Genomic DNA, 69,088 nt, shown 5'->3' with positions numbered 1-69,088 from the left:
CTGTACCCAGGCCCTCAAATTGACGGGATTTACCCCTTTTCCCCCATAGGTGTTCAAGAACAGGCACCGGTATTACCTGTACAGGTATGCCTACCTGCACCCCCCGCAGCGACGGTACCAGGTGGGTGCTTCGGAGGGGTCAGTGGTGCTTTCACCACCTGCCAAACATAGAGATATCAGCCCAAATAGGACAGGGGGGCACGGTCTGCACCCGCCTGCCACTGGCCTGCGGGGCTGGGCTGAGACTGTCACACTCGTGACACTGATGGTGACCCACCAGCCTGGCTACAGCTTGGTTTTCCCTCTCCTCAGAACAGCGACTCCTCGGAGGAAGAGGGGGATGGCTCGGAGGAGGAGGATACAGGGGTGAGTACTCCTGCGGCCTTTCTCCCAGCAAACCAGAGAAAAAACAAATACGGGAATCCGGGAACTCGCTTTGGTTTTATAGTCACTGCTCATCAGCACTTGTGGCTGCTGACCGCCCACAGCCTTGCACTCTGGATGCAACTGGATTTCCTACCCTGGGTTTTATTTATTTTATTATTTTTTGTATTTTTTCCCTCCTTTTTGTTCTATTGTTAAAGAAGATGGGTGGAGGACACACCAAACCACCCTGAGACAAACTTTCCAGGTTTCCATTTTTGGTGGCTCAGAAAGGAGCAGGACGGGCCAAAGTGCAGAAGCAGGGAGGCTCAGTCCCAAGGCAAAAGGCCCTGTTAAGTTACCTCTTACCTTCTCCTCTCAGGGTGTTTTGACCCCACAGAGCTGATAAAATTGCCGTGGAAAATATAGTTATGCTCCGCACACGTGCGTGTGGAGTGACACAAACTCATGCTATATTGGGAAATGCACGTTTGTACCAGTCCAGCCCGTAACTCTGCTTCTGTCTGCTGGGTCAATATGAGGTTGGGCTCTGCTGCGTTTGCCAGAGTCACTCAGGTCCAAAATTAAGCGCCAGGGATTACAAAGGTCTCTTGTGCCTCAGCGGCCTGCAAACACTCGAAAATAATCCACTGGTCTCAGGCACACAGCTGCTTTGAGACTGGGATTCTGCATGCTTGGAAACCTGTGTTGTCAGGCCTATTCACATCTTTTGTCTTTTTTTAATTTAATGATTTTAATGCTAATTTGGAAGGCATTTTTTAATGCTGGTTTGGGAGTGTAAACCTGGGCGCCTGGTCTTAAAACTCCTTTTAGAGGCCCACCTGGGGCTGGGGTACAGCGTGCCAGGCACCTCCCTGCAATTTGCTCCTTGCTGCCTGTTGCTTTCCCATACCACTGTGATCACTGGGGATGATTGTGACTCGTGGGATGAGACAGCCAACGGGGGAATTTCATTCCCAAGGAAGACATCAAGCGACGTGCAGGAATGCAGTAGCCGTTTGTAGCTGCTGGATGAGGGGGAGAATCATTCCCATCAGCATGGCCAGCTGCATAGTGCAGTTTTGGGAGAAAAACAGCCTGGGGTTTTCACTAGCACCAGATGCACCAGTATTTCAAGCGTCTGAGTTGGTCCAAAATGCCAGGGCATGTGAGCAGCAGGGATTGCCCCAGGCAGGGGTGGCAGTGACCCTGTGTGTCCCCACCACAGTGGATGACAAGGTGCTGCTCCTCTTCCCAGGCTGCCCCACTGATTGCTCTGGGTTCTGCTTATATTTGGGTTAAATTAATTGTCTTTTTTAGCAGCACGGACTGTCGTGCACACCAATGAAAGATTGCCGCGTAGTTTCCAGGGCCAAGCGGTGCTGATGGCTTATTGCTGGGGTGGTTTGGGCTCGCACCTGGCTTTGAGCTGCCACACTGTCACCAGCTGTCTATACCCGGGGTGTAGTGGGTCTGGCATGTAGTGCCCCTGTGGCTTTCTCTGTTTATGGGAAATGGGGCGAAAACTTCAAAAGCAAACCTTTAAATGCTTTGTAAAGCTGTGCTCCCACTGCTGACCCCTGCCCCTTCCTATCCCTGTCCCTGCAGGAGCCGTCCCACGCTGGCACTGAGGTGGCTGGTCACCCTGCTGGAGCAGCCCCTGGGGACAGCCAAGGCGGGCTGGGAGGGGACATCACATCCCCCCAGCAGGTGCGGTTTGGGGGGCTGGAGGGGAGCACCTGTGGAGGGGGGAGCGTTCACTGCATGCCCGCTTCTACCTGTGGGATGCCCCACAGCCTATTTCTGTTTGGGGGTTTGCTGCACAATATGCCAAGCTCTGGGTAGTAACCTGGTTGGGGGGTTGGAAGGGGCAACCCACAAAGGCAGCCTTGCCATGTGAGCCACAGTAGGATGCTCAGCTGTGCTCACGCCTGCCCCTTGTTGCACAGCACCCAAAATCTGCAATCTCCTGACGTGCGCCTAATGCTGCATTATTTCCTCCCACCAGGGCAAGGGCTGCCAAGGGCCCCAGAAAGGGGGTAGGAACAGTGCTGTCGGCAAGGGGGAGGACTCCGAAAATGAAGACAGTGATGAGAATGAGGAGGAAGAAGAGGAGGAGGAAGAAGTAGCCGAGAATGAGAACAGCATCAATGGCACGAGCACCAACACCACCGAGGGGGCAGATGGACCTCACAACAATGGTACTGCAGTGGCTGAGGAGGAGGAGGAAGAGGAGGAGGAAGAAGAAGAGGAAGAGGAGGAGGAGGAGGAGGAAGAAACCGAAGCCACCACTGTTGCCAGCACCACCGTTGAAGAGGGGCTGTCCCAGGCCACTACCGTGGGAGACCAGGCACCCACAGATGCCACCACAGCTGGGGAGCAGTGGGAGTACGAGGTGACAGCTGGAGGCCATGGCCATGGGGACGAGGGCACCACTGATGGCAGCTATGGGGAGCAGGACGAGTACGCCCGTGGGGACAGCTACCGGACCTACGAGGACGAGTACGGCTACTACAAGGGGCACGGCTACGATGTGTATGGCCAGGATTACTACTACAACCAGTGAGCGGGCAGGGAGGTGGCCCCAGTGCTGCCCCCGACCTGCCCCATCCCACTCAGGAACGTGCACCTCGAGGCTCGCTGGAGGGGACACCGGGCAGCTCGCGGCATGCACCGGCTCTGTCCCAGGCTGCTTTTTTGTAACTCGCAAAGCGAAATTGAAATAAAGCAACTGAACTGAGTTCTGTTCGTAAGGAAGGGCTTACTGCTGAATTTGCTGGGGTCAGCGGGTGCAGCGTGGTGCTCGGTGGGCTGAGGGGCTGCAGGTGCTCATGCTCTTCGGACTGGGTTTAATCTTTTTATTCCAGCACAGATGCACACAAAAGGAGGGAGGAACAAAAAGGCTAACAAGGAAAGACTCTGTAGAGTCCCCTCTGAAAAATGGAAGGGCAGTTTTTTGGTCACTGCTGTGGAATTCTCCTGGAGGCTGAAGGGAGACCTTATCACTCTCTACAACTGCCTGAAAGGAGGTTGTAGCATGGAGGATGTTGAGCTCTTCTCGAAGTATTATAGCAAGTGATAGCATGAGAGGAAATGGCTTCAAGTTGTGCCAGATGAGGCTTAGATTGGATATTAGGAAAAATTTCTTCACAGAAAGGGTTGTCGGGCAATGGAACAGGCTGCCCAGGGAAGTGGTGGAGTCACCATCCCTGGAGGTGTTTAAAAGATGTGCAGGTGAGGTTCTTAGGGACATGGTTTAGTGCCTAATTTAGGTTAGCAGTTGGGCTTGATGGTCATGAAGGTCTTTTCCAAGCAAAATGATTCTATGGTTCTATGCATTACTCTTACATCTTATGCAAATCCAGTAGTGTCGATGTGAATTTGCCCTGTGTGGGTGAATGATAACTTCACCACGTCTTCCACTGCTTGATAGCATGCCTCCTGTGGCCTGACCACCCACTAGGCAATATTAATGAAGGTGAAGACATTAATTTCTCTTTCCATGCATCACCAGCTGTAGATGCACACCCCTGTAATGAGAGCTTTGTTTCTGCATCCCTGGGCCACACATGTGGGTCAGTCACCTCCAGATGTGTGTTTCGGACACTGGCACTGCAGGCCAAAATGGTCTGTGTCTCTCCCTGCCCACTCATCCCCAGGGCAAGATAGGGCTGTTGCAGTGACAGCAAGGCACCCACTTACCTCCTGCATCAGGGATGGGGATGCCTGGCTTGTGGTCCCCAGAGCATCACCTCCCTGCAGGAGTGTGGCCGTGGCCAGGTGTGGATCAGCGCCAGGGATAGGGAAGGACCGAATCTCGATGGGTTTCAGGCAGCTGTCCCTGTTTAGGAAAAGCCGTGGCTCTTGTGCACCATGCTGGCTGCTGTCACAGCTTACGGTGGATACCCCGCTGCCCTGGAGCTCCTGGAAAAGAAACCTGTGTTCAGCTCCTGAGATAGGTCCGACTGCAAAATGAGTTTCTGTTCTTGCAGCAGCGAGTTGCTGGCTGCTGTACAAAGCCTCCTCCACATGCCAAAGTCGGGCTGCAGCTGGTGGGGGATGCTGCCTGCAGGGTGGGCACTCCTGGGGCCAGATCCCTCCGGTGACACGGTGCAGCCCTGCGCCTGTTCACAGCCGGTGAGGGAGACACGAGAGCCCAAAGACGTCAGGGAGCTGGCAAGGACAAAGTGCCCTGGTGCTGCCAGGGGTTGCATCCTGCTCCCATGGGGTGCCTAGCCTGGCCCCACGTGCGTCAGCCCCCCGCATCCCCAGTCCTGGGCACTCAGCCAAAGTTCTGTCTCTGTGAGCCAAGGCATGGTGGCCGCTCCAGTACACATGGGGCAGCATCTGACCGTGGCTCCTCAGCCAGGGAAATGGGCGAGTTTCCTCATGGCTCCAAGGTTTGCTCCCAGCTGAGAGCTGGATGCTGATGGTTTAGGCATTTCTGGTGTTAATGCAGTGGTTGTGCTCTCTCCCAGGGTTTGGGTTGGGAGAGGGTGGTGGGTGGGATGGGAGCTGCTGTCACTGTCACCGCAGGGAGCGGTTGAGCCAGGATGGCCACAGCGGGGGGAACCCCCCTTGGTGTACGCGTAGGCGACCAGCAATACCACCAAAACTAGAGGAGAGTTCCTACGTTGTGTACATCTTTGTGACGCCCTCCCACAGCAAAGGTGGGCTCAAAGGGTCCTGTGCCAGCAGTGCCTGGAAAAATAGATTTTTTTTTTTTTTTTTTTTTTTTTTTTACTGCTCTTCTATTTTGCACTTTCACTAGGCTTAGGACAGGGAAGTTGAGGTTGAAACCCAAAAAGCAAGTGTTGGGGGCTACACCATGTCAGTGGCTAGTGGCTTGGCCAGCGTTGCCAGTTGTGGCCACGGCCAGACTGGACTCAGTAGATCACACTTCCCTTTCTGCATCCCTGCCAGCTTTCCTGTGTTGGTCATGGTGAACACCCTGCAACCTGCAGCACCCTCTCTCACCCCTTATCAGTAACCAGGCTGGACGTGCACCATGCAAAGATCTGCGCTAATCATCGAGCAATTTCGCCTTCAGAACAGATATTTATAAACCATGCTTTCTGTTTATCCAGCCAGGTGGAACATTTGATAGCTGTCTTCCACCACAAACACATTTTTAGCTGGAAATTACTCCCCCTGGTTATCTGCGGGTGCTGTCAGCCCTGACAAATGTCCCTGGGCAGGAGCTGATTGGCTCCACGTGCCTGGGGGCCAACTTTAAATTTCAGCAAAGTGGGCACAGCCTCCACGGTCTGCCACTGGGACCTGCCTCCGACAGCAAAAGGTAATCTTCTTACCTCAGTTGCCTGCCCTGTCTCTTCCCAGCCCTTCCTGAGCAGAGCATCTCCCACTTTTCTCTGGGCAAGCTGTGGTGGGGACAGGGAGATGGCCCAAGCCTTGGCCATGTGCATCTCTCTGTTGTGCTTTCTTGACGTTGCTTTGTACTGCTGAGCCTCCTGCATGAATTCCCCTCCCGTATTTTCTGTAGCAACGCTTGCATGGCTGAAAATACTCTCTAGGCTCAACTTGCCAGCCCCAGACAGGGCCGACGGGTGAAACAACTATAGAATAATAGAATTATAGAATCATAGACTACTTTGAGTTGGAAGGAACCTTTAAAGCTCATCTAGTCCAACCCCCCTGCCATGACCAGGGACATCTTCAACCAGATCAGGTTGCTCAGAGCCCCGTCCAGCCTGGCCTGGGATGTTTCCAGGGATGGGGCATCCACCACCTCTCTGGGCAACCTGGGCCAGTGTTTTACCACTCTCAGTGTAAAATTTCTTCCTGTGTCTAGCCTAAGAAACCAACAGCCTACCGGTCCCCACGATCTTAGCAGGACTGCTTTGTCAGTGCTAGCCAGGGTAAAGCTTGTGTACCAGGGAAAACAAGGAAGGGGAAAATCCTCAGATACTTCTCACCTCCCCGGTAGTTTCAGACAAGAATTATTAATCAACAGAGCTGTTGAACACACCATGCAAGTTTCTTACTTCAGACTTACAAATGCATGGTTCAGCCGGTAGTGGGTTTGGTGGGCATTTGTTGCAAATATCCATGCAAGCCGCTTTGACAGAGCGAGTTTAGCAGCTTTAATGCCGAGTGTCGGGAGTGCCAGGCTCCGTGCTGCTGTGGCCATCTACGTGACCTTGCCTCACCACCATATGCACGTGGCAAGAGCATCGCCTTTGCTGCGAGGGGTGCAGAGAGGCAGAGCGATGCCAAGGGGTGCCGCAAAGCCCCAAGAAAGCCAGGGTGACTGGATAACCCTGCCATCATGGAGGCTTTGGGACGGCAGGAGCTTTTTGGTTGCTGCTTGACCAGGAGTGTTGGGGATGGCAAGTCCTGGGAAGACAAACTTTGGTGATGATGCTTTGTTTTGTGCCCCCCAGGAGCTGCTCAAGATGCAAACAGCCCTCCTGTGCCTGTGCCTGCTCAGCATGGCCATCTCGATACCCGTGAGTATGGCTCTCCCCAGCGTGCTGCCAGAAGTTCACTACCTGGTGTGCCCTGGAATGCTTTTGGTAGCAGGAAAATATGAGTTGCACTCATATACAGCACCTGGGATTTGTTGTGGGTTTTTTTTGAGGCACAGAGGTGAACCCATCAGGAAAAATATATCAGCACTGACGTGCCTGAGCACATCCCTAAAATTTAGCAGTCTGGGCGTTGCACAAGGGCCGGTTCGGGTCGCTGTAACTCTTCCCCTTGATTTCTGTGGATTTGGGATCTACTCAGAGCTTTTGGCCTGGGAAGAGCTTGAGTGGAGCTGTGGGATGGGGAAGATGCTCATCTTACCCATGTAGGCAGGCGTTGGAGGGGCACTTGCAGTGGTGTTCCAGCTCTCTCAATGTGACATTCAGACAGATATAACTAAAACAAAGAGTAAACTAAGATAAATTTAATAGCAGCTTCTTTTGTCCTGGATAACTGTTGCCCAACACATTAAATACACAGCTAGAGTGAAAATCTGCTCTTAGCAAAGGCTTGCTTTTCTGACTGGGTAATAGGGAGGGAAACCACGTCTTTTCTGAGGGTTGGGTCCTGCTGTGTGTCCTTTAGCCCCCCAGGTGAGCTTGCACAACTGGGCCTGTCACAGGGCAGCACAGGGCCGGGGAGTCAATAAATCAACGCAGATTTGCTTTTCAGATAGGGGTGCAGGAAAGTGCTAGTTAATACCCTCACATAACCAGGGCTGTAACCCAGCCTGTGACATTGTTCACAAACAATGGAATCACCTGGGAATATTTAATAATCTGGGGTGCCTTTCTGCCTGTTTCAGATGGGCTTGGGGCGCTTCAGGGGCTGATTTTGCTGAGACCAGAGTGGCAGGCAAGGAAATGACCCCAAATGACTTGGTGGAGTTCATGGGATGCCCCCTGGTCCCCCATCCCCAAGGGATGTATTGGCCAATTGATCCCAAAAGATGTGAGGATAATCAGGGGAAGCCAGGAGCTTGCAAGCAAGTGCAGAAACCCTGCTATGAGGGCACAGGCATCACTGCAAATGCTGGGAATTTCTCCCAGTTAACCAGCTCCAGGCTTCCAATACAGTTAAACCTGTAAGTTGGAGTGTTGTGGCATGAGCAGTGGTGCAACGTATTGAAACTGCTCTGCAATAAAAACACTCTGCAGCAGAATCTGGGAAAAAGGTATTTGCAAACTGACAATACCCTATTGAAAGTAACATGTAACAAAAGCACGCTGTAGCAGAATTTGCCGTACTTTTCAGACCCTGGAAATGGGTTTCTGACCTTTCCTACTATTGCGAGCTTTAAGATGGCACCCCAAGTGGTGCCTGGCAATTTATTAGCTCACTGACACAGTTTTCCCACCCTTCCCTGGATGCCGGGCAGCTGGCAGCAGGCATTGGCAGCTGCCTGAACGCTGGGGCAGCGTTTCATTCTTCAGTTCTCGCTTGTGTTTTGCTGCCCACAGGTGCCACCACCACCGCTGCCTGGGAGAACTGGTGGAAACTGCGTGGGACAGCACCGGGTATGTTTTGGGGGTGCCCTGCACCAGCGCATGGGGAGGAAACACTGCTTTCAGAGGGCAAAGCTGCAGGAAAAGACACCAGTGGTCCCCTCGCTTCTGGGGTCCAGTGTTTGGTGGGGACACGGGAGAGAAATGTCTGAGCGGCCCCTTATGAAGGGCAGGGGAAGGGAAAGGTGTGATGTGCTTAGGCGAGGTGAGGGCTTCCTCCTCCAAGCCCCTTCCCAGCTCCATGGCACAAATGCTTCATGTACCCACAGGTGAGGTTGTAAAAGTCCCAGACCCAGCTGCTACAAGGTTTTTTCAAGGTGTATCAGCATCAAATGCATCAGGAGCAAAATTCAGACGAGTAGCATGGAAGAAAATGCCTGTTTTGCAAGCCAGCTGCTGTCCTTCCAGTGCTTCAGCCACTGTAGGTCCCATCGCTCATGTCTGATAGGACCATCAACCAGGTTGTTTATTCAAGCCATAGGCTGCCTTGCAGAAAAACAAAACAAACAGCCTCACAGCTCCTGAAAGCAAGCAAAGGCAGAAAACGCCCTGGGGACTCTGGTGCCCTGGGCACCAGTGGGTGCTGGCAGGACACTGCTGCAATGCTGGGCACAGCAGGGGAAGCTCCTCCCACCACTTTTAATAAAAAAAATGTGGGTTTCAGGTTTTTTTTTTCTCCCCCTCACAGATACTGCTGAAAGGCTGCAATGCCAACCATGGCTTCTACGTTTTCAAATATGTCTACTCCTTTTTGACGCGGAGGAACCAGACACAGATCGAGGTGAGGAGGTGGTTGGGCAGGACCCCACACATCTGGTGGGCACTGGGGTGGCCCTGACCTCTCCCTTGTGTGTGCCACACAGAAGGAAGAGGCCAACAGCCAGAGCACTCGCCCTGTACACCAGCTGGGTGAGGACGATGCCAGGCGGGGGCTGACAGAGGACGGGGCAGCCCCAGAGCAAGGTAGCAATGGTGGCACTGAGGTGATGGAGAATGAGACCAGCTTCAAGACTGAAAACCGCAGCATCACGAGTGTTGGCGGGGATGCCCATGGTCCTCGCCCGGGCACCAGCACACGGGCGCGCAGTGGTGTCGGCATCGTGGGTCCCACCCCAGCCAGCTCAGAGGGCAGCGGCGACCTGGATTTGGTGGTTGAAGTTGATGGTGGTGTTTCCATCGTCCCCCATGGCGGACACCCTGGTGGGGTGGTGGTGGGGAACAGGTCAGGTATCAGGAGTGGGGATGGTGATGATGGTGCCCCAGTTTGGGTCCCAGTAGAGGGGGCTGTGACAGCTGGGAGGGAGAAGGCCCTCACCACCGGAGGGCCTGGGGAAGAGGGCAGTGGTGAGGCCACCATCCCTGGCCGAGGGCAGGAAGACGCTGTGCATGGCGCAGGGACAGGAGGTGCTGCTCTTTCCTCTGTCACTGAGAAGACAGAGGATTTTCAAGTCGACGCCAAAGGTGTGGATGAATATGCTTACATCCCTGAGTCTGGCAGCGTCACCATAACCCAGGAAAAGGTGGGCAGCACCAGCATCACCCAGATCTCTCCGAATGCAGACGATGAGGTCAACATCTTCATTGGAAGGGCTAACATCCGTGTGGGGGAACAAGAGACCTCCCTGGCCAGTGCCACTGTTGGCAGTGAGGATGACAGCATCCTCGCCATGGGGACTAGCAGCCCCACACCCAGGCTGGTTGTTACCACTGCACATGATGGTGATGACGATGACAGTATGCCTGCTCACGGGCAGCCTGAAGGACCAGCCACTACAGCCACTCCAAGCCATGGGGACAGAGTGACCAGCAGCCCTGCAGACAGCCGTCCCACAGGAGATGATGAGGATGGTGCCACCACTGTCGGTGATGGAGAAGGACCGGTGGCCCCCAGTCCCTGGAGGGTTTCTGGTGATGACGTTACTGTCCCCATGGGGGCTGGTGGCCATGGGGATGATGACAGAGAGGCGAGAGGTGAGGGGCAGAGGTTCAGGGGGAGGCTGGGCCGCCCAGCTCTCACCACCCCCCGCCAGGAGGGTGACAAGGAGGCTGCCGCTGCTGATCCAGCCGAGAGGGCCAGCATCCGCCCGGGGACCACTGTGGCCTCCCCTGGGACAAGCGAGGGAGACTGCACCACTGCCCTGGGGACAACTAGTGGCCACGAAGCAGGCAGGAGCGCTGTGGCAGGGAGAGGGGGGAGTGGGGAAGCAGGGCTGGGCACCCCCCGGCCCCGCGGGGAGACCCAGCCCGGTGCAGGGGCAAAGATCCAGCCAGCGGGAGTGGGGCTGAAAAAGCCCCCCAGGGTGGACAAAGCACCGTCCCCACACCAGAAAGCTGGCGGCCAGGCATTGAGCAAGACCCAGGCGAGGGCTGGCAGCCATGGCAGCAATGCCGGGGGGAGGCTGCGCACCGCCGAAGTAGGGGGCAGCCCCCCTCTGCAGGTAGGGCGAGCTGGGGGCAGCGTGGTGGCGGGCGAGGGCCGGGAGTGGGACCGAGGTGGTGAGGCTGGGGTGACAGCAGCAGGCGAGGGGCAGAAGCGGGGCCGAGGCAGCGAGGCTGAGGTGATGGCGGCGGGTGAGGGGCAGAAGCGGGGCCGAGGTAGCGAGGCTGAGGTGATGGCAGCGGGTGAAGGGCAGAAGCGGGGCCGAGGTGGCGAGACTGATGTGATGGTGGCGGGCAAAGGGCAGAAGCGGGGCCGAGGTGGCGAGACTGATGTGATGGTGGCGGGCAAGGGGCAGGAGCAGGGCCAAGGTAGCGAGGCCGGTGTGATGGCAGTGGGGGCCAGGGGCAGCCACCTTCCCAGGCACCGTGGCCGGAGGCCGGGGGCCGCAGCACCAGGGGCGTTTGCGGCGCTGGGCCACAGCAGGCAGGTGGACCAGGTGAGACGTGCTGACGAGCTCCATGTCCAGGAACGGGCCTTTTACACCCTTGATGGGGCAGGGGGTGGCCCCCACGGCCCCTACACCGGCCTCAGGAGTGCCGACAGCAGCCAGTCCTCTGAGGGCGAGCAGGGCAGCGACAGCCGACAGGCAGGACGGCGGCCCTCGGGGTGGGGGGCCCCAGGTTACCCCCACAGCCGCTGGAGCCGAGGAGCCCTCTGAGGAGCTGCCGGCATCTGCTCCAGCAAAGGAGCCGGCGGGTCCCACATGTCATCCCGCACCAGCATCCCTGCTGCAGGTGCTACTTTTGCCTGGGCACTCTGCAGATTGCTGGGGGTCTCCTGGTGGCTCGCAACCCAGGAGCGAAAAACCACCGTTTCATGCAATCTTGCTGTTAATTTTGAGGGGGGGCTGCATCTGTCTCTGGTCCAGCGGTGCATAGGTTTGCTGTAGATAAGGCATGCTTGGCAGCCATGGAACAGCAGTCACGCTATGCGGCATGGGGTAGTGGTGGTCGTGCACTGATGTGAAGCGAGTAAATAAAGGGTAATGAAAAAGCCCCTGTCCTCGTGGTTTCACTTTCAACCTAACAGAGAAATAAAGGCGTTTGTGTACTTAAGGCTCTACTGACTTTGGTGTTTGCAGCAGGGGTTCAGGTGGCTGCTTTGCTGTGAGCAGCATGCTGCAGGGGGGCTGGTCCTGTGTACAGGGAGGGTTCCTGCCCCCAGCACACCTCTTACCCCTTGGCCCCACACATCCCTCCTTTGGGGTACCAAACCCCACTGGCTCCTTCCCAGGGCCACCCGCCTTTCCAGGCAGTTTGTCCTTGCTGGGGAACCACACAGAGCATCTCCCCTCTCGGGAGGAGGGAAATCCCCACTGTACCCCCAGCACGCTGACCAGGCACTCAGCCACCCTTTCAGCAGCACCCTAATCCCCGGCCATGCTGCCGCCATTCCCACTGCTGGCCCCAACACGTGAGTCAGGCTGGGTTTCGACATGCTGGAGCCGTGCTGCCGATGGTGCCTGAGCTTAATCACTGTTTATACAATTGCAGGTTGCTTTTTTCTGCTTGAGAAGCTGCTAAAATGGGAGTGCTTGGCAGTGTGCCGGAGCAAACGGTGCAGTGGGAGCAGTGTCAAGCCCCGCAGGGAGAGGCGACAACTTTGGCACGTGCAGGAGGGGACACCTCACTGGCACTGTGCCCATGCAGGGAAAAGGGTGGGAGCAGCGAGGATGGCAGTGATGTACCTGCAGCGCACCTGCTCTCTCTACAGCCACATGTGGGGAAGGGACAGGTCCTGTTTCAGGCCAAACACTGGTTTCTTAGGGATTGTGCACGGGTGATTGACGCTGGGACCACCAGAGCAAGGATAACACTGTGCAGCAAACTGGTGCTATAAGTAGCACCAGCTGTTGGGGTTCTGCCTTGCTAGAGCTTGTGTGCTCCAGTAGAAAGGGCTAAAAACTGCATGTGTCCTCTGCAACCCACACCAGGGCCATCAGGCCCCAATGCCCCCAGGGGAGCCATGCCAGGCAGCCTGATGCTGGTGCTGTGGGGACATGGAGGTTCAAGCAGCTTCCTGAGAATGGGGCAGCATCCATGAGACCCCCCCGAAAGGCACAGGGACCTCCTGTGCCAGCCCACCTGGCTCACAGTGAAAGGAGCTGCAGGGCTGCCCACAGCCTGGGCTTGGCAATTTGCTCCGGCATTGCCACAGCATGTCGCACCCCAAGCCTGATGGACCGTGGTGATGCTCCAGGGAGCTTGGGTTTGGTGTATGCCATTGCCTGGCACATGAAGGGGGTGGTTTTGGGGTCTTGCTGCTGGCAGGGCTGCAACCCGTGGGTTTGCAGTTGCATGGGGACACCGTGTGGTGCCCAGCCATCTCCGTCCCCAGTCCTGACCACACTCTTGTCCATGCCATTAAGCAACATCCATAAGCGAGGCCTGGGCACCATCTAGTGGAAATAAAAGATTTTTGCTAGGAAAGTTTTGTGCCCGTTGAATGATCCCCGGCTCTGCCTGGTTCCAGGACAGACACCACTGCTCTCTTGCCAAATTGCTTCCAAGGGACCCCTGCCCGAAAGGTGAGGTCAGGTATAAAACTGGCTAGTTCAGGTATAAATGGCATACATTTACAAAATAGCACCACCTCCTTGCACAGCTGCACATGGATTTTTGTGTGGTGACTCCAGAACTATGTCCTGGGGCAAGCAGCATTTTGGGATGCTCGCCCCAAGCCCTCTCCTCACCACCACCACCAAGGTGCCTGGCTATGCTCTTTCCAAGACTCGCTTGCCACATAGCACGAGTGGCCACCAAATGAAGAAACTGCAAGTTTCCCATGGAAAACGTTTTTCCTGGAGTTTCGGAGCAAAGCAGGGAGGTGTTTTTTTCCCTTGCAGTGAAGGCTTGAGCTGATGGGCACTGGCAGGGTGGGAGCTCACAGGGTGGCTTGCTGCCATCCCTTGCGCCCTGACACCTGCAGCAAGCTTACAGCTGGGTGAGAGGCAGCCACCAGGTCTGTGACATGTTCTTCTGCAGCCCTTTGTTCTTCAGTTGGGCTGTGTATTTCTGGGGAAAACTTTAATTTAGTGCTTTAATACACATGCATTTAATTCCTGTTCCTATCTGGTTTTTTTCTTTTTTGAAGGGCAGCAGTGATTTATCTCCAGGAGTTTCTTCATATAAGGACAGCCAGAGGTGATGCTGAAGTGCTTTAGGGTCACTCATCCCATGCCGTGAGTGAGTGAGGCCAAGTGAACAGCACTTTCCAGGGGTCCAGAAGCTGAAATTAATTGTCCCTAAAGATCCCAACTTCCTTTACAAATACTAATTGTGGGGATGTGGCCAGGCAAGTATAGACAGTTGTTTATTCAGGTAAATGGCATGCTTAGAAGAGAAACATCTGCCATTGTGGGCCCTCACTAATTTCTAGTGCCTAAAAGCCTTGGCATTTGAGGTGCAGAGGGTTTTCTGCAGCAGCTGTGGCAGTGGAAACCTATCGGATTTTGCAAAAGTGGACTTTTGTTAACAAGGATTTGCACATGGGCCAGCATGTGCAGCAGTTCTGGCAAAAGCAGGCACAGGGTAACAAGGGTCTCAGCTATCCCGGAGTCAGGTGGGCCAGATGCCAGAAGGGTGAACTACCATCCCTAATTGGGGATTGCTGCAGGTCCTCTCCCTGAAACACACACAGCTGCAAACATTTTTCAGTGATGTATTTTTGAGCAGCATCCTCATTAAGGAAACCTGCTGAGCCCAGCCCTTCAGTATTTAGCCCCTTGGGAAAGCCTTTATATCTCTCTTAGAAGAGATACTGGTACTAGCCCCTTTGCAACTCCCCCCTCTCCCCAGACATTTTTAGGGAGGTCCTGAGGCTGTAGGGGCAGGATGGGAGCAGCATCTCATGCCTCTGGCTATGGGGCCAGCAGCACTGCAGGTACTGACACCAGCAGCAGAGTGTGAGAGGGGTTGTGACTTCCTGGGGTTTTGGGCAGAGAGAAAGCCAGAGCCAGCCTTTCCTGAGCTCTCCTGCCTAGGACAGGCTTTTGCCTGGGCAGGTTGGGGACTGGGAACCTGGCTGTCTCCCCAGTCTCTTTGCTGTAAAGAGGGGAGGGGGGATGCCAAAAAAAAAAAAAAAAAACAACCAAAAAAACCAAACACAACCACCAAACAAACCACACACACAAAAAACCAGCACCCCACAACACTAAACCTTTGCTACATATCTTAAAAGTAGCTCTCCTTGTAATTAAACTTCATGGCTTTGTGCCTTATGGCTGCATCAGGGCTTATCTGATCAAGTGAGCTGCTCTGCCACATGTGTGTTTACAACATTGCATCTGGAACTGGTGTGATTGTGGGCTTATGGGTACCTCACAGACATCCTTGGGCACACTGGGTGAATTATTGTCACCTCTCCTTGCCATCACCGTCTGTAACATGGCCTCAGTCCTCTCCCAGTGCTTTGTTAATCTGGTGGCGATGATCCTGTAACCTGTGTGATTAGGAACCTGTTGCTTTGGAGCTACAGTCTAGGGAACTTTTGAGCCCTTGGGCAAATGGAGCAAAAGGGTGTCATTGGGGTTCTGGAAAAGTGTTATTAACAGCCATTCTGTTTCAGTTTTTAGAGGATACAGAGGCATTTTCATAAAGTGAAGGGTTTTCACCTGCCTTGTGCTATGATTTCTACAGTCATGCTGAAGTGAGAATTAAACCATCTCTTCTTCTAGGAAAAATGTGCTTTGTGCCTAATAATGTGGGTGTGGAGGACAGAGAAATTCAGGCTCTTGTGAAACTGTAAAAAGCAAAGGCTTCAGTATGCAGCTCCAGGTATTGAGATGAACTTCCCCTGCCCTTAGGGGAAATTGCCTTTTGGGGGCATTTTTGCCACTGCTTTCCTCCCCTTGCTAGTGCTCACAATCCTTGGACAGGTTCAGTTCAAACCTTGGAAATGTCCCTATAGATTTCAGAGGGTGCTGACCCAGCTCAGTGCAGTGCTGTCGCATGTGGACCATGGCCCACAGGGCGGCTGCACGAAGTCACAGAGCCCCTAGAAAGATGTTTTTTCTTCCATGGTGACAGCTGGGCCATGGTGCAGGAAAGCCACTGTGTCTCGAGTATCTTGGAGTCCACAGCAGCTGTGGACAAGCCTTCCCGTGCTCACTGACGTTTTGCCTCTCAGTAGCTGTGCTGGAGAAGCCTGTTGTCAGCAGGTCCTGCATTTACACTCCCTTCCCACAAAGAAAAAAAAACCCCTGATCCAAGGACAATTTCTGAGCATGAAAAGTACATGTTTAAGTAAATCTGTTTGGATGGCAGTCCTGCTTGGGCTGCTTTGTAAATAAACATTGGGGTATGTAATGTAATAACACCTATGCTTGGCTGCAGCTGGGCTGTTTCTCTGTAGTGTGTTGTTTTGGAGTGTGTTCTGGATCAGAAATCTGTAGGGTTTTGTGTTGTTTGTTTTGTGGTGTTGTGTTTGATTTGTTTTTGGTTTTTTGTGTTTTGTTGGTTTGGTTTTTTGTTGTTTGTTTGGTTGGTTTTTTTGTACTAGCAACTCAACCGCTGAACTGCTTAACCTCCTCCACAGTCAGTGCCTTGGAAAAGCCAAAAGGGAGCGAGTCAGATTATATGAAAACATAAACTGTAGACTGGCCTGAAAGCCAAAAGAAAGCTGTAATTTACTGGAAGGGAAGGTCCTCTTTAAATTTACAGAAAAGAGCATATATAGAAATCTAACAAAAGCATGTAATGATTGTCTGGCAGAGAGCAGGGGATGCTGCTGCAGGAAGCAACCATGTGGATCAGCCATCACATGTTAAACACAGTCTGTTTTGGTCAGGTTATGATTCCACATCCTTGCTGAGGAGCATCTCTTCCTACTTCCATCGTCTGCCTTACCCCACCCACTGCCAAAGGTTATGGAGAGAGGAGTTAGCATCGATGGCCACAGCACACTGCATTGACATACCTGCACCCACTGACTCCTGCATTAAACACTCCTGTCAGAGCCACAGAGCGTGCTTTGGGAATATATGTATTAAATACATATATATTTGGTTTTATTTGGAGTGTTAACAGTTGAAAGCCAAAGGTTTAACAGAGCAAAGCAGCACAGTAAAAAGCATCTTGCTCAACTGGAAGTCAAGAGGCAGATGAATGATTAGGGCTGGAAATAGAGACTTGTTTGGAAAGGGGATGCTTCTGCTCAGGGAGGATCAGTCACGTAGCTGAGGAACACACCGGCTTTTGACTCTTTCCTGTTTATTTTCTATTAGAGCGACTGAATGTGTACATTAATAGCAGCAAAGTGCCGATTGACTGCTGTGGCATCATCCCTCTTTTGAGAACAGTGCAATAAGCAAAAATGTCTTGTGACGTGAGGTTATTTCTTCAACTGCCTTGCTGCCAGCAGTCACGTTCGTGTCCTGAGCAAAGCAGGGCTGGGCTGGCTCCCTGCAGGCAGGGGAGGGCAGCTGGGGGCACCCAGCAGGAGGTGACACGTCCCCAAGAGCCTGTGCAGAAAGCAGGTGATGCTCCAGCACAGGGTTTGCTGGCATACGGCAGAGAAGCAGGGTGTGGGGGTGCCTGTAATGATAAGTCTGATGGCAGCAGAACTGATGCAGGAGTACAAAGGCTGGCAGATCTGCTCCAGTGGGGACCACTGCTGCAGACTTGGGCTGTGCAGTGCTGGTGGGGACAGGGTGGCCGGCGCCTTGCTCTGCCCCTCCACTTCAGCTCTGCCCTTTAAAATGGCTTCCCCTTCCTTATTTTGCTTTCCATCCCTGCTTTCCAGTTCATTTCCTCAGATACCTGTGCTTCAAGCCTTCTCCCCTGCCAACCTCCTGACTTTTCTCCTCTGTTTGCATTTTTTCCCCTTGGGCCTTTTTTTTCCAGCCTTGCTTTTTCCGCTATGCATTCCCACACTGGTGTTTCACTTCTCCCTGTGCTGCCCTCCATCTGTGCTTGCCTCCTCTTGGTTTGCTCCATCCTGAGGAAACTGCTGTTGCCTTCTTGCTCCAACTGTCCAAAATCCCCAGCCAAATGGAGGTCAGGGGATTCTTTAACAAACAAAATTCCTTAGATTTCAGTTTTGCGGAATAGTCTCCTGCTTATTCACTGTATCTGGTTCTTCTATGTTTCCAGCCCTTGTTTTCTGCTTTTTTGAAATGAGCCAAAACAGGAGCAAAAGGAACATGTGGTGGGGGATGCTTGGGAGACAAGCACTGCCGTGCTCTGGCAGATCTCCTCAGAGTCTCATTTGCTGACTGAAAAATCTTTGCCTTTATTCCTTTTTATTATTAATGCAGATTGTTAGTGCAGAGGAATGGTTCTTGCTGTGGAATGGTCACCTTGTGCTCTGTATGAACCATGAAAAGTAAATGACTTACACTGGTGATGATAGAAGCAGGATGTCACAGAATCACAGAGTGGTTGGGGTTGGAAGGGACCTCTGGAGATCATGTAGTCCAACCCATCTGCTAGAACAGGGTCACCAGAGCAGATCGCACAGGAATGTGTCCAGGCAGGTCTTGAATGTCTTCAGAGAAGGAGACTCCACAACCTCTCTGGGCAGCCTGTTCCAGGGCTCTGGCACCCTCAAAGAAGCTTCTCCTCATGTTTAGATGGAACCACCTGCTATCAGTCTGTGCCCGTCACCCTTCATCCTGTCATTGGGCACCACTGAAAAGAGTCTGGTCCCACCCTCTTGACACCCACCCTCGAGATATTTATAACGGCATATTTATAATTTATAATGTATTCTAGACCTGTAGGTTCATTTGTCCAGGCCTCATCTCCATGTAGCAGGAGAGGCTTGTGCTGCAGATACTAGACAGGCTCCCTGAGTTTCACAGATGGCTTTTACACACCCAGGTTAAGGTATCAATATTATGAATGTATATATGGATGTATGAATCACTAACAGGCAGGTATGTTGATCTCCAAGCTAATTTCCTGAAGCAAAGTTGCTTGAGGTGGATCATGAGCAGCTGATGATTTTGTCACCTCATTTGGACCCAGTGGCTGCCCTGCTGCTGTCCTGGCTTGCGTGGGCTTCCTTCTGGAAACCAGCTCTGACACATGCCTGGGGGCAAGATGGGATTCGCTGTGCAAAAACTGGAGAACCGTTGCTGCCCTCAGCATTTCCCAGCAATGAGTAAGTCATCCTGGAAACGGGTGGCAGGAAACTCTGCCTTCCTCCTGGGGGAAAAAGTGATCTTTGTCCTCCCTGAGTGCCCTCTCCCTTGTCACCAGCCATGGAGTGCCGGGTACCAAAGGCGTTTAAGGTGAGATGCTGTGGTACACAAGGCATGACACGTTTGCACCCTCTCCCAGTTCCCTGCTCAGGAGGATGTCTCCTCTCCCAGTACAGCCTCTCCATGAGCCCTGACCGCTCCCCTCCCCGTGTTGTCCTGCCTGCACTTACCGCTGTGCCCTACAAAAGGGGCTTTTGTGGAGGTATACTCCAGGGAGGCAGTTAATTTTTAGCTTCCTGTTCGCTGAGCCAGGAGTAAGATTTTAACAGGGACTGTGCTAGATTGGAGCTATTTTGCTGTTGCTTAATGAGGACTGCCTGGCTCTGTGCCATCTAAAACCAAAGGACAGTCCCCAGGAAAGAGCAGAGCATTGCTACGGTCACTGGAAAAACAAAACCATGCCCTTTCTTCATGTGGCTCAAACGCTGCTGAGGCTTGTGGTTTCAAAGCAAGAGAAGCCTCCCCTGAGTTGGTAGGTGGGGGCGTTTGTCGGGATGGGGTCTTGTATTTCTCCACTCGGGGGTGTGGACGGGAACTGGGGGGCGTCTGTGTCATCCGGCAGAGTTTTGTGGCGATGGAGCAGCTTTCATCCTCTCTGCCACAACCCATGGCCACTGCATCTGATTCTTGGGTGGGGAAACTGGCACCAATGCCCTGGGGACTGTGTGCTGTCCTGTGTGGGACTGTCTGGGCTGTTTGCTCTGGCACACCTAACTGGAAAGGAAGGTACCAGTTGTGTTTGGCAGCAGCAAACTATGCACCCTGCTTCATCCCTGAATGCCTTGGTGATTAAAAGGCATGAATGCTACCAGAGAGTTTATGACTAACTAGAAAATGACATTAAGTTAAGAAGGTATGCATTAGGATAGCAGTGAGATGAAATCTCCGGATTTTTAATGACAGCAGTAAAATACTTCTGCCTCGGGGTACAAACCCCTTGCCAGTTGCTGATGTTAGCCTCAGTTTTCCTCGTATTCAAAGACTACTGTCGAGGACAAAGCAGCTAGTACTCAACTTTGTGTCAGGGCCTTATCCGGAGCACTGAAAGGAGAAAGTAAGGTGGCCCCTTCCCAGGGATGCTAGGCTCAGAAGCCAGAGACAGAGGGGGACAGGGCTTTGTTTGGTGCTATTTTGTTGTTTTGTTTTTTCATGGTTCACACGGTTCTACTTTGTCAGGATGTTTTCAAAACAGCCATTCTGCTTCTCAGAGTCTGCAGAAGATTTCCAATAGCCATGAGGGCCATGGAAAAGGTTTTTAAGTGCTCAGAGATGTAGGAGGTGCAAAGGCAGAGATCAAAAGCTAATATCTTCAAGGGGAGATAAAGCCCCAAGGCTGTAAATGGCTCAATGTGGAACAGCTGGGTCTGTGTGCAGCTGGAACCCCAGGTACTTAGAGCAGCTACTGTGATGTGCTTTCTCAGGAGATGAGAAATAGCTGAAAAAAAGGTATTTTACTTGTTTTGCTTCTCCTTGATCCTCCATAGTTGCTAACCAATTGCTTGGTGTGACTTGTATCAGAAGGGGAATGGTGATGTTGCATGTTTTGATTTACCCTTTCTGCATGTAGGATCTGTGTTTCCAGAGCCTGCCACAGGTTCTGAACCTCAGCAAAGGGTGGTGACCAGTCAGTATCCCAGGCATAAAGGGAAGGTTTTGCTCAAGGTATGTGGCATGGTATGCTTTTCTTAATCCTGCTGCTTGCAGACCATAAAGATTTGTGATATGGGCAGCAAAATGCTGGTATAATTCAATTCAGTTTATATGTAAATACCTACTGATAGCTACTTGTGTTTTCCTGATGCTGCTGGTTATTCAGTGTTTGTGTGCTTGAGAGAGACTTACTTGGGGCTGTCCTTGCCTTATAATGATGTGCTGTTCTTAAAGACCCTCAGGAAAACAAAGCTTATGCTGGAGAGGTGCTCTGTGGCTGGTGTGAGTATCCTCTTCTTTCTTTAAAGAGAGCAAAGCACTGCTCAGCCCGGAGCCTGCTCTCATTAAGGTGAGCAACAGAGCACTTTAATCCCCTTTGCCACAGGAACTGACACATTTACATCACTGATTTGCCAGAGAAAACATGATTCATAAGCCATCAGCCCAGCACTGGAAGGCTGCTGGAAAATCCCAGTTTAAAGGCTTTACAGGTTACTGAAGCAAAGTGGTCTGTCACACCTCTGGAGCTGGCTCTGAAATTATTTGTCTTTCTTTGTGTTTGACATACAAAGGGGAAATTTGGCATCCCCCCCCTCCTCGGACCTTCTTGCCTGTGTTGCCCCCGTGGCCGGGCATGGACCACCCGGGCAGCTGTATCCCTGGGTGTCATGGATGCTCTCCCTGCTGCCAGCACCCTGCTTGAGTTGGTGCAAAACGCAGCGGGACCTTGCCTAGTAATGGGACTGATCTAGAATTTGGTGCCTCCTCATGCGCGTGGCTAATGAAGGAAGTGACTTACGTACGTGTGATTGGATTTTCCTCGCAGGTTTGTGCAAGAGGGAAATGTGTCTGTCTAAGGCTGGCGCTTGCCTGGCTGTAGGTGGCCTGAATTGGGACAGGCAGGAGGGCAGGTTCTGGCAACAGCGCCTTGCGGGTGTTTTGGGAAGGCAGGGGTGTGCATCTGCTGCAGACAGAAACAGTCTCAGCATCTGTGTCCTTGGCATCTGTTCCTGATGCAAGGCTAGATCAGTCACAGGCTCCACAAGCAGAGCTAAAAGAGTAATCTGGAACCTACTGCTGGGCTGGAAGCACCAGGTCTCTGGGAAAACCCTTGCTGAGCCCTAGCTGTCAACATTGTGTGGTAACAGAGTAAGTAGCCGGTCCTAGCAGGCCAAAACATTGTAAAACACATATGAGGGCACATCTTTGAGGTTCCTGGCTTTCAGCAGCAATTTGATTCTAGAAGCTCTTCAGGTTTTGTGCACTGGCCTTTGTGCAATTAACTGGAAATCAAAAAGCCTTTTCTTCACCTTCCCTTACTTTTCCTGTGTTGCTCCTCTTGTTTTGGAAAATGTGGTTTAGATCTTAAACACCTTCCAGGTGGGACGGGGATACCTTCTGTTAGATATCTTCTGATATCTGGAAAAAGTAATTTTAAAAATATGTGCTACGTGCATATACTGCTTTTGCCTAGTCATGTGTGCTTCTATAGCCTTCTAACACATGCCTTGGCTGTTGGGAGAAGCACCCCTTGATGTCCCTAGGTCACTTTGCCACCTCCCTGGGCCGTGGGGATGATGCTACTGCTGCAGAAGGCTCAACAAGTTTCTTGCTAAGATAGAATCATAGAATCATTTTGGTTGGAAGAGACCCTTAAGATCAGAGTCCAACCATTAACGTAACTCTGGCACTAAATCATGTCCCTAAGCACCACATATATGTGTCTTTTAAACACCTCCAGGGATGGTGACTCCACCAGTTCCCTGGGCAGCATGTTCCAACGCCTGACAACCTTTTCCATGAAGAATTTTTTCCTAATATCCAATCTAAACCTTCCCTGGCGCAACTTGAGGCTATTTCCTCTCATCCTATCACTTGCAAGACGCACAAGTCTGGCCAGAGCACTTGGGCCCTGACAGCACAGGAGGACAGATGGACAGACAGAGAGATGAGAGGGCAGCAGCGGTGTCCTCCTGTGTTCAGGTGTCAGGGGAGAGCAGCTCTCGAGCAAAGGGATTTTGCTCCTGTGTGGTCCCTGCCAGACCAGCCTCGTATCACTTTACCTGAGCATTAATACAATGTTAGGAGTTTGCTTGTGCAATGCTGTTGCCCTGTGGTTTACTCAGCCAAGATACTTGTGCTGCAGTGTCTCTTCTTATGGATGAAGGCCAGAGTATTTACTTGTAAATTCCTGCAGTGACTTGAGAAAATAAGGTAGGAAGCATCTCATAATTTTTTAAGGTACCTTGGCTCAGAAAGTTAACTATTGAGCCCAGAACCAAGCCAGTTCCGTAAGCGTGTTATGCCAACTTATGAGGTGAGGTTTTCCCCGACAGAATGCAATTTTTCATTTTTGTTTAATGATTGACCTTGTTTGGAGAGCAGGGGGAAGTAAACCATTTGTTATTTCAGTCCTCTGGGTTCTGTCTTGGATTATACGTTTTGCATGTGGGGACACGTTGCAGGGAATTACCCATCTGGGTAAAATTACCTCCGGCCAGGAGATGCCTTGCCGCTGTTGTCCTAGGCTGTGACCCTGCAGCCACGTCGTGCTGTGCTCCACTTCTCTCAACAGCTCCTGGAGCTCAGCGGTACATGTGTTTAAATACTTTGCCACCTCAGGAGCAATTGCAAATACACAGCAAAATGTTACAGCAGTCCCGTGTTGGGTCAAGTTCTTCCACAGTTAGGAAATGCTTTTGCAGAGGAAACTTTGACTCATTTCTTTGACTTTGAAGGAATATTCCACATCTTCATGTGAGCTGTGTTTGAGAAAGTGTGTGTATATATATACATGCATGTGCGTGTGTGTGTATATATATATATATACGCACACACATACCAGGTTTGTCAGAACCATTTCTATGGAAGTTTTCATATTACTTGAGATCAGCTTGAGGGTTGCCATGTCAAACAGGATCACAAAGCATGTGCATGTTGTAGCATATGTTCAGTCTTTGGAAAACTGCATTTATAGATTGGGGGAAACAAGTTGCTTTGGGCGAGCCAGCTGTCATTATGGGTTACGGCTGCCCTTCCCAGACCATGGGCTTAAACAGGAAGGCAGAGAGACGTCTGCCCTGTCTTCAGTTTGACAAACCAAATTTGTCACAATATTTTGAAATGCACAAACCATAGCCCAAAATAACCCTATTCTTGCGCTTTGGTTTATATTTGTGATTATACTTTACGACAGGAAGAAAACTATGTTAATTACATTTCACAGAAGAAACGTTTCTCTTGTGCTTTCCTAGAACGTTCTGTGGGCAGATCACTATGTTGAAATAAAAACCCAAACAAATAAACCAATAGCTGTTTGCATTGGAGAGCCTAATTTCTGCCTCACCGCTCATTAGAGTAGGGCCTATGCAGACGAAGAGATTTCTTGGAGAGTAATAGCTGAGTAACCTGCATGAAGAATTGCTCCTTCTGGGCAGAGGCCCTGCATGATGCCCAAGTACAGGTGTGTTGGTAGACCCAGCATGACGGATGCTGACCCTGCCAGGGGGAGCGTGTCCATGGGTGAGACCCCACCAAGGTGGGCACCTTGCACAGAGGCCTTGGGTTCCGCCACGTGGAGTAACCTGGCAAGCTGTGGCGAAGCTTCCTATGTACAGAGATGCTGAGCAGGTGTCGGGCAGGAAAGGTCCTCTGCTTTGGGACTTGACCCGCACTTCGGTTTTAATTCCATCAAATCCCAAAAAGTTGTTCCTCTGGATTCCTAGGACAAAAACTTAGAGTGGGGTAACAAGAGAGTGGACAAGAGGGAGTTTGTATTGCATTGAGAGGAACAGAGAAATACTGTGACTGGTCTCTTCCAGTACTAATTTCTAGCTTATTTTAAAATTACATGTGTGTTTCCAATCCCTTTTCCATCAGAGGCTCAGCTACTTTGGTCAACTTGCTGTCGTTCAGAGTGGATCATCGAGAGGAGAAACATTGTTTGGGGCATCTTGTCCAGACTGTGCTTGTGCCCAGAAAAGTTGGACCAGATGATCCTTGTCGGTCCCTTCCAACCTGCTATTCTACGATTCCCAGGAAGCCAGGAGATGTGCATGCAGCCTAATGGAGTTCAGGGAGCTGACACTTGCTAGAGGGTGCAGACCTGCTCACGGTACAGTAAAACAAAGATTTACTGGGCAGCAAAGTCTGAAACTGGACCAGGACAAGAAGCCAGTGTTCTGGGAAGGATTTCTCAGCTGTCAGCAGAAGGGTGTTGGAAAAAACTCGCCAACATTGCCATCAGGGTTGTCTCCGTTAAAACCAGAATATAACTTGTTAATAGCAGTACCAGAGCAGTTGGAATACAACTGATAATTGTGAGCCAGGTTGCCATCTTTACACACAGTTGAATTGTGTAAAAGGCCTGAATAATCTCTTGCCCACAAGAAACAATGGGGAAGCCTGTGCATAATTTAATTCTTAGAGTTACAGATGGCTGGTATAGTTGTGCTTATCAATGTGATTTTATGGAAAATGGCTTTAACACAGAATAACACCAGTTCAGGAGGAATGACTGGGGGTGAGTAAATGAGAGTGCTAGCAAGACTGTTAATTGGGCATTGCATATTAACTGATGGCACCTTGAACATGTTAATGAAAATGGGAGGGTATGTTCCTTTAAAAATACAGCATGAGTAGCCAGCCACCTCTTATCAGAAGGCTAAGAAAACACACTGTGCTGCCTAATATGTGATTTTAAACGGTAAATTAAGAAAAAAAGAAAAAAACCACCACACAATAAATAAATGTGCACAGTCCTAGAAGCGAGCCATTTGCCAGTGTTATCACTAACAAAAGAAATGCTTGCAGCAAATCTGCTGCATGGCAGTGTTCAGCCAAATGTAAGCTGTTAGGGTCAGTAGTATCCGGAGCCAGTCCTTCTGTCCGATTTTTGCAGGAGGTCTAATTAGAAGATGGTTAGAGGGGATGTGATTTGGAAGTAGAGCAGCCCAAGCAGACAGGCTAATTGGCAGCAGGCCATATCATGGTGAAATGGGAGCAGCCCTGCTTGCTTAAGCTTCAATTTGCAGTGTCTGTGTAGCCCACGTAATCAAAAAAAGCCGCCCTCTCTGCCTGCCTCCAACAGGCAATCTGTGTATGTGCGAACGTAGCTGTTTTCCACCGAAGTCTGTGGTGAAGACTTCCTGTTAAAGAAAGATATTTAAAACCCACAGCTAGGGAATGCAATTACTTGGCCAGGTTTATTATTTTTTTTCTCTTCTGCCTCAGTATTGTTCTCTGCTTTCCATCTCCATGATGATGGGATGTCTGTGTGTTAAGAAAAATGCTAGCACAATTGTGAGTTCACAGTGAGATTTTTAATATTTCTTGGGCATCTATTCCTTGTCTGAAGCATGGGCAGTATCAAGCCAGGAGCTGATAAACAATGGTTAAATCATTATTGCATCAAATCTTATAGTTGTCTCCTTTTTAAAAGGTGTTTAAGAGTGCTTACCTAGGACCCAATAACTGCATGATCAATAAGGACAAGCTTGTGCCCACAATAGCAGCTTTGCAAGATTAGAGACGTAACGAATATTAATTTTGTTGAAAATTATTGAAGTCATGTGCTACAACATCAGGATGGGAAGAGCAGGTATGGTAGACACAAAGTTAAATGAAAGGCTACTTTAAAAAAAAATATCTTGCTGTGGTAGTTTGCATTTCTTAATATTTTGATGCTTTTTTTTTTTTAAGATAAAAACTGGGACTCAGTCCCGGAGCAGAGGGAAAGGAGATACCCATGGCTGTGAAAATTTCTTGAAATTAAAACCATCTCTTCCCGTCTTTACTCAAGCCAGAAACGGGGGGCTTGGGCTTGTCTCCCTGGGACTTGCAGCATTGCAGACACCTGGAGCATGGTGCAGCACTCTCTTTTGCTGCTGATTTTTTTGGGGGTTTTTGCGTAACTTCCGTATGACTCCAAACTCCAGAATTTCATTTGTTCCAGAATGTAGAATTTAAAATTGTAACTATATGTGCATATGTGTGTTAGTATAAACGTGCAGCTCTGCAAGTGTGTGTATTGCTGTGGCTGAGCCAAAGCAAAGCACTAATGCGGGAAGCCTGCTCTGATCAGACTTTCAGCCTGAGCTGTAATTATGCCTCCAATGAGTAAAATTCTAGCTGCTTTGTGCATGGAGGCAAACACTGAGGTGTTCCTCTGTGCTACAGAATGTCCTGGGGGAAATCAGCTTCTTTTTGCAAAAGATGAATACAGAAGAACCCATTCTCCAGAAGTCATTTATAGAATCATAGAACAGTTTGGGCTGGAAGGGACCTTCAAAGCTCATCTAGTCCAACCCCCCTGCCATGAGCAGGGACATCTTCAACCAGATCAGGTTGCTCAGAGCCCAGTCCAGCCTGGCCTTGAATGTTACATCTGTGATTTCCAGACCAGCTCAGCCCACCTTACTGCCCTGCTGCCTGAGGCCAGACCAACACAGCTCCAACAGACAGTTTTGCTTCCTCGTTTTGTCTAATCAATTGCTTAGATGAGAATTAGGCTGTGTTTCAACATCGGTTATTTTTGGGTAGAGCAGATCAAGTTTCTCCGTACAGAACGGATGTTGGTTCCCAAAATTGCTTGTCATCCTCTGTGTTCACATTTTCCGTGGGTGAGGAGAAATCACTTGACTTCCTTCTGATAAACAAGACTCAGTGAGCAAACAGCAGTTCTGGTTTGTTATTTATTGACCAGTAATGTTTTTCCTAATGCAAAGAGCCCTGATGCTGCATATGCTGCTCAAGAGTTAGTTGCCCCATCGGCTGCCCCTTCTTATTGTTTGCTTCAGAGCCTGCTGGTCAATCCAGTTTCTTAGGCTTTCCTTTCCTCTAGTTAATGTATAGCTGCAGCTTCCTTCCTGCTTTGCATCCATGTGCCAACCACAGTTTGCCATTTATTCTGCCAAATTTATAGCTACATGCTTAACCAATAATCTGTCTAGGTAGCCAGTAGGAATTATGTGCAAAATGTTATTTCCTAAATCTGGATGTGATTATCTTTCAGCTGTGTATTTTCCAAAAAGGCCACCTCCCTTCCGAAGAGAGCTGGTAAGCATGGAAGGAGAGAGCAGGGGCTTGCCAAAAGTGTGCTGCGGTGGTCCTGTACCTAGCAGGCTGTCTGTCTGTCCGTACTCCTGGCCAGCCAAGCCCAGCGTGCCTCTACGCAGCTCCCCTGTATTGTGGGCTGCTGGTTCTCACGGCAGGGTCAGGGACTGGCTGATCCAGGAGGTGACAAATCTGGGGAGTGATGGCACCTGCCCTGCATACATCAGCTGCCAGTTCAGCAGACAGCACGCAGGTACTTCAGGAAACAAAATATTTCTGTTCCAGTCCTGCTGAAAGAGAGGCAGGGGAGAAAAAGAAAACGGACTGAACAAGAGAGAAAGTGAAAAAAGGTACCTTTCTAAGGAAAAGAAACCTTTTTACTTTTTTTCCAGACACTTGTATTGCCCATCATCTGAACCATTCAGTGTATCAATTGTCCTATTTACTTGAAAAACTATACAATTAGGAAAATTAACATCTTTTTTGACTTGCTGATGGTAATACCTGTCAGGTGTGAGCTCGGCTGTTCCAGACAAAAAAAAAAAACAACCCACACCCAAACCCAAAAAACACGTTACCTTAATTTTTAAAAATTGAAAATATTAATACAACTTTAATACGCAAAACACACAAAAAAATTGCTGGGTCTGAGTGGTGTTCTCTACTTGCTTATTGTACAAGAGGCGGCTACCTAACACCGATTAAGATGAAGCATCCTGACATGCAGGAGGTGTCTTGGCTTTCCAAGCTGGAATGAAAATGTTTCATTGCTGTAGTAAAACCTGGTTCCAGCAGAGCTCCCGCCTGGATGGGCTTTGGGGGAAAACAAGCCTCATCCCCTCTGAGCTCGAGCAAGCTGTGAGGAATCTCGCTGTGACTCAGTTGGGATGGCAGAGGCCTTGACCCTTGAATGCTGGTTTCTTGTTCCCCCTCCAAAATCAGATCAGCTTCTCGGCCAAACTACTTCCTCCCCAAATCCAGTCCCCAACTCTTTAATTCCCTTTCTGTCGGGCCCACAGATGGGTTTTTCCTCCTACTCGGCTGGCAGGGGCTCCAGACCCCAGCGCACAGTGCCCAGGAGATGTTTGCTTCCACGCTGACTCAGTTCTGCATCCGTGCCACCTCAGACCACAGCAGCCCCAGACAGCAAAACCTGAAACCAAGTGAAATCTGAAGGGTTTCTGGCACATAGCCCAGCCTGCGGTCTGAGGTCAGGTTCACTGGCAGGGTAGCAACCTGTCCTAGCAGTCCTGTACTGCTTGTACAGTGCATGCTTCACCTTCTCAGGACCTTCTGGAGATAGGAAAGTTAGGAGAGGCTGCATGCAGGAGGTCCTGTGTACAGAGAACCACAGATATGCAGGCTGCAAGCCTGTGTTGTGTAATGCCCGGCACCTCTCCAAATTATCTGTTTTTGCCCTGGCCCCTTCCAGGAGGCACTTGGACAGTGTGCATTGTAAAAGGGTTGTCTCTGGGATTGGAAGCGACCTCTTTTTTGGACTCTGTGCTTCTCGTGCTGTGAGCCTTATGGTGTTGTGTATGCAAACACGTGAGCTCAACATGGTTTATGTGGAATGCAAAATCAAGGCTGCTGTGTGATCAGGATTGAGGGCACAGTTACGACTCGTCCTCCATTGTGCAGTATGGGATTGCAGTGCTGATCTCGGTTATCATAGACTCAGAACATCCTGAGTTGGAAGGGACCTGCGAAGATCATCGAGTCCAACTCCTGCACCCACGCAGGACTGCGGAGGAGGAGTTGGCTCCTCATCTTCTCTGTCCTCCTCTCTCGTGCTGTGATCTGTTCTGCTTCTTGCATTTCTGGCAGGAAGGACGTGGCTCTTTGTGCTCTTCCAGTGGAGCTTAGTGAAGATGTGAGTGGAGCGGTGCTGGGTGTGCAGTACTGTTCCTGTGGTGCCCTGCCAAAGGTTCCCGCGCTAGGTGAAACGGGTGTCTTGTGACTTTCCAACAGTTTCACAATGCAGAGCAAGAAAATGCTGTTCTTTCCATACCCATTCTGCATATTCAGATGTTTCCATCAGAGTCCTTTCTTACTAGGAGGAGAAAATTTCACAGCAGGATGGGAAATGGGGAACTGAGTGGGGAAAGAAGGAAACAATTTGTCACAAAGTTTTTGCAATGCTTGTCTGTAAAGCGATCTTCTGTGAAGCTGCTTCCTACCATTAAATTCCCCTCAGTACTTGGACTGTGAGCCCTGAGCTGGCAGCTGATGGATGGCCGCTTTCTTATGAGCATGTAAAGGAGTCAAGCACAGGTGCCCCGTATGCCTTCCTTCACCCCGGAGCGTTATCTCTGCGGCAGAGTTCAGGCTTTGGAGCCAGCATCTTAAGATTGAGCTCAGCTCCCTTTGGGATGCTGAAAGTCTTGTTCTCCTGCTCTCAAACATTTGCTTTTTGAGGGTTACATGCATCACAAAATGGCACAGTCCAGAAAAAATGAGGTATGCCATATATATTATACTTTCACAGGTTGCTTTTAGTAGTAGTTCAGACTACTAGTCTAATAGTAGTTCAGACTATTATTGCATTTATTAATTTCTCCAACTGAAAAAAATGCAATTCTTTTTCTCTCAATTCAGAGCTGAAACGCAGTCACAAAAGCAGCACTGGAGTATCTGGTGTTTTGCTCTTCACATTGGTAACTGTGATGACCCGAAAGTAACATTATGTTTCTGTGCTAGTTTAATTCCTGCTGCTCCACTGACTTCAGTATTAAAATGCATGAATTTCAACAGGAAGAAAAGATCCAGATTTTTTTTTTTTCTAGCTGGCTTTGTAAGTCAAGGGAGGAGATGTCAGGAGGGCTCCATTTTAGGAAGATACAGACAGCTGGACTGTATTTATGCTGTAGTAAGAGCAGCCTCTGGCCTTTGTGAAAGCTGGGATCTGACTGAGGCTGTTCAGCCTCCAGGATTTGTGAGCCACAGCTGTATGACACTTCCTCAAATTTTTTTTTTTTTTCCTTCAGTTTCCAAAGCTGTTCCTAAAAAAGGGCCTTTGACAATGTCAACAGGTAGCAACCAGTCTCAGAAGTCAGAGCGGGCTTTCCTTAGCAGAGGGAAATAAGCGCAGACCATAGGAAAATGCTATGTGTCAAACACTGGCGCTTTTTAATATGCTGTCTGCTTACGGTGGGGTTGTTGCCCAGAAACTCTCTGTTCTGTCCTGATTAAGCACCTCGTACAGCTCAAGGTTCGTGGTGTACCTAGTCCTCCAACACCCCCACGAACGGCTAGGGAAAGTAAGAAACCATAACACCCTGTATTGCCTGAATAAGGGTTAAATGGAACTCACCTTGCCAACCAGGCGTTACAGATCAGAAGCAGTGGGGAGACTGGAAGGTCATGGACCCCACATCGTTCTGAGCTGCCCTGTCAATGCATGAAGGGTTTTGCTTGAGACTCTTGCAGCTGCTGCTGGTTTGATTGCTGCTCTGTTTTGGAAATGCTCCCAGTGGTGCAGAGCAGGAGACAGGCGGCTGTGCTGCACAGCGTGAGTTATTGGGGTGCCCTGCTCACACGTGCACGGAGCAAATCTCTCCTGTAATTTCTTTATCAAACAACTCTGACACCTGTATCCCTTCTGCATGTCGAGTGTGCTCCTAGGCCTGGACACAAATGCTGTTGTGGTCTGTCTAGCCTCTTTAAGGAGCAGAAGGTTTTTCTGAAGCCTGCCAGGTGTCAAATGTAAGCTTTTCTGCACTTTTGAAGCTTTAACTGGGAAAATTCAAGGAGTTTTGGGGGATATATTATAGTGGCTGACATGCTTAGTTTCCAAGGTACTTTTCAAGAGTATTTTATGGTAGCAATGCAAGAAACTCTTGATTTTCATCTGTTTTTCACAGAAACCACTGTTTATTAAGTCTGCTTTTCTTTGGGACATTCTAGCTGCATAACAGTTTGTAAGTTAAGAGTTTATAAGAGCACTGCCAAACTGGGTTTTTGGGGCTTTCACTTGATAGTGTTCTTCATGCCACTGAAGAAATTAATCTCTCTCTCCCAGTCTTGGTCTTTGCCAGACAGATGCTGCTGCTCTGGTCTCCCCCAGGAACTGCGGTGGGGTGAACAAACCCAAACAAAAGCCATCTGTCCTGAAAGACCAGGTCACTGCAGGCAGGCTGAGACTTCCCATGCTGGTGGGAGACATCGCCAGGCATCGCGCCGATGTCTCAGCTCAAGATCTGAGGTACATGTTGGAGGTTTCACTGGTAGCACTTCTTAATGGCACGAAACAGCAGCCTAACCACATGTTCCTAGTGCAGCCCAAGATAGAAGAAATTGCGGTCAAAATCTTTGTTTGACAGGATAGCCGAGTAGAAAATGTACCTACGTGCAACAAATTGCAGCCTGTCACTGTTGTGCTCCACACAGACCCCGACAGCTCGTGGAAGCTGAAATCATGTACCCTCCCACCTGTACAAATCCGAGCAAGTCACTTCTGCTGTGCCTCTGCCAGCCAAGTGCTCTCTCCAGAATCAGGCATTTTCATGTGGGAAGTGAAAACGGTGAAAGTTCCCCCCTTTCTGCCCTGCTTGTTCCTTATCCCTGAGAGAATGAGACAGTGCTACCTCCTACCAAGGCAAAAGATTTCTCAGCTAGATGAAACGATTTACAGGATGAATAACCACATAATGACAGGCATGAGACAAGTACTAAATTTACTACAGCTCTGTACTGGCTGATCCTGCATAAAATGAAGCCATTTAGTAATAACTGTCTCTTCATGTCCTCCTTCTGGATTACTGCATAACATCACTGTTGTTCCTCAGTTCTTACAAAATCAACCATATAGCTTTGGCAACAGTACTGAGAAATGCTGCCATCGCTCAGCACACTGGAAATATCAGTTGTTTGCCAGAAACAATTCCCTAGGGGTCACATAACATCTCTGCTGGGAGACAAGTGTTCCAGGTACTTGCACAACATTTGCCCTGAAAAGCCACAGTGATAATTGACCTGTACAGGAAGGTCTTTAACAAACTGCAGGAAGATTGTGTTTCTAAAGGCTTTGAGCTGCTCCATCAGCATGGCTGACAGCTGCTGCTGAACTCAGTGAACCAGGTTGTTTACAAGTCCTGACATTATATGTATTTTCCTGAAAGTCGGATAGACAGTAATATACCATTATGCAGATTGCATGTGCTGGAAGGTTCTTGTTTTGACCAGGCAACAGCAATAGCGGATTTTTCAGTATAATGTTATTCAGTTCTGTGTCTCTTGATGAATTGTTGGCAGGGAAAGTAGATTTTTTTCAGGCTCCAAACTTGATCCAGTGTATATGTGGATAGGACAGGAGAGCAGGATGCGACATACCCGGTCCTGCATTCAGTGATGTGAGCCACTGAGCTTCTCTGTGTCTCAGGTTCTCGTTCTGGCAGATGGAAGTGTGGTGTTTTGTTTTGTTTTGTTTTTCTTACCAGTGCTGGGAAGCTGCAAGTTGCACTGCTCATTTCTATGGAGGTTTGAGATAAAAGGTACTTGGCCACCTAAGGGTCTGTTTTGGGGTTCCCTGGTGTCAGTCACAGTGGCCTTTTGAAGTAGTCCTAGTTACTAATAGCAGTGTATTGCAATCTAGGTGTATCAGCTACTACATAATGCTCAAGCCTAAACATCTAGATAGAACCCACTTACAGCTCTGCATCTGCACTCAAGAGCTTCTGTAGACTGTCTGGTTTTCAGAAGCACTGAGCTCCAGAGATGATATAAGCCATCTAAATCCGCAGAAGATGACACTGCTGAAATCCTAGTTACTGAAGGCTTTTTTGCTTGAAAACTCTTTCCTGATTTAGTAAGCAATAATGATCACATAGCTCCAAAAATAAAAGCTAGGATAGTCCTTGTTCAGGTGGACACAGACATGGTTAACGGATATGCAGAACTACTAATGATACACTACCTTTTCAACCAATCCACCTACTCGGATATTAGAATATTAAGCAGACTAAGTTAAACTTTTAACTGTTGCTGATCTCAGCTCTAAAATATATTTAGATAGGTCCATGTGATGATACGACAGGCAGCTGCTGAGCTAACTTGAGTATGTTTCTTGTGGCATTTCTAAACATGGCACAGAAGTGTTAGTAAGCACAGGATAATTCGTTACATGGGCTGGGACATCAAGGCATCTGTTTAATTGCTGCTTGACTAAGGACACAACACTAGCTGGGTACCAGAAATGAGGAGAAAGATAACTGCTTTGAAACAGTTACAAATATTCTGCCTTCTAAAAGGGCTGGTTGGAATGGTTTCCTGTGTTAGATTGACACCTCGTTGTCATTTTAAAGAAACAATGAACGGAAGAGGGTCTGAGAGTCTTACAGCACATCATGGATGGGGCAGAATGTGCCCATCTGTCGTCCCTCAGCAGGCCAATGCAGTGCTCCATAGCAGATGTGGAATTTCATCCCATGATGTCCTTTGCTAGTCATGGTGGTACTCATATCGGAGCTGTAGCTGCCTTTCTCTTTTTTCTTTCTTTCAGCTAGAAAAAGATCTGAAATCTGGTCCCTGGATGTTTGGTGCAGCAGGCATCTGTAGCAAGTGACTCAACCAAACCACCTGAGAGAGTAAATGAAAATAAAAAAGACCTAGAGGGGATGCAAATGAATAGAAAAGCAATAAGAACTTCTGAAAATGGTGCAAAACCTCTTTTTAATTAAACTGTCAGTGGCTCTTGTACACCTTTCTAAACAAGGTTCTGGATGCAGAATGCTTATTGAGACGAACTTTTTCTTTTTTGACCCAGTTAAAACCGAAAAGGCAAAAGGCCATATTTTATACTGTGTCTTCGCAATTCCCCTTGCAACACGTGTACACTGGAGAGCAAATGTACAACTTTTCAGAAATACGAACACTTTTTGGGGGAGTTTTATGTTCAAGTCTCCTTCTTCCTGCACACATTACATGTTCCTACCCCCTACAGAACAGGGCAGGAAAGGTTTCGGGGAAACTGGGCTCTGCCTTTTTGCAAAAGGAGGGCAGATGTGCCCTGAAGTCCTCCTACACAATACCAAATGCTTTGCATTCAACAGACCTGCTGGTTAATGATCTTGCCCATAAGTAACGTTTTAACCATAGAGTAGTTTTTGTTTGCTTCAAAAGCCACAAAGCCAAAGGGGAAGTGTAGGAGAACGTGGGCAGGACGGTGGCCAGGAGCCTCATGACCTCATCTTTTTTCCGCCACATGGGGATTGGTGGCCGTGCCTGAGACGGGGTTTAAATTCCCCAAGGCTGGAGATGTCAGGCAGTCGGGAGACGAGGGAAGAAAGCCAGAGCTACTGGGAGCCAAGCAGTTGGAGCTGCTGCTGGGATCACTAAGAGAGCTCTTGTTGCAGCTGACTCCTCCAGCACCAGAAAGGTAATTTTTCTTGCCTTTTTTTTTTTCTTTTTTACCTGACATGTTCTGTTCTGTCTGCAGCGCTAGTCAAGGAAGCTTTGGACAGGTGATCCTGGAAAACTGCTTCACTGCCCAGGGGCGTTTGACGTTTCTCTGCAGAAAAAGGTCTACTTTTATAGGAGCAAGGTTGCTTTAGGGAAGCAGGGTACTATATGTAATTGCCAGTTAAAAATCTGTGTGCTGATAGGTGTTAGGAGGAGGTTACTGAAAAGTCTACCCATTTAATTTCTCAGGGATGTTGCTTTTCCTGAGAACTGGTCTGTCAGCACCAAAATTTACTGTAGCTCAGTACTATCCTAATTTAATCAGGAATCACTCATTTATTAAATTGCTAAAACTGCAATGTGAGCAGATATTTCACTTCATTTCTTGCTTGGAAACACAGGTTGTTCTGTGCAAGCTTCTGCAGGTGAAAATAAAGATCTGTAAATAAAAGCAGTTTATGCTCATATAAATGGAGTTTACTCACAGTGACTCCAGTTAATAACCCTGAAAACTAGTTACTTTAAAATAACTGAAAAGAGGACCTCAGCTGGGCTTGTCTTGTCCTATTTCTTCTGTCAAAATGATGTTAAAGGAATCATGATAAACCTAATTTCATCTTTACAGTGCTTTGTTTTTCACAAGGCTTTTCCTTTTGCCAGTGCAAGTCAGAAGATGAGAGGAGTCTGCTCACCCTCTCAGTGTGGCTACTCTCAGCACTTTTCAATATCTAGTTTTAAAGTTCTTGTAGCTTTTGTGTCCCTAAGTCATTTCAAAATGGGCTGGGTCTGGTGATGGAGGACAGAGGAAAAAGATTGGTCTTGGCATGGGGAAGAACACCAGGAGGAAGAAAAAGCATGTGGCTTTTTTTGGTGGTATTTTACATTGTTGACTCAGTGTTTCAAAACATTTTCTAGGTAAAACATCACAATGAAGGTGGCAGTCCTGTGTTTATGCCTTATCAGCATCGTTGCTGCATGGCCAGTAAGTAAATCACAATGTGTATTAGCCATCACATATTCCCTTTGCACGTTAGCAAAAAAAAAAAATCATTTAATTTCATTTTCTCCCTTCAAGGTGAGTAAATCCAAGCAGCATGCTGTTTCTGGCAGCTCCGAAGAAAAATATGTAAGCTCCTTTTGTCTTTTTATTAATTTGCTTTAATAAATACTTTATTTTTTTTTTCCTCTAATACACATCATCTGATACATGGTTTATGATTGTAGCTGCTTGCAGAATGTGTCCTTGCCTGGCTATTATGAGCCAGTTTCTCAGGTAGCTAAAGCACAGAGCCACTGAATTCAGTAGACTTTTGCGAGGTTAGGCATCCTGGTACCTGGTTGTGGACTCTCATTACAGATGTATCTCTGGACCAGCACTGGAAACCTTTTTTTCTTAATGAAAAATGCGTAAGTTGTCAGTTAAAAAGAGAAAAGGACTGTAGCATGGTATAACTGCTATAACCCACAGTCATTAGTGTGGATCAGATGGCAATATTTGGTTTGGAAAAGCACTTCAATACACTCCCCATGAATTTTTGGAGTGGTGTGAGTGAATGGTACTGATCTTGTATATAGCTATCTAATTTATACTCCATTGCCAGCTACTGCTCATGTAAAATCAGTTATTTACTTTGAGAATCAGCTACTGCATTTAACTTAGAGTCTTCATGATATGGGGATAAGTCTTTCTTGGGAAAAGAACCCGAGGATTAGCTGAAACGATGGTTGTTAGATATAACTCCAACCATTCTTTCCTTCTCTTGAAGGACACCAGGGGCCATCACTCACACAGACAGCACCACAAACATGTGAATTCTCAGTCTTGGGAGAGTCTGCAGCACACACAGAATGACCTGGCTCAGCAGGTATGTGCAACTAACTGGAAGAGAAAGAAGAGCATCTCTCAGTGCCAAGATTTCCAAGTTAGGATTAAATGCTTAAAGAGCAGTCAACATGCCGATCAGCTCTATCATATGTGCTTCGGTGTCCTAATAGTGAGTTTCCTGTCATTTTCAGACTCTACACTCTTCAGAAGAAAGCGTGGATGTCCCAGTACAACCGGTACGTGATTTGAATAGCAAAATGTCAGTCCAATGTGGTTCTTGTGGTAACAGCTCTCCCTAAACAAAACAAAGCTTCAGGCGGGGTGAGGCGAATTCAGAGCAATTTGTGCACTTAGTTCCCCAACAGTGTATAAGCCCTGGGTGAGACAGGACAGATAAGAGTATGCATGTCTTATATATGTTCATTTGCCTGATGGATAATAAATGCTTTGCAGCACTTTCCTGATGTGTCAAGCAAGAGCCATGAAGATGTCGATGGTGATGATGATGACAATGATTCTAATGACACGGATGAATCCGATGAAGTCATCACTGGTTTTCCCACAGACATCCCAGTAACTGTATCCTTCCCTCCTTTTACCCGGGGAGACAACGCTGGCAGAGGCGACAGCGTGGCTTACGCGGTGAGGGCAAAAGCCACAGTGGTGAAGTCTAGCAAAATCCGCAAAGCTGCAAAAAAGGTAAATAGTACCCAGGTTTTAGGAAAAGGGTAATGAACTTGAAAATAGACATTTTATGGGAGTTAGCTGTGAAAAGGATTAGAGGAGGGAAGGTAGGCATAAGTGAAGGAACATATTGCTTTCTCTGGATGTCCTAAATCGGTGAGGGCTGCTGATACGCAGAGGCAGGAGTGCAGCCCGCTCCTTGGGATACTGCAAGTTGCACTATCGTAAGGTCCTTGCACACTTGAAATCTCAGGCCAGGATCAGACTTGAGTTTCTCGTAATGTGAAAGGTTCATGTGACTCCATTAAAAGGCCGCAGCAGAGCAGTGTTACTCAGGCTTTGAGTGACCATGCAGACTATGCAGCTTGCATTGGTGACACACCAGTTCCCCAGGAGTGACAATGGCTCCTTCTTGTCCTGCCCTGTTACACAGCTCGTTGTGTACGATGCCACTGAGGAGGATGAGAGCGCCCTGGATGCAGACAGCCAGCAAGGGCAGCTCTCCCCGGAGGATCCGTCTGCCCGCCGCTCCCTGGGGAAGCTCGGCATCGCCAGGGAATGGGCTGCCAAGGGCCACGGGCAGGACAGCAGCGAGCTGGACAGCAAGCTGCGCGACCGGAGCGTGGAAAACGACAGTCGGCAGAAATTCGACAGCCGCGAGACGGAAGGGGATGGTGACAGCAAGGCTGGTGTAAGAGGGGACAGTCACTGGAGCGTGGAAAGCAGGGAGAGCCAGGCCCGCATTCTGCCCGAGATCCCTGACGATAACAGCAATCAAACTTTGGAGAGTGCCGAGGACGCTCAGGATCGCCGCAGCATCGAAAATAATGAAGTCACCCTTTAAAGGGAAACAAATGTAATTTTTTTCCCCTTCTTCATCAGTTCCTACCTAAGTGTGGGGCGGGGGGGAGTAGCTTCATTTCGGGTAACTGTTTGTAAATGTAGAGCCGTGTGGTCATTTTTTTGGGTTTGTGGCATCCTCCCCTCGGCTGCCAGCGCTGCCCGCCGCACCAGCGCCCCGGGATGTGGTCGGGGAGGGCGCGGGGAAGCCAGACGAACGCTGCTGGACGCACAGAGCCAGCGTTACCTCTCTGGCGTGCTGCTTTTCTGTACTGCCAGCCTGTATTCGCTGTAACTGGAGTTATAAATAAAAACACAAAACCCCCTGAACCTCTGGCCTGCGTTGCTCTGTGCTGGGGGATTTCTGGCTGCGTGAAGAAGACTAATACCCATCCTTTTGGAAATTACGTGAAGTTAGCTGTTCCCCCGCGCCTTACGAAGTGGGTAAACCCTTCGGCGGGCCCTGCTTGTGCTTTTGGCGGAGCGGAGCGGCGAGCGGGCCGGAACAGGCGGGCTCCCCCGCCCCGCCGCCGCAGAGGGCGCCGCCGGGCTCCCCGCCTCGGCAGCGGGTGGGCGGAGGCGCTCGGCCCCCTCTGAGGGCCCGGCCGAGTGAGGGAGGCCCGGGCCGCCGCTCCTCGTCGGACAGCTCCATCTCCCTCCGTGCCCCGGGCTTTCCGGGCCGCCGCCGCAGTGAGGGGAAGGGGCGGCGGCGGCGGGCTAATGGCGGGCCGCGGGCGGGAGCAGCTGGAGCTGGAGCGGCTGGGCGAGGCGGCGCGGGCCGGCTCCTGCCCGCCGTCGCCGCCGCTCTCCGCCTGTTCGCGGCAGGCCTGGAGCCGGGACAACCCGGGCTTCGAGCCCGAGGAGGAGTCGGCGGCAGCAAGGCCGGTGCTGGAGATGGACGTGGAGTGGGGCAGCCCCGCGGCCGGCGCTTCGTCGTCGCTGGGCAGCGGCGCGGCGGCTCAGGGCGGCGGGCGGCGGCAGCGGCGGCTCCCGGCGGGGCGCGGCGGGGCGGAGGCTCCGGGCCGGCCTCAGGGACCGCCCGACGGCGCCGCGCCCCACCGGGCGGCCTGGGCCAAGCGGCTGGCGCGGCGTCTGCGAGGTGAGACCCTGTGCGCCCCCATCCCGCCTTCCTCACGCCCCGGGCCCTCCTCCCCGAGCGGGGCGCCGAGTCTCGCTGGGCTCCTGCGGCTCGGCTGCCTCTTCCCGCAGACGGTCGCCCAGAGGAGCGTCCATGAGTTGTTTGTCGTCCCCTCCCTTCCGCCCGCCCCTTTGCTACCTGTCCTCTTTTTCCTCCACCCGTGTTCTTTTCCCACCTCCCGGCCGTGCCCCTGTCCCCACGTCTTCATGCCCATCCACGTACCCATCTCTGTCCCGGTTCCAGCCGAACACACACACCTCTCTCTTTCCTCTCCTCTGGAGCACAGAGCTCTCTGGCCCTCTGAGCCCCGGCAGCTTTCAGTGCAAGACCTCCTGAGTAGTTTTTTTGGATGCATGTGTCTTTCCTGACCCCCAGCACCAGGTCTTTCGAGGACTGGAGCAGAATACTTGTCTTCTTGCTCTCTTTTTCAGCACCCTCTGTCCTGTGAAAGGGCAGCGTCTGTGCTTAGACCAAGGTTGCTGGCAAGGTGTTTTATTTAAGAAGACACTGGACAACACCCTCAGACACATGGTGTGAACTGTGGGGTTGTCATATGCAGGGACAGGAGCTGGACTCGATGATCCTTGTGGGTCCCTCCCAACTCAGGACATTCAATGATTCTATGATTATATTCATTTTGCAGTACTGTGCATGGCCTTGGAGCTGCCCTCAGTTGTTGAGAGCTGCCCTCAGTTGTTGAGAGCTGCCTGTTGATGTGCAGCTGGTGACTGGGGACATAGTTTGAAGCATAAGCGGGACCACATCAAATGAGCATTTGGAGTGTTGTCCTAAGCTTACTGCATTAACTCTGCTGAGCCGGCCCTGCACAGGGATTGATTTGACACAGCAGAGCAAATGATGGACGGGAGTTCTTCAGAATCAAGGTTGCGGGAGCACACGTGAGAAGCTTCACGTCTTTTTCAGAGAAGCTCGAAATGTCGGCATCAGATTGTGAAGGTTTTGAACATAGGGTTTAAGTGTCAGACAAAGTCTGTGTAGTTACAGAGCTGCAGGAAAAGTAAACCATATTTAGAAAACAAGGTTTCTTCTTCTAAAACATGAATTTTCTGAAATGATAGATAGTACTGTTACTGGCTGGCACAGCATCGGCAGAGTTGTCAGAACAAACTTGATTTTAAGAAGGGACTTGTAAATTAGGCTATTGTATGTCCTATATGTCTTCACCTTGATTTTCATGTGCGTTCAGAAATCATTCGCTATAGTGATTTCTCTGACTTCAGCTGTCTCGCACCAAAATAAAGCCCTCTTGCTCATTGCAGTGTTTTGCTTGGATGTAAATCAGACTTGCAGAGAGTATGGAATAGAGCATGTTATCTTTGCAGCAGATTTTACTGGGAGACTGTTCAATGAACTAAGTCACTTCATACCAAGAGACCAGAATGGTCAGGAGGAAAAATCAGTGGTAATTATTTGTTATGCATGAAGTGACACTGCTCTGTTTGGAGTCTTCAAAGGTGTGTTTAGTTCGGTCTGTCACTGAGATGCATAAACGCTTAGGAAAGGAGCTGCTTCACAGGGAGAAAGCCAAGTCCTTTTATAAAAATTCATATCTAAGTAGGCTGTTCAGATGCTCCCTTCGCACTAGTTGTTGCCATGAGGGAACCTCCTGTATATGCTTTTAACTATGGTGAAAAATAGTGGTGTCTGAACATGAAGTGTGAGAGTGCCTTCGTGGTAACTGTACACCCCAACGTAAGTTGCTGCCGTTTCATCTCAGTTGTGGTTTCTGCAATAATTATCAAAACGGATTATCCACACCAGGACTGGTTTCGGTGCTGTTTTCTGAGCCATTTTGAACCTGAATGCAGAGATTAATAACGTGGTTTGTGAAAGGTCAGAGTATTCACAGAGGGAGAGTCCATCAGCCAGATTTTTTTTTGCTCCCCCCGTCCCCTTGATGCCATTCTAATGTAGGTTTGGTAAAATACTTTAATTGAATCAATAGTTCATATCCCTTGCCTGTCCTGCTGCCTAAAACAATGTACTTTGGGCTAGAATAACCAGTTTGGGAGCTGATGTGTGTCTGTAGCTTTAACTTTTAAAAATTTCTGTTTTCAGGCTGATGGATGAGGACCATGAAGTCTTTGATGTGATAACATGATACATCCTTTCAGCTGGTGTGGTTCTCTTTTTAGTGAGAGCCTATGTATCAAGTGTTTGCTGTGTGTAGAGGTGCAAAATTACATATTCCTGCAGTGAAAAACAAACAAACAGTAAAAAGGAAATATTTTCAATAATGGACCAAGCTGCCTCTTGCTGTTTGAGACAGTCAGTGTACACTGGTAGTATACTATTTTTAGCTTTAAAATGAAAAGACGTGGTTTCATGTTCTAGGAATGTTTGGAATAGGCTTGTCCCTGTGGTTACTATCCACAGTTTCTGTTGATTTCTGACCTGTGTACTTTTTGTGTTTATAGGCAAGTGTAGCTAAAGTTACTGTAGCAGACAGATCCTTTTCTGGCTCTTCCATGAGAATGTTGTTGCCATTAATTCACAGGCACAGTAACTGCCTGGGTGTGACTGATGTGCTGTGGAGGAGCTGCAGGGTGCTGGAGAACGCGATCGCTGCAGGCTGCATAGGAAAAGGGCTAATTTCAAGCCCGAAATTAATATAGGGCACTTGAAAGATAACTGAGGTTTTAACACAGGAAAGAGTATTCAATAGATCTTTTGACATTTCATGGATAACTGTGGGGATCTTTAAAGACTGGAAAATGGCACACTCAGTAGTCAGTTTTATTTCAAGATGACTTAGAGGCAAGTTAGCATAGATTTATTTAATGAAATTCCATTTTGCTAGGCAGGATTCAACACAAGTGATTAATACTGTGGATATCAAAAGTGATACTGTTACTGTGGCTAAACAAGTTGCCACTCATCAGCTGAAGAATATTGAATGACAGCTTACACTTTTCTTGCTGTCATTTGTGAAATAAAGCTTGCACAGAGGATTTAGAGAAGTGGGATTTTGGTAATTGCAACCATGAGGGAAACTGTAACAGGAGTTACTAAGTGAACAGAAACTCAGCCACTTCAGACTATTTGTATTTTAGGTTCTTTTGGGGGATTCTTTTCAAATTCTAACGTGAGTCTCTGTGAAGCAGCTTTAATCCCTCTGGTTTTGCAGATGTCTTCAGCAAACATCCCACCTGCTGGGGGGAGAGGAGAGCATGACACTTCAACTCTGTTAAGGAGAAAGTAATCAAAAGTTTTTATGGATAAGAGCAAGATCCATTTCCAGAGCCAGGCCAGGAAGGTAATCTTCTCCTCAGAGCTGCACTTGGTCACCCGGTGCTACTGTGTCCTCATGTGCATCAACCCTAAGGAGTGGATGTGAAGTGTTTCTTGAAAGGTTTTCTTGGTTATTGTCAAATGGAGGTGTCATAAATCATTTCCAGTCACTCATTAATCCTTACTTTCATGAAGAATGCGTCATGACCTTTTTATTGAGTCAAACTAGCACATGCTCCGATTGTACCTTGCTAAGGGTTGTGATTGCGAGGCTGTGTTTTGTTGTTGGTTTGGGACAAAGCATCTTTGCCTGAGGGTCACCCACTTTCCTCAGCCCCCTTCTTCCCCCAGCATCTGAATTGCTGCGTAGGTAGATTAGTTAGTGAGATGTATCTTGGCTTGAGGGCTTTCAGAACTCAAGATTTTTATGTAAGTCTGAATTCATGTGCATTCTGTACCTTATGAACTTGGATTTATGATTAAGTGTATGTGTATATGTAAGTACATACACATTATATATATATTACATGTATATGTTTGTATATATAACATTTTATGTGTGTAAACAGAAAGATTTCAATTTCTGGTGTTACATGACAAGCTAGACTTTTAATTGTAAGATGAAATTTCATCCCTTTTTTTTTGCATTTGCATTTTATCATTATTTTTTGGCAACTCTTCTGAGTTTGAATACTCTTTAGGTAAGCCATTTCGGCTACAGAATGAGCATGAGAGAAGTGTTACTTGCAGATTTGTTTGATAAGTGAAAGTGCATAGATTCTGTCAAATACTTCATGAATAGCAAATTTATATAAGGAATGAACTGAAAATGATTAATCAAGGCTAGAAGGGAAATGTTTCTGGTGCTTGAAGTAGACATTGCCTTAAGCCCAGCACTGCTCAGCACCACTGTTGTCAATGCATCTAAACCAATATTCTAATAAGGCAGAAAGGGGAATGATGTATGTATCTTCTGAAAACGTGGCATCTAATAAAAGCTTCAAGCTAACTGGTGGGCAAATCCAGAGTTCGTTTAGCACAAAGATAATTGAGCAATCACTGTTTGTTGGGTTTTGTTTGTTGATTTGGTTTGGTTTTGTTTGTTGGTGTTTTTTTCTTTTGTTTCTGTTTTTTGCTTCACATGTAACTTTTTTGTTCCTTGCTGACTCCTAACAATATTCTAATATGACAGAATTTGAGCTGGCAGCCTCTCTGCTCGCCTCATTTCTTATTGGTGAGTAATGTGCCGACAGCCAGGACTCGGCTCTCTCGCCAGCTCAGCTCACTGCCTGTTCCAGCCTTTTCGTCCTCTCTTTCATGATGTTTTCCTGCCTTTATTATGAGGGTTGCTAGTGCAACGTAGTGCTGTATTAGAAGCGGAATTTATCGAGTTCTTTATTATTAGTGGCTCTGTAGATGTTCTTGTTCCTGTTTCAGTCTTCAAAAATGACCTAATGGTGAGGATTTGGCATTCTGTGTAGTAAAGTGGCGGTCTTTATCTGTAAATTTTCAGACTTAGCCTTAAAGAACAGCTTTGAAAAAGCTCTCTTGTTTTGAGGGCTGACACTAGTGAAGGTTGTAGCTGACTAATTTAGGAGTGTGGACAAGAGATTAATGCTAAGACTATTAGTGCGTGCTGTGCCTGCTAGAGAAGTTTCCTAGCTGACTTCGTGGTTAGGTCACTGCTTAAAAAATGTGGTAGCTGAAAGGCTTCTAAAAACATCTGACACATTATTTTTTTCCTGAATAAACCTTGGATTTGCAGGAGATTCCTGTCTCTTAGTTAACAAATGAAGTTCTGTAGCAAGCAGATTAGCCTGTCGTAGCCTTGCAGCAATGGTTGCAAAGCAGCAACTCTTGCTTCATTGTCACCTTTATAATGTTGCTGTTCCAGTTGACTCCAAATTGCTATGCTATGTTTGGTGAACCCAAGCTTTTTTCCTAGGGAGTTTGAGGTTATTTCATTTCCATCTACTGGGAACATAAAAAATGTTTTAAAAGGTTGGCTGTTTAAAATATCCGAAAAGGAAAAGGGTGGAAGTTTGGCACTTTCTGTAAGAGTGAATGTTTATTTTATATGCTTTCTCTCCTGCTGTAAGCTAAGGTCAAATCACCTTGGTTTATTTAGGCTTAAATGAAGAGAAGTTCCTTGAAGGTAGCAGCTCTGACCTGATCATCAGCAGCTTTTTTTCCGTTCTGTATTAGGCACAGAAATAAATATGGTGGTTAATAACTGTCTTCTGTTCTCAGATGATTGTTTCTTTTAGTGACTTCATTTAAAAAAATACTTTTGCTTTTCTGTTATGTTTTTGGAAGGGATTGCCAAAATTCAAAAGTTCCACTGTCTTCTCGAGAACGTCCAGTATAATATCGTGAAGCTACTAACAGGCAGAAACAGCTCAGCTAACACAGTTGCCCAGTTTGACGGCGGATGCTCATTTAGGCCACTACTAGTGTTTCAGTGATAACTCTTTGTTGTGCAAGGAAAGAAGTCGTGGAAATACTCACCAAGATCCCTGCTGTGTCTCTGTTGGACATGGCTTGCCTATTTGGGAGAGCACGGTTACGATTTGTTTTCTTTAGAAATATGTTTGACTGATGTATCCTTCTTTCTGGTGGAAAGCGAAGATTACTAATGAAGATTCGATACTGAAAGTGCACTTTCATTCATCTGACAATGCTTTTTGTATTTTAAAACAAACAACCACCACACTGCGTTTCTTGAAGGATGGCTATCTGTGAGTGTCTTTGTGTACTTACGGAAGGGCAACCCAAAGAAGTTGTTCTTGCTTGAACTTATTAATAGATCAGTTTTAAATCCTTAGAAGAACCTGCCACAGACATGACATGGGTTAACCACTTGACTAATTATGTCACTTGTATATCTGGTATCAGACATCTGTGTATATCATTAAATATATTTTCCTTTCAAGGTCTGTGGGGGACAAGACTCATGGAAGAAGGCAACACCAGCAGAGAGCGATACCTGAAAAGTGTTTTACGGGAGCTGGTTACGTACGTGATTTTCCTTGTGGTCTTGTGTGTCCGTAAGTACCGTTCAGCATTAATGCATCTACTTCTGTGCTGTCTGCTATTTGTGCTTCCAGAATGAAGGTGGCTTCAGTGATGTGGGAGAATTAATGGGCAGGTGTGGAGACGAATATTTGTAATTAAATCTTTCTCTTGTTTCTGTGCTTGGATTGTTGCTTGAGATTGAAAATATTAATACTGAAACTTTCTGTGCCTTAACAAGTTTTGAATCTTTAAGCAGGGTGGTGATATTCTGTTTTAGGGAGCCTTTTTTTAACGTAGTACCACATTGTGTGTGATGCTTCTGCTATGCATTTCAAAATCACTGAACAGAACTGTTAAATGTGAAAAATAGGAGTTAGTCATCTAGGAGTCTAATTAATTAAATTAAATCACTGAGTTTCAAATTTATCACCAAGCTTATGTACAGATCATTCTAAGAATGAAAGTTCTTGGTAGTAGCTGGAAAGACAGAGATAATGTTAGCTACTTAGAAATATCTGATAATCTGTGTTTGCATGACACTGGATGTTTTAAGCACATCTGCAGCCTATGTGTAGTCAAGTGTATATGGATCACAGCTGGAGACTTCCAAGATTTGAGTGTGTAGACTGGCTCTGAAAGCAAGTCTGCATTGCTTGTCTGAAGTAGAATTACTAAAAAACTGCAAAACCCTGAACCTTTTACCATTGACAAAACGTTGTTGTTGTTCTGCAAGCATGGTTATATACTAAGTATCTTTTTTTTTTTTTTTTTTTTTCATTTCCTGGGTCATTTAAGAATGCTTAGTGCAGGTATATGGAGAAAGCAGTGTAAGGCTGCTTGTAGCTTGGAGAGGTGTAGCAGTGAGTGAGTTGAATTAAAGTGAAATTGGTTTCAGTTGCAAAAGTCAGGCTGTTCACAATTTGTTTTGCTAGAGAAAAAGATTTTTGGTAACAGAAAAAGATAAAAGTATAGTGTGTTAAATATGTACAGATATTGCTAACTCATTAGTATCTTTTCAAGTACTATTATTTTTTAATTTTACACTTCAGCAATAACTGTGGGACAGGCTGGTCTGTGGCTTGGCATGACCTAGGAAGGAGCTTTCCAGTGCAGGCTAAATGATATTGGCGTTTCTTGTACTGTTATCTTTTTGAGAGTACGTAGTTAGAGAGAATCCAGGTGTTACACAATCATGTGACACATTCCATGTGCCACAGCAGAAGTCTATTAAAATACTTCTTGTTCTCCAGTTGCTGAAGAAAACGCATTTTCTTCCATGTGATAAAATATTTTTACAAAATTGTCAAAACTGATGGGGATTGTTCAGTGTAGGCTTAATCTCTCAGGCTTCTCTAAGTTTTAGCCATAAAATGGTTTTAAATATTTATAGGCAGTAACAGCATCAGCACCAAAGACTGTGCTCTCAAGCCGTCTTAGCTTCATACGTCATTTTGTAATTTATGCTCTGTGGTTCTTAGTCAAACATTTGGCCCAGCGTGAGGAAAAGTAACAACACACAATTTCTGTAGGGAGATTCTCTTAGGAGCACCGCACATCTTGCATGGAGTTTCCTTGTCTAACCATGGGCAGCTTGTGGCATTCACAGTGCCCCGCAATATCCTGGTGGACCCTCATTATCTGCTCAAGCAGGACATATTTCTCCTGAGGGCTTGTGCCATCCATGCCAGCTCTCTATGGATGCCTTGGATAGCACGAGTCACCCAAAAAGGCCCTAGTTGCCTCTCTTCAGGCTGCTGAATCCTGCCCCTGTTTTTCTTGAATTTAGCTTTTGTAGAAGCATTAATAATAGAATGAGGCGTTGGAAAGAGAGTTGAGTATTTTAAACCAATCAGTCTATTGTTCACTGTTTTTTACATTTTAATCACAGTTACTTGGTGTGGATTTTGTTTTGTTCTGAAGCTTAAACTTTTCAGTGCAAAATCTGTACAATACAACCTCATGTATTCAGTACAAGCAAAGTACTCTTTTTTAAAATTTTCTTGTTTTTCTCTTCTCTCCCCTCCCCTTTACCTCTCACTCCTTACCAAATCTTTTGCAGTGACTTATGGGACAGTGAGTTCCAGTATGTACTATCACACAAGGGTTATGTCTCAACTCTTCCTGGAAACACCTGTATCGAAAATGGAGAAAACTGATTTCAAAACTTTGTCTACCATGGATGACTTCTGGAAGGTGATCTAAAACCGATTTTTTTCTCTCTCTGTTGTGATCTGCTTGTTCTCTCGTGGACCATAAATTTAATCTGCAGGCTCTTTTTTTCTAATGTGGTGGAGGTTGTGCTCTTTGTGCTCGATGTCAAAGCTATGGAACAAAGTAGGCCTTTAATATGTGAGTTTTTAGAACTCAGATAATGCTAGTAGGGCAGGGTGGTGAAAGGTTGGGGAGTGTCTTTGGAGGACACTTTGGAGGACACTCAAAGGTAAGGCCTTTGCCTTAATGTTAGAAAAATTACCAGCTGCAATTCTAACATACCCACAGAATGAAGGTCTATAAAAACAGCGCTGGCGACATGTAAACTAAAATTCTGTCTTCCTCGTCAGTTCACAGAAGGCCCTTTGCTGGATGGTCTTTACTGGGACATGTGGTACAACAACAAAACCAGGGCAGAAAACAAAAGCTTCATTTATTATGAGAACCTGCTCCTAGGGGTGCCTCGCATTCGGCAGCTGAAAGTAAGAAATGGTTCGTGCTCAATACCTGAAGATTTAAAGGATGAAATCAAAGACTGCTATGATGTCTATTCTGTAGCCAATGAAGATACTGCTCCTTTTGGGCTTCGAAATGGAACAGCGTAAGTAGTATTTCTGTAGACACATGTATGGTTTTTTTCTGACCCGAGTGATGCTGAATTATACAATGAGTCACTTGGCAGAGGTGACTCTGCCTTTGCCGTATGTTCTGTCTGAAGCCAGATAAATCCAGAGCAGCTGCCAGTTCTGCTCATGGAGAAACCATGCTGAACTTGGAGAGCTCTGTGCTCTTGATCCCCACTTGAGTTGTTGTCTCTAGCTAAAAGATGGAACTAGCATTGCCTCTCTTGGAGGAGGACAGTGTGAGAGTTGAACAGTAAAGGGTTTTGGGGGTAGAATGTAACTATGTAAATGCCAATTTTCTTTGTTTCCCTGAGGACAGAAATTCCTTGTGAGTGGATCAATGCATTCTCTTTTCACAATTAAGATACTCATGACCCATTTTTCTATCTTAATTTTGTTGTACTAGTCAAAGGAACTTTGTAAACTCTTTCTCCAGGGTACAAGCGTCACAAATTTCTGCAAATACTTCTTAAGTGAAAGCTGCTTTAAGTAACTGATATATGTGAGGTTTTTTTGGTTGGGTTTTATTGGTATCTGGTTTTGTTAATTGTAAGTTGAAAGTGGAAAAACTCACATGCTTTGTTTCACTTCCCGCTGAACTAGTTGGACGTACACCAATGAGAAGGATTTGAATGGGAGCAGCCACTGGGGCTTGATTGCCACGTACAGTGGGGCTGGTTATTACCAGGACCTTTCACGGACCAGAGAAGTGACAGCGGTGCAGATCGCCAGCCTTAAGAAGAACCTGTGGCTGGACAGAGGGACCAGAGCAGCTTTCATTGATTTCTCTGTATACAATGCAAACATCAACCTATTCTGCGTTGTCAGGTATGAACAGAACCATGACAGTGTTCGAATTGCACAGTGTGTGTTGTAGACCTGCGGTTTTCTTCGGACTGCTTTGTTTTGAGGATGTGGGAAAGTGTGTGTTTTGTACCAAGGAGACAGACAGCTGAAGCGATGTGCCTCCCTGTCAAAGAAGCAGGACCCCACATAGCGGCTACACTCATCATCTGGAGGCAGTTCTGACTTTCCTGATGCCACAACAGTTTGGGTGCAGTTTGCAGACAACTTCTCTGGTGGTTGGCTTGTTAAAGTAAATCACAGAATCACAGAGTGGCTGGGGTTGGAAGGGACCTCTGGAGATCACCTAGTCCAACCCACCTGCTAAAGCAGGGTCACCTAAAGTAGGTTGCACAGGAATGTGTCCAGGTGGGTTTTGAATGTCTCCAGAGAAGGAGACTCCACAACCTCTCTGGGCAGCCTGTTTCTAGTGCTCTGGCACCCTCGAAGGAAAGAAGTTTTTCCTCATATTCATATGGAGCCTCCTATGCCTCAGGCTATGCCCGTTGCCACTCATTGTGTCATTGGGCACCACTGAAGGGAGTCTGGTCCCATCCTATAGGTGGCTATATGACATCAGTCTTTAGTTTAAACAGCATGAAACAGATGCAGATGAGGACAGGTCTTTCTGTCTCTGTTTTCTCACCTTTTCTGAAATATTTTGGGTTTCAGCACTCAGGTTTGCACCTTCCGTTCTATGTAGTGTCTTCTCTGAATCGTATATGGGTGCTTTTGCCTGTTTACGTTATTGAAATAATTGTGTAAATAAAACCTTATATCTTTTAGTACTGCTGTTCATTGACACTGTGTGAGATTTTTTCTTTGCCTTTTTTAAATGCAGGTTGTTAGTGGAGTTTCCAGCAACTGGAGGCCTTGTTACGTCTTGGCAGTTTCAGCCAGTGAGGCTGATTCACTATATCTCCACTTTTGATTTTTTCCTGGCAGCCTGCGAAATTGCATTTTGTCTTTTTGTTCTTTATTACATGGTGGAAGAGATCTTAGAAATTCACATTCATAGGTTGCACTACTTCAGAAGTCTCTGGAATTGCCTCGATATCCTTATCATTGTGGTAGGTAATCTTTATAATAAAGCTAATATTGCTTTCTGAAAAGCACTTTGTGGGAGATGTTAATGACTCCGTATTCATGTTGTGAGTTTAAGGGATAGGGCCATCATTAAGAAGGATAATAACAGACTATAGACTGTTGGGCTTTTCAGTCCGAATAAGACAGTTTTAGTCTGTGTTGTCATGTCGGTGTGTTGCTTGTTCTGTCTTTGGTGGTTTCAAGCTTTGTGTCTTGATGAAAGTTTTAGAGTATTTGTCCAGTGTGCTTTTTCACAGCTTTTATCTAGAAAGGCACAGCCGTTTTGGGAGGTAACAAACTCCTACTCGTTTTTCTTCCACGTCTCTGATACAGACTATTGCAGTGGCTTCCAAATAAGAAAACCGCCTGCTTTAAAGTAGTGATTTGCATTGAGAGGAAGGGGACCGGGGTTTGAATATGTTTGCAATGAACCACAAAGAGATTTAATATGGTATTAAAGTACTTAGCAGCTAACCAAGTTTGAAGGAGTGTCTCAAAATTGTAGAGCACTAGCAACTATCAGGGCTGCTTTCTTGGCTAAGTGGACAGTGTTGCAGATCAGTAATTCTGGTATAGCAGAAAATCTGAGTTTTGAATTTAAACCTACGTAGTAAATTCTCTCTGGGCTTATATCAAGCTGTGCTTACCAAAAATGTACAAAGCCAACAGTGCTGAAACAGTTCCAGTCCCATGCTTGTTTTGCGTCTTCAGGCTTGGACGAATCAAAGGTTTAATTTGTGGAGTTAGTATCTGTAATCTGGAGAAATCATGCTTGCATCGCAGTGCTTTGTAAATGAAGGACCATTTAGAAGGATGTTTACATGAACTGTGTGCTGTTCATTATACACTGGGAAATAAGATGCTTCTCTGTTACAGCAGTGAAGTGCATTCATGTCAGAGTGTAAAACTCAGTTCGCGCAAGGGGTCAAATTCTGTGTTTATACCTTGTCTGAGGGGCATTGTTTAAATTTAGGATTATGTACTTTATAACTGTATACCTGGTGAAGTGTTCACTTACACTAATAAAATGCACGTTTGCAGAGGTCAGAACAAAAACCTTACCCGTATGATAAAACTACAGCTTCTGTGTTGTTGCTTGCTCTGGCTTAGTACTGGTCAGTCTGTACTTCAGAGAAAATCTAGTACCTTTTTGGCTACTGCTATCTTCCTCCTATTTACTCTTTTTCATCTTTGTCTTTTTGAGTTGTCATCCTTTTTTCTTTGCATTTCTTTCTCTGTGACAGCTTCATTCTTCTGAGCCCACTGTGCTTCACCGTCATCATCATCTTCAGCTGTGGCAAGGCAAGGATTTCTAAATCAACTTACTCCCAGGCTATTTGTCTGTAGTCTGGACTATAATGGTTTTGTTGTGAAACGTATTTCCCGATCTGTCCAGAAATTCTAGTTTGGATCCCATCTCAAACAACAGCCACTGGGCTGTTAAATTACTCCTGAGTGAAAGGGGGTGAAATGTGGCCCCCTCCAGCCCTCCCAACTGCCTGGCCCTAAGTGCTAAAGTCATCAGTGACCAGAGGGGTTAACCCTGAAGGGCTATGAGAAACTTGTATCTGTGATTTATTCTAGGTTCTGTGCAATCCTTAGCTGTTACTTTCCCATTGGAAGTGTATCTCTGAAGCCAGGACACCTTGCAAATAGTATTTTTGCTTTTACTTACAGCTCACATTATGGCAGTATTGTAAATAACATTAAGTTCTTCATATCTTTTTCTGACATATGTGGCTGAAACAAGTTGTTTTAAAATCCTCATCACCTTCTGTGTGTTTGTGTGTTTCTTTTGTACTCAGCTCTCCGTGGTAGCTATAGGAATTAGCATCTATAGGATGTCAACTGTTGATATGCTTCTGAAGAAGCTGCTGGAAGATCAGAACTCATTCCCCAATTTTGAACCTTTGGCATATTGGCAAATGCAATTCAACAACATTGCCGCAGTCACTGTGTTTTTTGTCTGGATTAAGGTAACTCCAAAACACACATCCTTTTCCTCACATTAGAATGCAAGCAGCATTCTGAGTTTCACATTATATATATATTGGAGGTTTAGTTGTGTTTCTCCTAAAATTGGTCGTGCTAGAAAGTCAGAGCACAGGAGTAACTTCTTGCAGATTAAAAACAAGGTTATGGTTTTGCCAGAGGTTTAGCCAGCCCTTGTTTAAGTCTAGAAGATGTAGTCAGCGCGAGTGCTTTGTCACAGCAGAGACATTAAGAAATGTTTTTATTGTTCCTGAATTGGTAAGTCAGTAATTCTTATTGAGTACTACTTTTTCCTAGCCTGGTTTAAGTGTCGCCTTTTTATCTATTCAAAACTTCTGAATCATTAGAAGGGTTGGTAAAGCTAGTCCAATTAATTTGAAACCTAGATATGCTGCTTTAGTTAAACTTAATTTCTCTGTTTTACTGCCTCCTTTCTGGCCATACTGATTTTCCTGCCCTCTGTATGTAAAAAGTTGCAGAGGAACATTCCATTAATAAACTCTCTGATGGGGAAAAATGTCAGACCAATGGTATGTGAATTTCCACTCTGATACTCCAAACTGATACTTAGAGATTAGCTAACTTGCTTGATAACCTTATTGTTTTATAAGGCAAAGTTACATCTAATTATTGCATCATGATTTAAGAAATAAAGTGGCTCATTATAAGACATAATGGTAAACTGCAGAATACTGGAATAATACGCATTGGAGGGGACCTCGGGAAGTCTCTAGTCCAGCCACCTGCTCAAGACAAGTTCAGCTGTGAGACCGTCTTTTCTCACATTTTACTACTTCATGGCTATTACTACAACGTCTTCATTGAAGATAAAGATAAATGAATAGGCTTGTGGAAGCATTTCAGTAACACTGCTCTGAAGCCAGGCTGCCAAATGGAGGAGTGAAAAAACCAACTAAACAAAACCCCACACCCAAACAAAAAGTCATAGTTCTCACAGAATATTCTTTAGATTTCAAAGCTCAGTGTTTTTAGGAAATGATGTTATGTCTAAGTGTAAATTAGCTGACTTTTTCTCCAGTCATATCAGTAACACATCTCATGGGTAAAAGGCTGAAGAATGATTGTGTTAAGAAATTGTTGTCTTCCTTGTCCTTAACAGTTGGTTTTTTCTCTTTTAACAGCTTTTCAAATTTGTTAACTTCAACAGAACGATGAGTCAGTTATCCACTACCATGTCTCGCTGTGTCAAAGATGTCATTGGCTTTGCTATTATGTTTTTTATTATTTTCTTAGCATATGCTCAGTTGGCCTATCTTGTCTTTGGCACTCAAATTGATGACTTCAGCACTTTCCAGGACTGCATGTAAGTACAAGAATAAAAAAGGCAAAGAATTTCTCTGTACATTGGTAAATGGATTTGTTTGCATCATCAGAGACCAAACAAATCCTGTGACATTCATCTCAACAGATAAGCTGCAGACATATCACTGTCGATGTAGCTCAGTAGCAAATGCATTTTTTTATAGCCTTTTTAGTTTAAAAACTGTCTTCGCCGTGAGGTTAAAATTATACTACAGTTAGATCAGCGGGCTAAAAATGGCAACTTTTGGTTGGTGGAAGTGACGTGGTTTTTATAACAGTTGGTCACATTCCTGGACAGAGCATTAACTCTGTCTTCAGCAGCTGAATGGTTGATTATGTGCTTACTGATGTTTGTAATGCTTACAGAAACTTTGTATGCATAATAATGCTGCATTCCTGGTAGTGTGTAGTTGGTTGTCTCACAAATGGAGTCCATCTTAGACAGCCAGCTAGTAATTTGTATCTGCTGGAATCCAGGAGAGGACTTAGTATAGGCTTGTTAACTAGTTTTTCCTTTATTGATTTGGTACAACATAACCTGATTCTAACTGAGGTTATTATCAGTTTGGTCAGTTACTGATTTCCCCTGCCCGCTTTCTTTGGGGCAGAGCATTGCAAAATGTTTCTCGTAGAGAAGCAGAAGAACTTGAGATATGCTGGTGGTGCTGTACAACGCCAAACTTCCTCTAGCCTTGGCACAGTACAGGTGGCTTTAGAAGGAGAGGGTTGGGGCTGTATGTATCTGAGAGGCACGGGAGTGGGTCTTAAAGCTTCACGTGGGTTTTCTTCACTGGTTTTCTTTGCTTCTTGTTGCCCCTTTTATTGGTTATGACCAAAAGCCGGTAGAAACCACCCTGGCTTTGTTCTGTCTGTGTGGCATCTGCAAGTTTGGTGACGCCTAGAGACAGGCTTGAGGAGTTGATTGTTGCGGTGCCTGATAAAGTACTGTAGTAGCGCAGACCTCTCTGCTGCCTGTCAGTCAGGGTGAAACACATTGAGAACTCTTGCACAGCCCCAAAAGTGGGTTTTTTCTCAACTCCTGGATGTGTTTTGTTTTGTTTTGTTTTTTAAGATTTACTCAGTTCCGCATCATTTTGGGAGACTTCAACTTCACAGAGGTTGAAGAAGCTAATCGAATTTTGGGACCAATTTATTTCACTACATTTGTGTTCTTTATGTTCTTCATTCTTTTGGTATGTATGCCTTTTTGCATCTCTTTGTTCTTTGATTCCTGCTGCTACTGGGGGCTTTCTTTTTGATAATGGCGAGTGTGCAGTTCACGTAGGGGCCTGACTTTTACCTCCCCAGTCACTACACTCTTTCATTATTTTCTTCTTTTGAAATAGATTTGCTTTGTGTATTTGTTGTCATTCCCGTATAGTGCTTCACATTTTGTTGTTTGGGTTTTGGGTTTATTTTTATTTTTAAAAAATTCTTGTTATTATTTTTTTAATTTATTTCTAAAATCTGAATTGTGCTTGCCTTGCATACACAGCAAGCCCATATCTTTTGGTGAAAAGTGGCTGTAATGTTGCATACAGGCTCCTAGTTCATAAAGTGCTCTAATGAATGGCTGGTTGCATTTACAACAGCCTAGTTCGTGCAGGCAACATGCAGCTTGTCTGCTAGAAGAGTCTAATTCATCAGCAGTGATAAATTCAGTGAGTATATTGTGAGTGGGCACTCATCGTTTGTATACTCTCTGTTAGTATTGAATTCATATTAACAGTCTTACTAACAATTTATATAACAAAAAGTGGAGGGAGGAGACCTCTCTCTCAGAAAACTAGGAGACCAAGTAAATTTTTTTTTTTTTGTGTTGATAGAAGCAAAGAGCACCAGGATCTTCTATCTGGCTGTAGTTTTCAGTTAGTTTGGCACTAGCGTTGATATATAGTGATCTTGTTTTCTGATGATATCACCAGATGGAAGCTGTTATGTGAACAAGAAATCCTCAAATTATTCCCAGAACTCTGTGTCTTTTGGTGATCTGATAAGGTGGCAAGCGTTAAAGCAGGATTTTATTAACCTTGTCTTCATAACTGTTATTTACTGAATGAGGCTTTTTGTTATTCTTTGAGATGAAGAGAAGTGGCACTCAGATATTATTTGTGGAGATGGGAGAATAATTCATCTTGGCTATTCATTACTAAGGAAGCAGAGAATCTTATGTGTTCAGTGGGATGGACCAGTAGTCAACTGGAAAATAATATATGGGTCCTTCTGGCCAAAGAAGCACACAAAGTGAGATTTGTGTTTTCCTTTGAAGCACCTCACAAAATCCAGGGGAGCAGAGGCTAGTGTCCAGCAAGGGAAATAAACATTTTTTTCTAAGGGGTAGCAGAAAAGCACTGGAGTCTGAAGATACAGCAGCTTATCCAAAATACTGATTATACTTTGTATGTTTATTAATTTCTGCACATTCTGTAATTTGGCTGGATTGAAATGTTGCTGTAAACTCCCTGAGACCAGTCTGAGACCTGGAAACCAAGTTAGGGAAGATGGGTAGAAAACACCAGCTCTTAATGTTGGGCATCTGAAAGCAAAATAGACAGTAGCCAAATTATCTCTTACTTCTCTGGTGTTGGGCGAGAATGCATATAGTTACAGCACTGGAAGATTGTTCTCCTTAAGTCATGAGGAAATAGAGGTTAATGCTGCTTTTCTGCATGGGAGTGGCACATGGAACGTGCCAGTAAATTGAGTAATTCTTTCTGGACTTGAATGTCCAGCTTGCAGTTCAACAATGTTTACCCCATGTTCCGCAGGACCCTTTCAGTAATCACAGCATGGCTCGAGTAAATTATATGCTTGGCACAGGGTTAGTGAGACCAATTTTTTCTCTTTTGTCTGAACAAGCGACCAGACTCTTTTCAAGATTTTAAGTTTTTTTGGTTTTATCTTTACCCTGAAATACAAGCAGAGCTGTAACTAGTGAAGAACCTTCTGTAACTAGTGAAGAACCTTCTGTTTGTGCTGGTTGTTACAAGATGAACAGTAGACTTGGTTTCTCGCATATTTTTGTTGCCAGCTGTATTGCCTAGATTGATTCACAGTTGTTACCTGTGTAGGTCTGGCCTCGCAGGTAGAACATGGTTTATTGCCACAGCTGTGTGTAGGCATGAACTGTCTCTGGAAAGTAGTTCTCTAGCTATGTTAATAACCAGCAGTCTTGATTAAAAGTTGTTGGGCTTCAATGTATCATATTTCAGTATCTCGAACTCTTGATGTTAGTGCTTTTTAAACAGCCCACCATTTTCTTCTGGCCCCTTTTAAAAAGTAAATGTATAGGTCTGCGCAGGAAGGTCATGGGAGTAGTAGGGCTCAGACTTGTTGATATTTAAGTAGGCTTTCTCATTTCTCTCATGAATAGAACATGTTTTTGGCCATTATCAACGATACATACTCTGAAGTCAAATCGGATATGGCACATCAGAAGGCGGAAATGGAACTGTCTGACCTTATCAGAAAGGTAAAAGTTTTATTTGTTTGACATCTCGTTCCTCACAGCTGAACTTACTCCATAAAATGCTCTGTAAACTGTACAAAGTAGAGCTGGCAGCAGCCGATGAAAATACACATCTCTCACTTAAAAGAAATGAATCTGAGCTGAGTGTTATTTAAATGAATTAAAACTTCCCATCACAATGTATTTTAGTCATATGAGACTTTGTGTTGAATGATCCGCCTGCTGAATACGACATAGGACTTGTCTGTCTAGGTACACAGAGAAATATTGAACTGGTGAAGCTAAACTGCTGTTTGGTTTGGTCACAGAATTCAGAATTACCTCATTTCAGGCAATAAGATGAGGCAACTCTTGGATAATGTGTTGGGAGCTCCCAGGGACGGCTGCCTGTAAGGTTATTGAATACAGAGTTCAGAGTTTGACCCGACTCCCAGTTGAGGGAAAACATGTGCACGTGGCATGGATCCGGTGCTGTGCCACGACCAGAAACATCTGAACGCACACTCTGCCCTACCAGTAATTCAGTGTTTAAAACTAGGAAACTGATTATGAAAACAGAGCAGAGAAAAATGAAAAGTGCTACTTTCTTGGGATGAGGATTTTTTTTTTTAAGACGTTCCTGCAACTGAAGGATGAGAGATAAGCAAAATGACTGCAGAAGGTTATTCCTGGTTTGTCAGCCTCATTTAAAACTGTCACTTAACTGTCACTAACTGCCAGATCTGACTTACTGGGACAAAATGCTCCATTCCTACTGACCTGCAGTGCAAACTGAATGATGAAAGCCTTACCTCTAACTGCAAAGGTATTTGTATGTTGCCCATTTAATGCTGATATAAAAGATGGATAAACTGGAGGAAAAGACAGATTCTTGCAGGACTTTTGGAACACACTGAATGATCGTGTATACCAGCTGATTTTTGTAATCAAAACAACCATTAGAAATCAAGTGTTAACATTTCATGAGAAGTAAAAAACTGAAATTTCACTTCTTCTTTCAGGGCTACAACAAAGCCATGATCAAACTTAAACTGAAGAAAACTACTGTTGATGACATCTCAGAAAGTCTGAGACAAGGCGGGGGAAAACTAAATTTTGATGAACTCCGGCAAGATCTAAAAGGGTAAGGAAGATGTTACTTCTTATCCTGAGTAGTATCCCCAAAGATGTGTGATATTAAGTCTCTGATGCGAGTTTCTCTCGCTTCTGTGCTGTGGCAGGAGTGTGGTGGTGGTGGGAATAAAGACAACACAGCCAAGTACTTTCCTTTTGGTTAGCAGGTAACAAAGGGTATGCTTTTCCTGTGTCTGGTGGGAGGTTTATGTAAACAAACAGATATGTACAGGCGAACTGTCTTTTCATAGAATCACAGAATAGTTTGGGTTGGAAGGGACCTTCAAAGCTCATCCAGTCCAACCCCCTTGCCATGAGCAGGGACATCTTCAACTAGATCAGGTTGCTCAGAGCACCGTCCAACCTGGCCTGGGGTGTCTCCAGGGATGGGGCATCCACCACCTCTCTGGGCAACCTGGGCCACTGTCTCACCACCCTCATGGTAAAAAATTTTTTCCTCGTGTCTAGCCCGAACCTCCCCTCCTTTAGTTTAAAACCATCACCCCTTGTCCTATCACTATCACCCCTGCTGAAACGTCTGTCCCCATCTTTCTTATAGGCCCCTTTTAAGTACTAAGATGACAATAAGGTCTCCCCAGAGTCTTCTCCAGGCTGAACAACCTCAACTCTCTCAGCCTGTCCTCACAGCAGAGCTGTTCCAGCTCTCTGGTCATTTTTGTGGCCTCCTCTGACCCCTCTCCAACAGGTCCGTGTCTTTCCTGTACTGAGGACCCCAGAGCTGGACACAGAACTCCAGGTGGGGTTTAACCAAAGCGGAGCAGAGGGACAGAATCACCTCAGCCTGCTGGCCACGATCCTTTTGGTGCAGCCCAAGACACAATTGACCTTCTGGGCTGTGGGCATATGGATCTGCAGGCATTGCACAAAGGAAAATTTGAACTATGACATAGGACCAGGGAAGAAGAGAGTGGGAAAACCATGGTCAGTTTGAGGTGGAAGAGAAGTAATAACTGAGGAGGTCTGCTGAGCTCCAGCCCCTGGTCTATGGCTTATGTTGCTGCAGTGGGGCAGCATCCCACACCAGAGGAAGGATTTGGCACTCTGGGGCCCAACCACCTTGAGTTGCTGTGATTTGGGGGAGAAAGGATCTAAGGAAGCAGAGATCGAACACCTTTGAGGAAACGGGAATGTTTATGTCAGAGCCAGTGAAGGAGTTTGTGAACAGGCAGGAAAGCGAACAAATAAAGGAGGTATAAAAGGGATGGCCGTGAAGGAGCAGGGTGCAATCCAAGGGATCGTGCTATTGGCTAATGAAAGGTGAGGGCTGAGTTTTTTGTTATTATTAGTGTTGTGAATTTATATGCAGCACTAGGTTCAAGTCCTGTCTTTGGCTTGGGGATGAAAATTTGGTCAGAGTGAAAGGTTTTTCTCATACTTGAAGTTTGTTCAGCATCTGAAAAATGGAAAGTAAGGGAATGGTTTTTTCTGCCTTTTCAGGAAGGGGCACACGGATGCAGAGATTGAAGCAATATTTACCAAATATGACCAGGATGGGGACCAGGAACTGACAGAGCATGAACATCAGCAGATGAGGGATGACCTGGAAAAAGAGAGGGTGAGCTCAGTGTTCAGAGTGGTATTCCACCAGCACCATCTGCCAGTCTTCTCCTTGTACTGGTTTACTGCCCCAGAAGAGTCCTCTTGGTTTCGCTTTACATTTGCTCTCATCTCTGGCTGTCTGAGCAGAGCTGTAAAAAGGCAAGGAGGAGATGATGGAGGACTTTGACACCTCCATTCGCCTCATACAGGTGAATGTCCTTACATGTTCTCTGTCTATGGCTTACGTTTTCACAAAGGAGGATCTGGACCTGGACAGGAGCTCTCTGCCACGTCCTCTGAGCAGCCGCAGCTTCCCCCGGAGCCTGGATGACTCCGAGGAGGACGAGGATGAAGACAGCGGACACAGTTCCAGGAGGAGGGGCAGCAGCTCTAGTGGGGTTTCCTATGAAGAGTTCCAAGTGTAAGTTTATCCTTCTGGGGGGGATGAATCTGCATGATGGTATTCTTTTTTCTTGTGGATTTTTTTCTTTCAGATATTTAGTAGTTCTTCCTGTAACTCTGAATATTAATCGAATATTCATAAAAGTCAATGTTATGTTTTTAAGGTGTTTAAGTTACTCCTTTTAGTAGCTTTCAGGTAATATCTGAATTGGAGGTACCTTAGAGAGACTCATGGGAATCAGTAAGAAAACCAAAACCAACAAACAAAGCAAAACAAAAACAACAACACAAAAAACTCACCTGTTCTTAAAACCCAGTCATTGAAAAGACAGAGAAGATAGTCATGCTACACTAGTGCCAGAAGACTTTTCTGGTTTTCTTAAGTAGGAAAACCTTGAGGTTATTGTAGGTTCAGTGAAAACTTCAGCTGTTGTTTTTAATAAGTTACTTGTGATTGTGTACTTTGTCTAAAATGATAGATAGAAATGCTGGCGTTGCTCTTAATTGTAGCAGTGCTAGCTGAATGAAGAACTTGAGTAGCTAGAACCAACAAGTTTTGATGATCATGCCCTAAAACTGAGTGGAATGTGTACCTATCTGCTTTGCCCTTGTGTTATCTTCTTGCTCTTGTGTACCTCGTCCCTTCCTGGACAGTAGGACTCATTTGCGGAAAGTCAGATGTGTGCTTGAATTAAAATGCTGTCTCACGCGCTCTATGTGACTTGGAAGTGTCCGAGTCACTGAAGCTCCCGCTTGTTGCCCTCAGACTCATGAGGCGGGTCGATCGCATGGAGCACTCCATCGGCAGTATCGTCTCCAAGATCGACGCGGTTATTGTGAAGCTTGAAGCGATGGAGAGAGCCAAACTGAAAAGGAGGGATGTGTTGGGCAGACTGTTGGATGGAGTGACAGAGGTAAGAAGCGCCTGCTCTCTCCTCTCTGGCCACTACCTGCGTAGCTTACTTCTTGTTAGCACTTCTTCCTTCTTCTGCTGCTCGTGGGAGGGTTGAGGGAGCGGTGGTTAAAAACAAGATTGGTGCTTCGGCAGCGGCCAAGTGATTTCAGTTTTGTGTTGCTGGAGGGACGTGATGCAAGTTTCAGATATGTCAACCCATCTTATAGCAGGCCTGTGTCAGGCTGAGACAGCAGAGCACCATCTAAACCCCTGGACTGGACAGCCATGGTGTTCGGTAGTCGCCGAAGCAGCTTGTTCATCCCTTGGTGTCATTTAGGATCAATACAAAGCTTTTTATGGACTAGTCAGTTAGAGTTAGGGGGAACTAGTCTGCTAGAGTCAGGGGGATCCAGCCCAGCAGGCCTGTGCAGTCTGCTCTTTTTCTCCCGTGCTGCTTTTGGGATTGTGTGTAGCCAGTGGAAGCAGGTCACTTCTGTCACCAGGCTTATCTAGCTTCTGTTGCCTCCTCTCCCACCTTCTCTTTCTTGAGAGCCCTTTGGAAGTGGCCAGTGGGACAAACGCATTTTTTATGTGGACCCTAAAACCTGCCAAGTTCCTGATGGGGCAAGAACAGTGGAACAGGACTGTTAAGGGGTGGGCGAGATGGACTGTCTTGGTGGGTTACATAGGTCAGACTTGCAGCTGCCCTGTTGCAGGTATGCTGTTTCTGACTGTTACTGTTCCAGACTGTAAATCTGCTCGATTCTTGAGCTTGGGCTTCCTTGTGGGTGTGCTCTTCTCAGTATAGGTAACATTTCTGGAGGTGGATTTAAATATTAGGAACTGTGATACAAATTGTGCTTTCATGAGTCAAGGTGATGGCCTGGGCATTGCATCACTGGAAAGAAAACAATTTACCGCTGGAGTTGTGTTTCTCTACTAGCCTGTGGAATTATTTGGGTGGTATAAATATTTCCCATGTTTGTATAGGGTTTTTCTTAGGCTGCAGGTTGGAAGCCGCGCTTCCAGCTTATGTCTTTTAATCTGTTCAGGATGAAAGACTGGGCCGTGACAACGAAATACACAGGGAACAAATGGAGCGTCTCGTGCGAGAGGAGCTGGAGCGGTGGGAGTCGGATGATACGGCATCCCAAATGAGCCATCGGCTGGGAACGCCGCTCGGGCTGAACGGCCAGCCCCGTTCCAGGAGCTCTCGGCCGTCTTCCTCCCAGTCGGATGGTATCGATGGGGGAGGAGGAAACGGGGGGAATAACATCCATGTGTAGGATTAATTTTGTAGGTAATTTGAAATGTTTCAGGTCAGTGTTAAGCCAGGAAATAACATTCCTCCACGGTTTCTCCAACATGAGGTGATCATCCTGATCTGGTGGGTAAAAGTAATTTTTCAGACCTACGTAAGCCACGTATCAATTCAAGCTGCCAACAATGAGACCGTCAGCCTTGGACATGAAAATGCAGGAGACAGAATGGAAACCAGGTGTGACAAAATGTACCTGGGCAGAATTGTGTGTCTGTACATGTACTATGGGGAACGCTTTCATGAGGGCAGCAAGTTTCAGGCAAAATACTGTGCTGTGGCTAGAGCACTCAAATGAAGGGCTGTGTGTTTTTTGCTTTCTGTTGGAAAATACAATTTTAAGTGCTTTAAAAAGCAATTTTTAAAAGACGATTGCATCAGTTTATTGTCTTAGTCATTATTAGAACCGACACTTTTCAAAGAGATAAAACAATACTTTTTTTTACTTTGAGTTTCTACCTATTTTTCTGACTCGTGGTGTACTAACATTTTAATTGATTTAAGATGTTAATTTTTTCCTGTTTTTGAGAAATACTATGTTTCTTTAAACAGAAGAAAGTGGGCTTAGTTTGTACAACTGTAAATCACATTATTCTGTAATAGAAACCATATGCGTTACATGGTTTTGCATTTCATTAGCATTTCAAAAGTAATATTTGAGAACTGCTTCTTCACACCCAACTAGTGTAATAATTTTCAGCTTGGTTACACAAGTGCCTATTTTTTAATGCTGTGTTTTCACGATCTAAATGTTCCAGGGATAAACATTCTATAGTTTCTTAGGCAAAGGTAGTTACTTTCTGGAGAATATATTTTTTTAAAAGCACACAAAATTGAAAAACACTAACTCTTCCTTGGGTGTGACAGGGAAGGGGGCAGAGAAGTTGCTGACAGTTGGGAAAAATCTGGTCTTGTGGTCTATCAAGTTCTAATAGCATCTTGACAATGTCTGTATTTACCTGTAAGAGTTTTTAGTGTACTCACCGATTTTTAGTATTTAATCTCCTCTGCCTTCTGTGTCATAGAAGCTTTCTTTTTGAGAGGAGATGCAACAGTGAAATTAAGATTGTTTCCTACAGAAAGTGTTTGTGGGTTTGCCCAGCAAAATGTTTCTGTGTGTGGCACGCCAGTTTAGGAGGGAGGTTGTCAGTTGCGCTTTTTTCCTGAAGATGGCACTTGTCTTGTATTGAGAGACTTAGAGTTGGTGTAAAGGAAAATGGAAAGCTACGTAATGAAACACCTTAGCTATTAGTAGGGTATATAGAGGAAAAAATGCCCGTTTAACCAAGTATATATATGTTATGTTGGTGCTTTTTGTTTAAAAAGCAGTTATTGCCAGGGATTAGCACCTCATTCTTTGGGAGTACAGCTTAGGCAAAGCTACATCTTGCGTATGTTCTTACAACTGTATTGCCTGGATGTACAATGCCTCAGAATGACTTCCCTCTAACCAGAGGACTCACTAAAACTAAATAGACTTTATGCCTTTCCCTGTTTTTAAGTTTATGAGAAACCATAAGCACAGAAACATAATTAATGTAAGGTGGAGCAGGAGAAAGTTCAGTGTGGAGACTGGAATTTCTTAGTAGCTTTGGCTCGAGAACAGAATGACGGGGGAAAATGGGTTGTGATTCTTGTCAGGTATTTTTTCTTTCTGTGGGTTATTTTGTCCCGTACTAGGAAGAAATTCGCACTCTTTCACAACAGACCCCGTCAGCTTCCCAAAACAGCCCACAGCACAGTGTTTAAGTGGTTAAGGCATATTTGTGAAGGCAGAGACACTCAGACCAAGCTCTGTCTTCCCTCGATTGTAAGTTTTTGGACCTTAGAAACCTTCCTGAGGAAAGCTTTTCCATGTTAAAATGGCATTTCTGACTTTTAAACCAAAGAAACAAAACCCAAAAAACCACTAGCTCTACTCATGGCCAGCTAGTGTGCCAGGAAAATAGAAAATACAATACAAAGCAATTTAAATATATGTAGCCTCGTCTTTATATTCTTATCTGAAATGTGTAGTGTGTTGCTATGTGACATGATTTCCAGTCTAAACTTTGAGGCATGTGGGCTAATTACATGTGTGTAACATGTAATTGATGTTGGGTTTCTAGGCTGAAGGGTTACCTAAGTGCTAAGATAGTATTTCAAATAATCATGTACTTAAAAATCAGTGACTTTGGGCCAAATGACCAAACTTGAGTTGTCCAGCCATCGGCTGGAAGGTTATGAAGAACGTCTTGTGTTAAGGTTTGTGCCTGTGGCTTGCAAAGCACGTGGTGCGGTGCTACAGAGGGTGATGGAGAAGTGATGTCATCTGTGAGGTCATCTGTTGGTGACGCAGGGCCTTCCTGGGGGGAAAGAAAGCAAAACTCAGCCTATCAGGATGGTTTTTAAATAGGTTTCCTGTTTGTTTTTTTTTTTTTTTTAAAAAAGTATATTTCAACATGTAAATTCAATCACACAGCTCATCTTGTATTTGTATTCTATTTTTATTACGAAAAGGAAAATGTCTGCATTCATAGCTGTATTCGTTGAGGTATATTTCTGTAACGTGTCGTTACTTAATAACAAACTTCATCTTGAAGTGCAGTAGGTTTTCATGGGGTACCTGTGCCTGTTGACAGCGGGCCTTGCAGTAAGCGCATGGCCGCTTGACAAATGTTACAAACATTTTAATCATTTTGTTTTTCAACTTTAGATTATAGTATAATTTGCTACTTATTACAAAGGTAGGTTTTTTGCATAGTAATATAATGTACAGTGTTTGGTCTTCTTAGGAAGCTGTTAATTATGCAAGTCTTCTACAATGATCAAGAATGTATTGATCTGTAAAACTGAGCACTTTACTTCCTAATAAACGTTTTATATAATCAATAAAGCAAACGTCGTGCCATACACTTGGTTTGTTTACAAAGGAACATTAAGAATCCTACGTTGTTATTTACGTGTGTTACTTCTATCTCATGCCATATTCTCAGGTTACCTAAAGGGAGTACAGGGTGTAAATGAGCAGAGAGGACTGGGCTGATCCTACTGCTTCATTGTCCAAACAGTATTTTTTTTAACACTTTATTTCACATTTGCATTTGTGCAAATGCGCAGGTCTATTTTCTGCTATTTCAGGTAGCAGCTCTGACTGCTAATAACTCTGTTGCTTTATTATTCACAGTTACTGTGTAAGTTAACTTCTCTACTTTTTTCACTATCCCCCTTTATTTCTTCCCATTGTTTCAGGGAATCCCGCAGCATCTGGAGGGTTGCATGGTCCTTGGGAATCCCAGGCTCTCATATGAGTTCTGTCTGGGCAGCAGAGAGTTGGCAATTGTCTCAACAAGTCAAAAGCATATACCATAATAATGAAAACTGAATGCTTAATGTAAATCTCTCTCAGTCTTTAATGAAATACGTACATACTGATGGTGGTGGGGAAGGTACAGAAGCAGCTCTGCTTTCAGGAGGGAGAGCCTGGCATTTCAGAGATGCTTAAGGAAGTCGTGACAGTCTCTTTTCCAAATTGTATTGCCAAGATTCTGATGCTCGCAAACCATTCTTCCCTTTTTGCACACAAATTTAATTAATTCAGAAGCACAGTTGTCTTCCATTCTGCTAAAAACGGGGGTTTTTAGTCATGACTCAGATTATTCCTTGTTTTTACCCGAAAGATGCTGTGGATAGCTGGAAGAAAAATCTATTCTCAGTTGCTAGCAAATAAACGATGGAGTATTATTTACTAAAGCATGCTAAAGAAAAGAAGACGGTACCGCTGTATACCCCTTTAGTAAGAGTTTAGTTCATGCTCTGGGTCTTCCTGAAAATAACATTATATTTCAAAGGAAAATAAATAGTTTGCAAAACAAACCAGTTTTCTACAATGGAGAAATGAAAAAGAAAAAGAAAAAAGGCTGTCAGAAACTTTTTTCCCTTTGTGCAATCTTAACAAATAGCAGCTTGGGTTCTGAGTTGTTTTCAGGAACGCAGGAGTGCATTAGAAGGCTTCTGATTCCGATTCCAGAATAAGTCTGTGTACCTCCTGTGCCATAATGGTCCCTCCAGGTTTTAAGCACTGATCATGCAAAGTAGGTACAGTAAAGAAGGAAGCAAACTCACGCCTTTTGTAATAGACCTGAATTTGGACTTAGTACAAGAGCAGCTTTCCTGCAGCCAGGTATTTCGGAGCAGGCCTACCAGCACTGGGATCCTAGGAAAAAAAGCAAAATTTTGGGGGGGGACTCTGAGAGTGGCCTGTGTCTATGGGGGTCTCAAGAAGTTTTTAATAATAAGTGCAATACTTAGATTGCCAGTGGACTGATGGTGACAACTTGCGTCAGCCACAGTTTAGCTGGTGACATTTTGACAAAAGTTTAGACCAGTAAATGTGTTCATTTGCAAAGCCTTGAAATGTAGAAAAAAAACGAGCAGATATTTGCAGGAACTAAATGCTCCTCGAAAAACTATTCACGCAAAGCAAATCAACGATATTAAACCGTTACAGGGCTAGAATTTGCTTCACTGCCGTCTAGATTTTGAGATTTCTACTTTTGAAAAAAATCATTCCACTGAGAAGAGTTGAGCTTTGTGTTCAGGTAAGTCACATTTAAGGTATTTGCAAAATACTCTTTAATGGTGCCTTGACTGCGAGAAATCCCCTTTTGTGCCTGCATGAGCTGCTGCTTTTCACTGTTGTGTGGAGAACAATATGATGAAAACTCTGAGACAAAACAACAAAAAAACCCCCACTTATTTCAGGCTAAACTTGCAATTACCAGCTCATTCCAGTGCCCGAGGTAAGCCGACTTTTGTACTGCCATCAGCTTTTCCTGCAGCTGAGGTGGACGCTGTAAGACCCCAGAGGAATGTCGGACTGGACCAGGATTCCCAGGTTGTCTCCCTCCCCCAGGTGATGGTGCGGAGCCTCTTCGCTGCCTCCCAACCTTCTCCCAAGGCAGGAGAAGACAGCCCCGGATCTGAAAAGCTCTCAGCTGAAGTAGGTTTTTAATATTTATATAGAGAAGGCATGCAGCTGTTGTGGTTTAAACTTACATGCTACTGAGCTTCAAGTACTGATATTGTAACGATAATAGCTGTGCTTTGCCAAGTAGACCGTCACAGTAACACATATCGAGGACCGAGGAGGGTTTACTGAGGCATGGCTTTAGAAACTTGAGCACAGGTAATTTGCCTAAAATTTGGGATACTTCTCTTTTTTTTAAAAAAAAAAAAAAAAGAGGCAGTAAGTCCCCTTGCAAGAACCTTCAGCTTCGGTCTTGGAAAAATGATTGCTTTGTCATTGTGAGCCCCAGAAGAAAGCAGAGAAGGAATCCTTGCACGAATCATGCATTTCTCCTTGTAAGAAATTTCCATTTCTCTCAATGTTCTTATGGTGTTAGAGCTGTGTAATAAAGGCCGGTTGGGTTTCCTGGCTTAGTTGTTTAAAACAATTAAGTGAAGAAACATGTTTGACGAGGGTTTTAACAGTCAAACTGGCTGTTAATTTGTGCCCAGCAAGCAATAGGAGAGAAGCTCAGACTGGGAGAGAAAAAGCATTTATAGTACATTATTTTCAGAAGTCTTTTCCCTTTTCTGATGGCTAGCAGTGAGATGAATGTAACCTCTGTCTGACAGAAGGAGAACTCATTTAAAAAAAGGATGGAAATATTTAGACTGAAAGAAGTTGTTCATATCTGTAAGAGCCATAATCACACAGATGCAGATTACTTAGAAGCGTGTCACGTGTAAGATCCAGGGGAGCAACTTCAGGAGTGTTTGTTGGCCCTGCTGCTGTTTATTATACATTATCAGACTGTATTGATAATGTATGTGTCTCATGCTGTGCTGTACCATTTGTGTAAAAATACACAGCTAAACACAGAGTGAGTGATTGCACCTTGCCGAATGTTTGAGGGACAGCAAGTTGACATTTATGCACATAGCACTTACTAGTTAATACTAGAAAACCATTGGCCCCCTTTTATTTTCCAAATTAAATGATGGTCTCTGCTTGTAAAATGTGCAGAAAACCTGGCACTGCAGCGAAGAATACTGAAATTTTTCATCCAGGAATGAAAAATTTGTAGTATGTATCAGCATCCCAGAGAAGTTCTGCAGAAAATATGTAAGCACAAATCTGTAAGGGGATTGTTTGAAGAGGTTTGATTCACAGATGCCAGTGCACTGTCTAGAAACAATTTTCATCATGTTCCCCGAGGCGCTTGTCTGCGGGCATACAGAGCCGGCTATGGCACCCGAAGCCCTTGACCCCCCAGCTCAATGGGAATGTGCTCAGCTCCTTACAGGAGGAAGGTGGTCATTCCACAATACTGGAGAGCCAGGGAATAACTGCAGTGCTGTATTTGAAGAAGGGTGCCTAGAATATTGGCAAGGCAGCTTTCTGGAGAAGGAAG

General features: G+C 46.2%; 4 protein-coding genes across 5 annotated transcripts in view; all 4 read left to right on the top strand.

The window, feature by feature from the left end:
• IBSP (integrin binding sialoprotein) overlaps positions 1-2,929 on the top strand; it is a 3,187-nt gene extending 258 nt beyond the window's left edge. Inside the window, exons 3-7 of one of the 2 annotated variants that reach the window (XM_065634767.1) lie at positions 50-121; positions 313-366; positions 684-695; positions 1,975-2,073; positions 2,378-2,929. In XM_065634767.1, coding sequence (XP_065490839.1) covers positions 50-121; positions 313-366; positions 684-695; positions 1,975-2,073; positions 2,378-2,929 — 789 coding nt within the window. Of the gene's footprint in view, positions 1-49; positions 122-312; positions 367-683; positions 696-1,971; positions 2,074-2,371 lie in introns of both variants that reach the window. The other variant, XM_065634766.1, reaches the window with a different exon arrangement.
• A 3,850-nt stretch (positions 2,930-6,779) lies between these two features.
• Positions 6,780-11,455, top strand: MEPE (matrix extracellular phosphoglycoprotein). Its single transcript, XM_065633952.1, has 4 exons — positions 6,780-6,833; positions 8,313-8,369; positions 9,046-9,138; positions 9,221-11,455. Exons 1-4 carry the CDS (start codon positions 6,780-6,782, stop codon positions 11,453-11,455), a joined length of 2,439 nt encoding a protein of 812 aa, XP_065490024.1.
• Positions 11,456-34,985: 23,530 nt separating this feature from the next.
• On the top strand, positions 34,986-38,780 carry SPP1 (secreted phosphoprotein 1). Its single transcript, XM_065634403.1, has 7 exons — positions 34,986-35,078; positions 36,017-36,083; positions 36,177-36,227; positions 36,868-36,966; positions 37,118-37,162; positions 37,380-37,625; positions 38,044-38,780. The coding sequence occupies exons 2-7, from the start codon at positions 36,030-36,032 to the stop codon at positions 38,452-38,454; spliced, it is 906 nt and encodes a 301-aa protein (XP_065490475.1). The 5' UTR covers positions 34,986-35,078; positions 36,017-36,029; the 3' UTR covers positions 38,455-38,780.
• Positions 38,781-39,049: 269 nt separating this feature from the next.
• On the top strand, positions 39,050-65,558 carry PKD2 (polycystin 2, transient receptor potential cation channel). Its single transcript, XM_065634326.1, has 15 exons — positions 39,050-39,549; positions 45,774-45,887; positions 47,915-48,048; positions 48,417-48,667; positions 49,293-49,517; positions 50,374-50,602; positions 52,424-52,594; positions 53,753-53,934; positions 55,006-55,126; positions 57,307-57,405; positions 58,404-58,525; positions 59,974-60,091; positions 60,333-60,496; positions 61,244-61,391; positions 62,425-65,558. The coding sequence occupies exons 1-15, from the start codon at positions 39,171-39,173 to the stop codon at positions 62,656-62,658; spliced, it is 2,691 nt and encodes an 896-aa protein (XP_065490398.1). The 5' UTR covers positions 39,050-39,170; the 3' UTR covers positions 62,659-65,558.
• The last annotated feature ends 3,530 nt before the right edge of the window (positions 65,559-69,088 follow it).

This window comes from Caloenas nicobarica, chromosome 4 (genome assembly GCF_036013445.1).
Source record: "Caloenas nicobarica isolate bCalNic1 chromosome 4, bCalNic1.hap1, whole genome shotgun sequence".
In the NCBI taxonomy this organism is placed as follows: domain Eukaryota; kingdom Metazoa; phylum Chordata; class Aves; order Columbiformes; family Columbidae; genus Caloenas; species Caloenas nicobarica.
This window is presented reverse-complemented; position numbering and strand designations above follow the sequence as displayed.

Excerpts from the sequence above, each read along its gene's own strand:
- MEPE (XM_065633952.1), top strand. The coding sequence starts at position 6,780 with ATGCAAACAGCCCTCCTGTGCCTGTGCCTGCTCAGCATGGCCATCTCG. Across the intron at positions 8,370-9,045 it reads ACTGCGTGGGACAGCACCGG|ATACTGCTGAAAGGCTGCAA; the intron begins GTATGTTTTGGG and ends TCCCCCTCACAG. Across the intron at positions 9,139-9,220 it reads GGAACCAGACACAGATCGAG|AAGGAAGAGGCCAACAGCCA; the intron begins GTGAGGAGGTGG and ends TGTGCCACACAG.
- SPP1 (XM_065634403.1), top strand. The coding sequence starts at position 36,030 with ATGAAGGTGGCAGTCCTGTGTTTATGCCTTATCAGCATCGTTGCTGCA. Across the intron at positions 36,084-36,176 it reads GCATCGTTGCTGCATGGCCA|GTGAGTAAATCCAAGCAGCA; the intron begins GTAAGTAAATCA and ends TCTCCCTTCAAG. Across the intron at positions 36,228-36,867 it reads GCAGCTCCGAAGAAAAATAT|GACACCAGGGGCCATCACTC; the intron begins GTAAGCTCCTTT and ends CTTCTCTTGAAG.
- PKD2 (XM_065634326.1), top strand. The coding sequence starts at position 39,171 with ATGGCGGGCCGCGGGCGGGAGCAGCTGGAGCTGGAGCGGCTGGGCGAG. Across the intron at positions 45,888-47,914 it reads CCTTGTGGTCTTGTGTGTCC|TGACTTATGGGACAGTGAGT; the intron begins GTAAGTACCGTT and ends AATCTTTTGCAG. Across the intron at positions 61,392-62,424 it reads TGTTGGATGGAGTGACAGAG|GATGAAAGACTGGGCCGTGA; the intron begins GTAAGAAGCGCC and ends TAATCTGTTCAG.